Raw genomic sequence first — 72089 nt, 5'->3', positions numbered from 1 at the left:
GTACCACATCATTTCAGTCTCCAATACATATCTTCTGTGAGTAAAAATCAGTCCCTAGTATTATGATATTTCAGTCTCAATTGCATTTCTTTAGGGACTAAAAATCAGTCTTCTAAGTCATGTCTATTTGTCTCTAATGCGTTTTATTATATTCGTAACTCTATACCTGATCAGTCCCTAAAAAGGTGTATTAGAGACCAGTTTTTAGTCTCTAATATCACAAATTTCAATCTCTAATAAAGTGTTTTAGTAACTAAAAATTGTTCTCTTATAACATGTCATTTTAGTCCTTAATAAGTGTTTTTTAGTGACTGATAATTAATCTCAACTGCATTGCCATTTTACTCTCGAATATCATTTTATATAGATTAAAATTCAGTCTCTAATAACAAAATTTACCAGTCTCCAATACGTTTAATCAGATTCTGAAAATCAATCTCTGGTACGCTCCTTCAATAACTATAAATCAGTCGTTGATAATATTTAAATCTAATTTGGTTATTTTAGATACTAGAAAACGGTTTTCAACAAAATCTTATTTAGTCCTTAATATGTATTTGCATTGTTTTAATTTATTTACTTTTAGGACTAAAAGTAGTCTCCATATATATTCATTTAACTATCAATATCACAACATTGTAAAGCTAAACCAACAATATCATTACTTTGAAACGCTTTAGACATAAAAAGAAACAAAACCTGGTTCAATATTTCCAAACATTAAAATGCTAGTAAATAAAACAAGTAATAAACCATAAAGAATAAATCTTAACTAACACGCTAGCTAGATCAGGTCTTCGCTACCACTTTCATTGAGTTATCCACTCGATCCATTTCCTCCATTACTTGCAGATGCAGCCACAATGTTCTCAAAATCTGGAAACTTTGAACTCATGAACATTGACATTTTTCATACAGCTCATTACTTTGTCTAGGGGTATGTTTGGCAAAGCTAGCTGGTGATTGGTGGCTAGAAGCTGTAGCTGGTAGCTGTAGTTTTTAGATATATTTAGGTGTTTGACAGAGTAGCTGAAGCTTTTAATAAATGTATAAAATAACCAAAATGAGCATAATTAAAAAACAATAATATTAAATATACTTATTTTGGAAGGTTATTTAAGTAATTAAAATACTAAAAGCTTGTAGCTCTTTCTAAACGCTACTAGTTGGAGCTTTAAGCTTTAAGCTTTTTCTCATGACCTAAAAGCTTCAAGCTCCTTCCAACCAAACAAAGCTTTTAATTGAGTATGAGCTTTTTCTTAAAAGCTTGAAGCTTGAAGCCCCTAAAAGCTCCTAAAAGCTCTTTGCCAAACATACCATAGGTGTCTCCTGGTTCTGTTTTAGTTCCTCCTTGTGTACAACAACCTGATTTTGAAGATTTTCAGTCTCACGTGAAGGTGGTTGAGACGAATCCGGTATCATCCAGTGATCCTTTTTCCTCAGTACCGGTCCAACACCTACCTCCCATGCAGATTTGTTGTTTGCTTTTTAGCACACACACTTTTTATTTCCTTTTTCTCTAGCTCACGTTCCATATCAACAGTTATAATCGTTCCTTCTAAAGTTAACTTAGCCATAGCCTCCTCTTTATGGTGAAGAATATTTTCCCAACAAAATAAATGGTACGAAAAACAGTTAAAACTAATCATAACTAGGGGTGTTCATGGTTCGCTTTAAAACTATGAACGTCTTAGTTTACGGTTTACACTCAAAACCAACTGTATATCAAAACATTATGTGTGTTTTAAAGCTCAAACCGCGAACCAAACCTGATCGAACCATTGGTAAAGGTTCGGTTAGTTTGGTTTTGATTCCCAATTGTCCAGTTTTGGTTTTCAATATAAAAAACCGTTCCTAACTGTTTGGCTCAAAGTTTGACAAAATTTTAAAAGAAAAAACAAAAAACAAACCTGATCGAACTGTCGGTAAAGGTTCGGTTAGTTCGGTTTTGATTCCATATCGTCCAGTTTTGGGTTTCAATATAAAAAACCGTTCCTAACAGTTTGGCTCAAAGTTTGACAAAACAAAAACAAAAAACAAACTCCTCATAGAACTGTTTGTAATAGAGGTGTTCACGGTTCGGCTTTTAAATGGCGTTCGCTCTATTCATTCATCTATGTTCATTTGTTTTACGTCCGTGAACCGATAGCTTATACTATTAACGGACCAACACAAACAAACACAAACAAACTCATTTTCTTAACAAACAAACACAAACAAGAAAACCCCGTTCGTTTAGTTGTTCGTGTTCACTCGTTTGTTCGATTAAAGTTGAACGGGCACGTTTTGTTCGTTAACATGCCTTAGAAGAAGTAGGCGGAGTATGAATGTATGATTACTAAAAAGAAAAATGAAACTTACGTGATACAAATTATCTTCTTCTTGAAGAGTGATTTTCCATTGTAGTGGCCGGAAGACGTTTGATCCTATAAATATAAACGCATCATGTTCTTTTTTGAACAGGTCAAAACTGTTTTTAAAACTTTAAATGTATAATAAATTGTTTCATTATTTTGGTACTAATATAGGTTTCGTAATAATATTTATAACACGAATTATTTATAAAATTACAAAGAATATAGGTTAATAGTAACATACCTGTTGTCCCCTTGCAGCCTTGATGCTGTTGCGGCGGTCAAGAAATAGCACCCCTCAGGGGGCCATTAACTCGTCACTAAACATCCAACTTTGGTGGTCCCGAGTTGCTTTTTCTCGACATTGTCCCAGAATGCCTAAAAAATTGCATCATAAGTTCTATTGCTAAAAGAAATTCAACCTTAACCCAATAATTAGTTAAGACTATAAAAGTCATATTACCTTCACCTAGAGGTGGTCAAAAAAACCGGTTCGGGAACCGGTTTGCCGGTTTAAACCGGAAACCGGTTTTTACAAAAACCGGTTTTTTAAAAACCGGTTTGACCGGTTTACAAACCGGCGGTTTGTACTTCGGTTACAACTTTTAGATCCAAAACCGGTTTTCAAACCGGTTAATGAAAAAACCGGTTTTTTTTTTAATAACCGGTTTTTATAAACCGGTTAACCGGTTTATAAAAAAACCGGTTTTTTACCGTTGGAAAAAAACCGGTTAATCGGTTTCTTTATAACCGGTTAACCGGTTAAAAACCGGTTTAGACCGTTGTATAACGGCTATATAGCCGTTTTTTTTTTTTTTTACCATTTTACCCCCACAAACATCTATATATAGTTTAGGTTGGGTATTGGTTACATCACACTCGATTATACAACTCCAAACGCTCTAAACGTTTATTTCATACGCGATTATTTTGTTATCTCACGCTCAATTATACCACATTACCACTCCATACGCTCTTATTTCGTAGTCGATTATCATGGCCTCCCAAAGTGCTGCTTCATCCGTCAACATGGGTGCCTCGAACACGGGAGAAACGGTCGTTCGGGTCATCCTCACGAAACGAAACCAAGATGTTTGGCAACATTTCGACCTATGCGAAATGTCTAACGGTAGCCAAAAAGCTCGATGCAAACATTGTTTGAAGTTTTATGGCAAATATGCAAACTCCACTTTAAAAGCGCATGTACAAAGGCCCTTTTGCAAGGCCTTGAAGGACGAATCGGGAAGTAGTTCGCAGCCGGAGATGACGAATCAAGGAACGGTGTTTACGTACGACCTTGAAGCGGTACGTCAAAAGTTTTCAAACTTTGTGATTCAACAAACACTTCCTTTCAACCACTTCGACAACCCTCAATTCACGGAGATGATGCAAAAGTATGTTCAACCACGCTACCAACACGTAAGTCGTTCGACCCTTAGAAGAGATTGTCTTAAAGCATGGAAAAACGCTAAATCCGAACTAATTTCATACTTTTCAAACTTACAAACTGGTGTAAACTTAACAACGGATGTGTGGTCGGTACCTAATGGTTCGCCCGACTCATACATTTGTGTGACGGCTCATTGGGTTGACCCCGAGTCGTGGCAAATGATGAAACGAACCGTTGCGTTTCAATTGTTTGATTACCCGCACACGGGTAGAAATATTTTTAAACTCTTGGATAAAGTCATTCGACAATACAAGATTGAACATAAAATCTTTTCAATTTCGTTTGATAACGCGTCCAACAATACGGCCGCGGTTGGCTATTTAAAATTAAAGTATAAACCTATTTGTGATGGAGCGTTTTTTCATAGCCGATGCATTGCACATATTATCAACTTGGCCGTGCAAGATGGGTTAAACGTGATCGAAACGCAAAGAAATAATTTTAAAAGAATGTTACGAGATGTTTTCAGCAACAATAAAACATTTTCAAGATACAAAAAATTTGTGTAGAAGCTAATTGTCAATGGTTGGGGCCAAATTGGGATTGTCCAACAAGATGAAACTCGACTTGTGATATGTTTGAGAAAGCCATCCAACAAAAAGAATCATTAATTGCGTTTCATCAAATTTTGTCAAGTAGGGGTAAATGTGCACCGTACGATCCTAGAAACTGGTTATTGATTAAGATCGTTACGGAGGTCCTTCAAATTTTTAAATCTTGCACAACTAGTTTATCCGGGGTTTACTATCCAACAAGCCCCATTGCTTTACCAAAAATTGCTGTCATGTGCACAAAGTTGAGTGAACTTTATTGTAGGGGTGCACCTTATTTTGATATGGGTGTAAAAATGAAAGAAAAATTTAGAAAATATTTTCAAGAACTACCCGCTGTTTTAACATGTGCTGCTGCGTTAAACCCTTGCATCAATGTTGGTGGTGTTGAAGCTTTAATAGAAAAAATTTGTGATGAGCTAGAGTTAAACGACGATCAAACCCCCTATTATAGCCAAACTTTAAAGAATGCTTTCAACACCACCTTGTCAAACATGTATGATGTTTACCTTACAAAATACGGGTCGTCTTCCCAAATTCATGACTCGTTAAGAGCTGTTGCCCAATCCCAATCCCAAACCGACCTTGAAATGGGGATGTACTACATGATTTGGGAAGACGCCGGTAAACGTCAAAAGGTAAACACCCCAAGCAGTGAACTTGGAAGGTATGGTGGTACCAACTTTGTGAAACACATGACTCCGGATGAATTTAGAAGTCTTGATTTGCTGGCTTGGTGGAGAGGTAAGGAGGATGAGTTTCCGATCCTCGCCGCCATGGCCAAAGATTTACTAACGGTCCAAGCTTCCACGGTAGCTTCGGAGTCTGCTTTTTCTGTTTCTGGCAGGGTTATATCGATTAGGAGGACTCGACTCACTCCACCAGCTGTAGAGATGTCGATTTGCTACAATGATTACTTGGACTCTTTAGATAGGGCACAACATCAACGCTCACTCGAGGGGGAAATGGAGTATGAGGCGGGCTTGTATGAAGACGAGGTCAATCAAGGACACACTCAACCAATGACCGATGAAGAAGCCGCGTACGACGATTACCTAAGGAATAGCTCGGGATCGGGTAGCGAAGAAAATTAGTTAAAAAAACAGCAAACATGGAGGCAAATAATGAGTAAGAAACAGCAAGTTGTTCATGTAATCGTGTCTAAGCATTCTTTAATGTTTGTATTTTTAATATAAAAACTATAAATGAAAGTTATGTGTTTTTAATCTTCCAAGCAAAGAACCCTAACAACGAAAGCAAAGAATGGCTTCGGTCTTCCAAACTAAACCCTAAACCCTAAACCCAAAAAAAAAAAAAAAAAAAAAAAAAAAAAAAAAAAAAACGGTTATTAAAAAACCGGTTAATAAAAAAACCGGTTTATTAACCGGTTCTAACCGGTTTCTAAACCGGTCCTAACCGGTTAGACCGGTTAGGGTTTTGACACACAAAAACCGGTTATTAACCGGTCCGGTTATTAACCGAACCGGTTTTTTTCCGGGCCAAAAAAACCGGTCCGGTTAATAACCGAACCGGTTTTTTTAAAAAAACCGATTTGTGCACCTCTGTAAAGATCAATAATATAACCATTTTGCCACTTTCAAATAAAAAGGACCCCTTCTCACTAATACAAGAAAAACATACAAAGAAGTCTTTATATAGACTCAAAAACTTAGGGTACTTTATTTGCACCAAAATGTAATGAACCAACTATTTTACCAGTAGATGTAGCAACTCTCTGTTTTTTCACATGAATAAGTTATAAGTAAATTATGATCTAACCAGTTCTACTTTGACTGCAAAATCTAACAAAACAGTTGAACACAAGTACAAAACCATGCGTTATTCAATATAAAAGCCTACACAAAAGTTTCCCAAATACTGAAAATTTGTTCTTTTTCCAACACCACTCCTTCAACCTAATCCGTAATCACACACAATTAGCAACTAAATTTAAACTTCAAATGATAAAATTAACATTGAATACCTGATGTTCCGGAGCCAAAAACGAAATCAAAAAGGAATCAATGATTCTATAAACTCACCGAACTCACTGAATACCCAAGCTCGTCTAGCTAGAGCTTGGCTCATTTAGCTTGCTTGAGCTCGAGCTCGACTCATTTAACTTACGAGAACTCGAGCTCAGCTTGTTTCAAGCTCTATCTCTAAATCTCTATTTTAAATTATACGAATAAATACATAACAATCCACATAAATAATATAAAATTGAACTCAATCAATGGTTCTATACAAGGTTTAAAAGTATGGAATCGTGCCTCGAGGCGTTTTCCCACAGCCTCTCGAGGCGTAAGCCTCAAGGCGACACCAGGCGTAAGCTCGAGGCGGAATTTAAAAATGAATAAAAAAATTATATATCTTATTAAAAAAAATACTTAACATCAAACAAAGAACTTTCCAAAATAATTTCATCATCAGATTCACTAGTCATAAGAAACACGCAAAGTCTAAACCAAAATAAAAGACATAAGTTTGAAACTGACACCAAAAGTCTAAAACATTAAAACACACAAAAAAGCTTGGGTTTCCCGCCTCTTTAACACCTCAGCCGTTTTCTTCCGCCTCGGACGTTTTTTCCGCCTTGGCCATGAAGAGGCGTACATTTCTTTCTATCCCCTGAGGCGCCGCCTCAAATTCGTTTTGCAGCCGCCTCGTACCGAGGCGCCGCCTCACAACGTTTTTTTAAACCAAGGTTCTATAAACTCAATGCACTATATATAACTTCAAAATTAAACATGATAGTAGCTTTGTGAAATAAATTATACGAACAAATTAACAACACTTCTAACTACTCTATAAAAATTAACACAAAATTTAAGAGCTAAACTACCTGAGCAGCTTTGTAGAATCTCATAGTAGCCTCTGCCGCCTACTTACGCTCATCTCCACAAGAAGTTCTTAAAGGTTGATAACCCCAAAATCCTACAACAGAAAATAGACAAATTGATAAATCTATCATATGAATAAACCTATTTTTTCTTTACTTACATGAGGTCGAGCTCTTCTAGGTCGGTACCTGCCAGTAGAGATGTTCAACGAAACCGGTTCCTGGAACCGAACCGGTGGACCCGAACCGGACCCGAACCGGTTCCTACCCGTTTTTTTAGGAACCGGACCCTATCTGATTCAACCCGATGATCCGTGACCGGTTCTTGCATTTCTGAGTGGGGGCGGGTAGGAACCGGAACCGAACCGGAACCGGTTCTGGAACCGAACCATCCGGAACCGGTTCCTAACCGGTTCTAGCCGTTGGATCGAATATAGCCATTGGAAATCGTTTTTTTGGCCGTTTTTTGACCGTTGGGGTCAAAAATAGCCGTTTTTTGGCTCCCCCAAGCACCCCACTACTAGTATAAATAGGTATTTGGTGTCATGGGTTCATCACAACACTCAAAACGCAAACCCGAACGCAAAAAAATACAAAAAAACGCTATTACAACGTTTTGAGTTCTCTAATCTCTTGTTTTCTCTTCTTCTATATTCATATTTGTTGTTATGGCTGCCTCACAATCATCGGTTGGTCAAGGTTCCAACGCCGAACCAAGTTTCGTTCGTATTGTACCTCATAATCGTAATCAAGAGATTTGGTGCAATTGGAATTTGGTTGAATTGAGTGACCATTCATTGAAGGCTCGGTGCAAGTTTTGTAGGATTTATTTAAACCCACTTTCGAATTCAAATTTGAAGAAACACATCGAAAAACCGTATTGCAAGGCGTTGAAAAAGAACGTCGATTCGCAACAAACGCAAATGGATAGTGAAGGCGGAATATTTACATACCAAATTGATCGAGTTCAAGATCGTATGGCGAAGTTTGTGATTCAAGAAGCTTTGCCGTTTAGCCACTTCGACAACCCTCGCTTAACCGCCATGATTCGAGATACGCTTCAACCACAATACACTCACGTAAGTCGTCATACTCTTAAACGTTATTGTTTAAAATTGTGGAAGAAGGCCAAAGAGGTACTAATTGCATATTTTGAAAATATAAATACGGGAATAAACTTAACTAGTGATGTTTGGTCGGCTCCACATGGTCTACCCGAATCTTATCTTTGTGTCACCGCTCATTGGGTAGACCCGTCATCGTGGGAAATGATGAAACGCACCATTGCTTTCGAACTCTTTGAGTATCCACATACGGGAGATAATTTGTTTGAAATTTTAGATTATGTTATAAAAACTTATAAACTAGAAAATAAAATATTTTCAATGGCATTTGATAACGCGTCGAATAATACATCGGCGGTTGATAAATTAAAATTAAAATATACGCCGATTTGCAATGGTGTATTTTTTCACTCAAGGTGTGTTGCACATATCATTAATTTAATCGTGCAAGACGGACTTGCTTCGGATGAGGTTACATCGGTTATAAACGATTTTAAACTAATGATACATGAAGTTTTTAAGAAAAGTAAAAAAAGACAAATGGAATATAGAAAATTTTGTAAAGATACGGGAAGAAAAGCTTTGGGAGCTAATTGGGATGTACCTCATCGATGGAATTCCACTTGCATAATGTTTCAAAGTGCTTTGAAACAAAGAGAAACTTTACAAATGTTTCATTCTAGTCTTGCCGAAAATGATTTGGCAATCCCCTTTTCAAATGAGAAATGGGAAATTATCAATGACTTATCGACTTTTCTTGAAGTTTTTAAAACATCAACTACGAAACTATCGGGAACGTATTATCCGACAAGTCCCTTGGTTCTTTCGGAGTTATTTTTAATCGTTAACAATCTTAAAGAATTTGAAAATAAAAGTCCAATGTTTTCAAACATCATATTACCAATGAAGTTTAAATTAAAAAAATACTTTCTTGAATTGCCACCGGTTTTTACTTGCGCCGCCGCTTTAAACCCAATGTTAAATGTTACGGGGGTTGAATGTGTGATAGACGAAATTTTTTTCAGCCTTAGATATGCATGAAGTTGACCTAAACTTTTCAACAGAGGCAAAAAATGATTTTAACTTGAATTTTAAATTTATGTATGACTTTTATTTAAATAAATATGGGTCAAACATACACATGCCTATGCCGGGGGGGTCTTCATCAAGTTCAAGTGCTACTAGAGTACGAGATCCCATGATTAGCCTTATGAACACCGTTCGCAACGTAACGGCTAAAAAACAAAGGGGTAACACCCCTTCAAGCGAACTAGGAAGGTATAGTGCAAATGATTACTCTACCGGTTTATCCGAAGAGGAATATGGCACTTTTGATGTTTTGGCTTGGTGGAAGGTAAAGGAAACCGAGTTTCCGATTACCATGGCTCGTGATTTACTAACCGTCCAAGCTTCTACGGTAGCTTCGGAATCTGCTTTTTCTCTTAGTGGCAGGGTAATATCGGTGAGAAGAACAAGACTAAATTCGGAGTCGGTGGAGATGTGCATTTTCTTAAAGGATCACTTGGACTCAATCGATCGTATTCAACACGTAACCACTCTCGAAGATGAAACACCACTTGATGTTCGAGTGCACGACGAACAAGAAGGCATTTCTACAAGTAATTCCGAGGAAGAAGTCGCAACTAATGAATGTTCCCACTGATGAGGATTCCTCATCAGTGGCAACCTTCAGTAGTTGTCATCAGTGGCAGCTTTCCCACTAATTCAACTGATGACTGTTCCCACTGATGAGTATTCCTCATCAGTGGCAGCTTTCCCACTGATGAGTATTCCTCATCAGTGGCAGTCTTCAGTAGTTGTGATCAGTGGCAACCTTCAGTAGTTGTCATCAGTGGCAACCTTCAGTAGTTATCATCAGTGGCAACCTTCAGTAGTTGTCAACTTGTCATCAGTGGCAACCTTCAGTAGTTGTCTTCAGTGACAACCTTCAGTAGTTGTCTTCAGTGGCAAACATCTTCAGTAGTTGTCTTTTCTTCATCAGTTAATTGTTTATTTTTATGTTAATTGTTTTTTTTTATTTTTCATGTTATACAAATACGAATCGTAGTTTAGAATCCAAATCGCAAACGAAAAACGAAAAAAATTTTTTACACTGTAACCGGTTGGAACCGGTTACGGTACAGGAACCGGGTTAGGAACCGGTAAGAACCGGTTAGATAGGTTAGGGGTCCGAGGGTGGGAGAACCGGTTCGGTTCCCTAACCGGTTCGAGCCTGGAACCGGTTTAAAAGGGGGTTTTGAATATAGGAACCGGTTCCGGTTCCTAGTCCCAAACCGTTTTGAACATGCCTACCTGCCAGCTCACACACACTTCGTATACCACTCACGTCCCTCCGTAAACTTCTAATGTCGACTGTTGTAGTCACGGATTCCACATCAAAACCCACCCCCGCCACTATAGTTGAGATAGGGAGTTGAGAACGTCGCGGTGACGGCGCTGCAAATAGAAGGTGGGCGTTAGGTTGGAAACAAAAATATGAACAAATTTGCAAACTGATTAGGATTCCTTCTAATTGGTGATCATATAGGTTGCGAGACAGAATTAGCATATATTTTTTCAAATCTGAGTTCAATACTGTAGAGAAAGAGAGATAGATAGAGAGAAGATTGTGCTGCTTGTTAATTTCAAAATGGATCTGAGCTTTAGGGTTTGGGTTTGAGAGTAAAAGAGGATTTTTGAATTTTGGATCTGTGCTTTGGTTTTGAGAGACGGGGATTGGCGGGGCATTTGGATTTTGAGGTATTTGGATAGGCAGGGTATTTGAATTTTGAGGCCTTTGCATTACCATGTTGTATATTATGCATTAAGAGTAGTAAAACTCTTAATTTTCAACATCACACCACTCTCTCCCCGATACCTATTATATATATAGTAATAATATATATATATATATATATATATATATATATATATATATATATATATATAATTTATATACGTATAATAATAATAATAACAAAACAATAATGTTTATTTATATGTTATACATTGCTTTTTAAATATATATGATTTATGCTTGATCAATAGGGACATCAATTAAGGTTGGTTGGTTGGCTCATGGGTAATTATTAAAGCTTCTATCTCTAAAATGACTTAAGGTTCGAATCCCGACATACACATTTCATTTTAGATTTAATAAAAAATGGGTTTTACCGGTTCACCCGCGTGTCAGCCAGGCCGGGCCAACTGCCATCCGCAAAAACCCGACCGGGTTTTTAGAAACGTCCCAAATACACTGACTCGCCCTAGTATTTGGACCAAATCCCGATCAGCCAATCCGGGTTTCAAAACACTACTTTCTACAACTTGTTTGTCTGCTTAAATACAGCGTATGAGTTATAATAAATAAGCTGCCGACCTCTAGGCCACTTTTATTAAGTCCAAAATGATAATAGCTCATAGACATGCATAATGGCGAGATCACATCAGATCTTAACATGTTAGATGTGGTTAACTAAGACCATGACTTATCATGAATGACTCATAGATAGGCATAATGGCCGTATAAGATCACGTTCGATCTTATAATGTTAAAATTTAATTAATTATGCACCTCTCAGCCAATTATGTTGATTATTCTATTTGACTTTTGTTGACCAACATAGAACATTGTAATAAGTTATAACATATCATGATTATTTGTATTAGGTATATATATTAGGTCTTAAGCAACATAGTAGCTCTCGTTATGGTAATTGACCACAATTAACTATCAATGTCTTAATCAACCATCATGAACGCTAAATGATAATCCATAATTCTAATTAGTCATCATCGACCCTATTAAACAATACTTGGCCCTAGTTAATCATTAGTAACCCGATTAACTATTCATGAGCAAAATCATAATTGACCATGGTTTAACATCATTAACTCTGATTGACTATCAAAAACCCTGCCACTTGGCCATCATGTATTTTACTTGGCCCTATTGACGAGTTTATATCCAAAATGGTTTTAGACAAAAGTTATTTACCAAAATGGGTTTTTAAAAAATATTGACTAAAATAGATTTTCTTTTATTTTTTTGTAAATTCACAATTAATTTAGTAGATAATTAGCTTTAATAAATCTAGTAATTTCTTTACTTATGTTACCATATCAAATTTTAGATTATTCTCATGACTCAAATCATCCAGGTGTGACAGAAATAAAAGACGTCAAATGTTAGCTTTAATTAATATCGATAAGTAATAAATGACCAAGGGAAATAAATTAGAGTTATTTTTTACCAAAATGGACGGAGAGGAAAAAATAATTACTAAAATAGTTTATTTTGAAAATATTTACCAAAATAGAGTTTTCTTGTTTTTATCTCTTATTTTCATTATCTTTTAAGGTTTAGATAAAAAAAACTCCTAATACCTCGTTTGAGAGAGACCAAACAAATTTTGTCTTCAATAATCGATTATCCTTTGTCGTTCTTCAATAATCGGTTCTTCGATCGTGGCTCCAATTCTCTAGACTTCAATCGCAAATCTCAAGTTCAGAACATAGAGAAATTGGTTATGAAAAAAAAAACAAGTTCAGCACACTCGAATTGGTAACATCTAAATTTATATGCGAAGGATACCATATTTATTTTACCACTGAAATTGGTTATGAAAAAAAATATATATAATTAGTTGATTAGAAAACAACTTAAAAATCGTAATGGATTATTTTTGAAGAAATATGATAATAGACAAAAGTCATTATTTTTTAATTTATTTTTATTATCTTCTTCAAAAAGAAAATTTTTAATATAATTGATTTTTACCCAATATGATTATAATGGATAAAGACAAATCTACACAAAAATCACTTATTTTGTTAAATAAGTTTCAAATACCCCATTTTGGTAAATACTTTTTCCTCACACCCAATTTTGGTAAAAAAAAATTATGAATAGAAATCATGACTTGTATAAAACTAAATCATTAGTGATAAAATTTTAAAAAAATTATTCGTATGGCAACTGATCTTCAGTCTCTAATATTATATGTTCAAATCATATTAGAGACAGGAGATCAGTTGCCATACGAATAATTTTCATCATCAGTTTGGGATTGAAATTCAGTCTCCAATAAGTTTCCGACATAAACTTAATATTGTCCAATTAATAGTAGCTGATAAATCAGTCCCAAATACCATGCATCTGAGACTAATATAGTAGTCCCTAAAAGTTTAGACACAAAATGATTGAAGTGATGATGATGTTTGGAAAATGAAGATCAATCCCTAATATTCGACGGTTATTAGAGACTATATTTTAGTCCCAAATTACTTCATTAAAAATTATATTTAGGGATTGAAAATCAGTCCTGAAAAAGGTACATTACATGATTTCTGAGACTGATTCTTAGCCCCTAACATTTTTCCTTTAGATCATACAATTTTCTTCCAACAAATAGAGTCTAAGAATCAGTCCTTGATCTTTCCATACACAAAATACGTCAAATACTGAATATCAATTCCTAATTCAATATGTGTTGGAAATATTAAGAACTGATTTTCAGTCTCTAATGTGTTCCTTTCACGTTAGAGACTGACGATTAGTCACCAAATTTTTGTGCCATATTTCAGTATCTATTTATGACTAAAATTTAGTCTCAAATAATGTAAGCGACTAATTATCAGTCCCTAACATCAGTCGCAAAAAAGCCAGTCCCCAATAGCAATGGTAACTGATAAATCAGCCCCAGATACTAAGCATTCGAGACTGATATATCAGTCCCTAAAAGTGTAGTTACTGATGGTGACTTTTTTGGTAGTGTATGTGTGTTTATCATGATGTAAATCACCCACCCAAGGGGAGCTCACCTTGTGTGGGTCGGTTCGTTTATCATAGTAATCTTTTGCAACCGATAACAAGGTTGTTCGCTACTTATTATCTTTATTTGTTTTTGTTCGATCGGTTGATTTACCGCACCCGTCTCGCACGTTTATCAAAAACAAAATCCGTTCGTTGTCGTATCTGGTTTAGGGACCCACACATTGGCCAAAATTATTGGGTTATAACGTAGTGTAGATTTTATTCAATTATTGAGTTAAGTGTATTTTCATACCTAATGTTTGGCCAACTATGCAACTTTGAAACATTTTTTTTAAATTTCTTGCAAATAAACACCTGACATTCCCAAAATCATGCTATTTTAGTACTTTTCATTAACCCTTTTGTTTTTTCCATTAAGTCAGGGACAAAATAGAATTTTTTTTATTTCTCATTTAATTAACCCTCTAGTAAAAATAAATAAGCCGAACTGCTTTAAAAAAACAAACCGAGCCACTTTTTTTTAACAAAAAAAACAAACAAAATAGTTTTTTTACAAGAAAATAAGCGTACCGAACTACTTTTTTAACAAAAATAAATGAATTGAACCACATTTTTTTAACAAAAATAAACAAACCGAACCACTTTAAAAAAGAAAAACAAACAAACCAAACCATTTTTTAACGAAAATAAATGAACTGAACCACTTTTTTTAAGCAAAATAAACGAACCAAACCACTTTTTTTAACAAAAAAATAAAATAAATGAATAATAGCACTTAAATCTTCACCTTTAAAAAAAAGTTTATGCTAAATATAATCATTTATTGGGCCGATGGTTATTTTTCAGCATTGTAGAAAACATATATTTAGGTCTGTATTATATTGTTTGATGACATTATGCTTTAGATTACTGTCTATAGACATTAATCACAATCTTTTAAATATTGTTACACGAGAAATTATATTAAGTTCATATTTTCATTCATGTGTAATACACGGGGTGAACATGGAAAATATACATTTCGTAAGTCATGAATTGAAAAAATATATATAATTCTTAAGTTTTTACTTTTTACATTAAATTAATTCATAAGTATTTTAAGAATCACAATTGAAATAAAAACCTTATTTTTTTATTATTTGACAAATTACGTGTAATACATGGCCGGGTTTAAAAGCTAGTAAAAATATACAAAACAAAAGGAAGTGCATAAAGTTTAGAAAGATTATTTTATGTGATCTTCTTCTTATAATCGTTTAGTTTAAACACAAGTCTGTTGTTAAAACATTAAATAAAAAATGATTCTTTTAAAGGGAACATTTTATATTTTTATATGTTAACTTTTTTAAGATAAACAAATATAACCAAAATTGCGACGCCTTGTAGCTGCAATGAGCGGGTTTTGCCAATCGAAGACAAATTTACTTTCTGGGTTTGCTACATGCAGTGGCGGATCTAGAACAAAATATTAGGGGTAACGTTAAAAAAAATTAACTGTATTTCATACCATGTAAACTAAACGAAAAGAGAAACACGATGATAAATAAATTTAAACACATGGGCTACATATTTCTCCTCTTTGGTTTTTGAAAGCTTGAAATCGAGCCATCACATACTCTTCTTTTACTTTATCAAGCGTTTCTCTTTCGACCTCACAAATTAAATCATTGTTCAAATACTCATCACCTATTCGATTGCACAAATCCATCTTGGTAAGCTTCATTTTAGAAAAACATCTTTTAACGGTTGCGGTTGCAACCGGTAAAACCAACGCTAGCTTCAATATACGATAAACCAAAGGAAAAGTGGCATGTTTTCCGGTTTCCACCATTGCACGAGCATGGTCACACATTCCACCAAATTTTACAAATTTATCATCTTTCTTTAAAGTGTGATTAAAGGTCGTAAGATCAGCTGAAATGCACCCTCTTTCTTCATTATTAAAGTCATTTGGATACATATCAGAAAATGCCACTATCAGAAAATGCCACTATCTTCGATATGTCAAACTTAGAAAGCGAATCACAAGGATTTAAACCGGACATATTTTCTATCAAACTAGTTGAGACATCACTAAATCTATTTCCAAGTTCTTGAATTTGCATATCCAAACGGTATTAAAAACTTCAACCTCAAAATGATGTCGATATGAATTCGGTAGTATTCTACCCTATGGTAGATCGAAGGTCCTGTGCCACTTGAACTCAAATCTATCTTACCTTCAATCCATCGTTGTCCAGTCAAGCCAGCCCATAAAAAAATGTTAGACCGGCTGACACAACCGAATTGGTTGAGGAAAAGGAAAGCCCAGCGATCAAGCACTCCCGCCCCTACGGAGCCGGATAAAACAGTCAAATGAGAAAGCTTTAGTTCACGTCAGGCAATGGTTTGGTTTTGTTGATCTAATGGATGTCGAGAAAGGGTTAGTGTTCCGTGTGTTCGGTTTCTTTAATTATCATAACTTTTTGTCATTATTAACATCTTAATCTTGTTTTTTTCACAAAAAAATGTCACTCTAGCCAACATCTTGTCAAACCCGTTTTGTCTTAGATTATTCAATGTTCGGATTGTCCCGCTTATCAACTTAGATGCTTCTAGCTGGTCTTGATTTTTTTAATATGTTTTGATAGAGCATTTGTGAGAGCTAAAATATCGTCTAACAAATGTATATAAAAGACAAAAAATCAAGACTCTTAAAATACTTAAGAATACTTTTCACACTAGTTTGTTGTTGCACATTCTCTCCATCTTCTTTAATAAAAGCAAGTATCTCAACAACTTTCGGGAATAATTCTAACAAATTTACGATTGTTCTATATTGACAATTTATATAAACAATTATAATTTAGTTAAAAGTTGAAGAATATCTAAATTGAGAAACTATAGGTCGGTCGAACCGTAAAAGAGAGTTCCAACCAGTGAACCACCTCTTCTCGGCTGCAGTGTGAAGCGGTGGAGGTCACCTGGTCAAGTGATCGGAGGAGGAGAAGGGCAGACCGACAGAGGGCTGCCCGTAGCACAGTGGTGTTTGGTCACGATGGTGGCAGTTTTTGATTAATTGAAGACCGACAATTTTGTTTTTAAGTGTAACATATATTATTTTAAAGGTTAATGGGTTTTATTGGTTTGGGCTTTACACCTTTATTTGGGCTTTAGTTGCGTTGAATTTTTAAATTGGTTGGATTTAAAACGTATAGGAGTAACATTATTTTTTTCAGGGGTAACGAAACACAAAACGACCTAAAAAATTTTTTTTACGCTGCCGACGAGAAGTTGAGGGGTAGCGGAGGCTACCCCCTCCTAATACACTACTTCCGCCACTGGCTACATGTGTCCTAAGTTTATTATAAATATATTATTTTTTTGTATTTGGCCTTCACGGATGTATTTTTGGTTTTAGTTACGGCTTAACCGATAACTTTTTTATTCAATTAATCTTTAAAAAGAAAGAAAAAAAGAAACTTTAATACCTATAAAAATCGGATTAAAGCATGAGCATGTAACTGCACTTATTATCAACCCTAGAAGTTGGTAGTCTCAAACATGTCGGACAACATTCCGTTTGAAATCCAAGTGGAAATCATCAAAAGGCTTCCGGTAAAATCGTTGCTTCAATTCCGATCGGTTTCTAAAGAATGGAAGTTGTTTTCCTCTTAACTACAATCGCAAAGATGTCATATGCAAAGAATATTAATTAATATCACTCCTCAATATCTGCAATCAATCACTAATCCCATGACTTCAAGTATTTAAAAGATACCTAGAGCAGCAAAGGTGCCCATTACTATTATTAACTGTTACTTAAATCCTACACAATTTGTGTAACTGAAAAATATATGTTCTAAAACATTCATGTTTTTCTTCAAAATTACGCAAAACTATCTTTCTAGTAGCTCAACGATTTAAATTCACATAGGACATACCAGATGGGAGCATGTGGAGACGATAAATCAAGGAAAGGAATATGGCCACCTGCAAATATGATTTAGAATTACAAAAAATTAGGGATATTTGTCAAACTAATCCAATTCAGCTTAAAAAGAAGAAATACCTTGCGACTTGGCTGCAAATCTGTCAAACCTGTAAATTCACCAATCCCGAAAATACTTTTGAACCTTATATGAACTTAGATTTTCAAATTTGCTGCATAATATTGTGCAAGTTAGCTACCCCAAATCAGTGACGGTTTCTTTGGTTGCTGTTTTAGTTGTACAAGACTATAATCTATCTTTAATTCGGCATATATAATGCCAAGAAACTGTTTTTATGTGTATAAAGCTTCTTTTTGAACACATACAGTTGCAGAAATGTCAAAATTTTTGAACATTTAAACGTGGCCCCTACTTTTGAAGCATTGACCATGATTAAAAATTCAACACTTATTGGAATTATATTGGGTATGTGAACAAAAGTCTGAGTTTGACCTTAAGAATCTAAGGCTGATCACTTACCAAACATAAGATTTCTTGAATATCTTCCAATGAATATCTTCATTCTGAAATGCCAACTGCACATGAAATGAAATATGATGAATCATTTCAATTCCTTTGTCAATTCTGTTATCCAGTCTATTTCATCTTCCCAAGGCAAGATCGAGTCAAGTTTGACAAAATGCGTCCTTTATATTGATACAAAATAATGATAGAACAAATTTCATATTAATATTTTAGTTTATGTTCAAATAAGGTAGTATTCTGGCTCATCATGATTAATGACTAATATGTGATCTATGGTGATGAAAGTATGTGATTCTTGATATAACTGGTAGGAGTCTTGTCTACTTGTGCTTCAAGATTCAAGAGTAGGAGCAAATGCTAAAAGTCTACTGAAGTTGCAAATTGGCTGTTTGGTTCAGGTCAGAGTGACGATAAGGGAAATCAGTATACGCATTATTTAGTCTAGATAATCTGTAAAAAAATAGCATACACTTTTCCTATTTGAACCAAGATGGATGGGCCCATAAGCCATATTTATGTTCTGTTGACCTCAACTGTTTAAGGATGTTACAAAATGTTTAACCCATTTGGAGCGGTAGATGTCCTAAGTGGACCTCTTTGTGCTGATCACTCTATATTTTTTAAAGATTTTGTTTTAGAATTTCGATAATAACCAATTTTTTTTTGCTAATGTAGCCACAGGAGACCATAACTCAAGTTTAGAGATTGAAGAAACGTAGATCGACTCACTGGTAGATGATCAACTTTCCTCGGGTGTGATTATGCTATTTCACCGACGGTTCTCTGGAATCTGGATTCTTCCACCTACAAAATGAACAGCACCGTAAACTTACCCCTCAGAAAGGGACAGAGGGGTCCTCTTTGGGGTAACCCTCCGGTGTGAGAATAAGAATTTGTAGGAGAAGATAATAATCTGAGAATAAGGAAATTGGAGTGTATTGCTTAATATAGCTGAATACTGTGTAATAGGGTGTCCCTCTCCTTGTGGAGTTGATGTGGTATTTATAGTGCTAGGGTTTCCAATGATTGGGCTCAGACCCGATTAGGGCCTTTTTGGCCTCCTCCAATTGCTTTGCGCCACGTGTCCTTGGGACACCTGGTGCTTTTTCATTGATTATTCTCTGACCTATGTGCAATCACGTGGTAGCACATGGGTTTTGCTGAGTTGTCCACCTTTCATTGGCAGCTGTCAACATCAGCATATTCTTATTCCTTAAAAAGATACCTTCTGGAAGGTTATCTGACGTGCACAATCAAGGTTGCCCTAATCCTGATTTGGATAAGGACGAGGTTGATTATGTGCATGTGTGATATGCGCCTATCCTGAGGATGAGCGAGGTCTTCTCTTTATTCTCACGCGCAGATGTTTCATGCGCAGATGTGATATGCACAAGCATGTGATATGCGCCACGCGCGGATGCGCCACGAGCGGATGTGATATGCGTGAGCATATGTGATGCGTGAGCATATGTGATGCCTGAGCATATGTGATGCATGAGCATATGTGATGCCTGAGCATGTGATGCATGAGCATATGTGATATGCGTGAGCATATGTGATATGCGCCATGCGCATAGGTTTTGGCTTTGTGCCTTCATAATGTCTTGATTTCAAGCCTCTTGTCTATATCTTGTGGGTTGACCCGCCTCGCTCGGTGTTGAGGCGGGTACATACCTCTTCAAGCCCCCCCAGTCTAATGTGTGTCTTGTCTCGCGCGAGCGAGGTAAGATAGATATTAGACTTAATAGTTTGCTCTTTTAATAGGGTTTGTCTTTTCTTCTTATTAGTCATCGTTGCGCGAAATTCTATCCTTTTGGTTGAAACGAATCGTCCATGTACGTGGTTGGTTGTTGCTGACATGCGTCAGTGATGGAGACGTGTCAGACTTTTCGTGTGCTCGAGGTGCTACAGTTGCCTTTCATGTCCCCTCACATAGTGTCAGGAACATGTGTCGCGCTCGCGTTGGTCCGTACCTGCGAGTGGTGGCGCGTGAACTCTGGCAGCACCTGTATCGTTTCCTTTCGTGTCCCCTCATACAGTGTCAGGGACACGTGTCGCGCTCGCGTTGGCTTACACCTGCGAGTTGGGGCGCGTGAAGTCCGATCAGTACCAATTTTTCTCTCTCCTGGGCCTATAAAAGCAAGCCCTTTGAGTTTTTTATCCTTCATCTTCCTTGTTGATTATTCAGAGCTTTTCTTTATTCCGATTAAGTGCCTATCTTTCAGATTTCCGTTCTTCAGAAACAACTTGTGCCTGACTCTGTTGTATGTCTGATAGCCCAGACAACACAATCTCCCCCAGCAATCGCCGTGTGAAATCGTTAGTAATGTCTATGTTGAAGAAGACCGGCAAGGGGAAGAGGGCTGCTGAGGCCTCATCGGAGGAGGTAGGGAAGACCAAGGCAGTGAAGAAGTGGGATGAGATCCCCTGTAAACTGAGGCAGTCCGATTTTGACAGCCTTATCGCCTCTCAGGGTTTTCTCCCTGAGTATGGCTGCATGCTGCCGGCGGCCGGGCAAACGGCGGCGGACCCGCCCACCGGCTATATATCCCTTTATTGCCATTTTTTCACCCACTGCAACCTTCGTCTTCCGATGACAAGGTTTGTGGGTGCGCTGCTTAGATTTTATGGGATTCATATATCCCATGTCCATCCGTTTGGACTCGTGCGCATGACTCACTTTGAGTTCATGTGCAAATCTCAGCGCGAGGAGCCCACCCCTCGGCACTTTCAGTTTTTTTATAAGCCCAAGATCCAAGATTCTTGGTTCTCATTTATTCCTCGCAGTCAGAAGGTCAAGTGCTGCACTGTTTCATTCAAGAGCCTTCATGACTGGTCTGAGAGATTTTTTTATATCAGGGCTGGTGTGATCCCCATCCGCATGACCATGCGCGCGATCTCTTCTGTGCCCGCGGATGTGGGTGTCTTCAAGAACCCAACTGGCGCCTGGGTTAAAAAGTTGACTGCCGAACCATCCCCCGCCAAGAACATTTGCGAGGAGGCGCTGGTGGGGGTTAGTATGAGCAGGAGGTTGGCAGACAGCGCGACTGAGCCCGTTATCCAAGTTGACGGCTTGTGTAAGTTAACTCATTGCATTACTTCTGCGCGAATATAATTCGTTTTGCTGATATCACTTGACTTGTTTTGTGCAGTCGGCAAGGAGTATGTCCACGCCGCCTATGATGAGCATATGGAGGGTGGCTCCGTCGCGCTGGGCGCTGGGGAGGTTGGCTTCCCTGATCGCTTCGATGACATGTTCATCCCTGTTGATCTGGGATTTCGCTTTGACAGCGACGCGCCTGGTAAGCCTTTGTACTTATGCTTATGCCTTTATAATACCAGATTTGGCTAACCTTTCTGTTGCGTGTATTGTAGACGTGCTAGAGAACTACGAGCTGGAGCTCACGGAAGAGGAGGTGGAGGAGGAGGCTGAGGTGCCCCAACTAAAGCGTAAGGCTAAAGGGATAACTGGCGCAGGGGCCAGTAAGAAACAGAAGAAAGATGATGCCCCTGTTGTTCAGGATCCTCTTACTCAGGCGAAGGGACTTGAGAAAACCCAGGAGTTTACCTCCAAGTTTTCCTTGTCTTCCCTGCCTCAAAAAGTGGGCAGACCTCCTGTCCACACGAGGTATGCTGCCGCTACCTCCTCCCTTCGCGCGGCGGAAAAGGGAAGCGGCGTTGCGCCTGCCGTTTCCTCTTCGACAGGTATACTTTGCTTATCCTTTATGGTTCTATGAGCGCGATTCTGATAGAATTACTAATGAATCTTTGCTCACTCAAATGTTTGTAGAGCCGGCGACCTTGGTGGGTCAACCTCAGGCGCAACAAGGTGCCGAGGCTGCGCCGGAGGTCGCTTCGAAGTCCCCTGTTTTACCCTCAAAAAAGGGGAGAATGGACTTCATGGCGATGTTTAACTCGCGAACGGCGTTGCGCCAAGGTATGTATTGCGCTTTTATTTTCTGACTTCTCTTTTTAGATCAAGTCATGAACCATTTCTCTTTGTTGATTTTTTGTAGGAGTCATAGCTGGCGTACAAGCTGCTGGCGGCACTGCTGGCGCCGGTGCAAGCGCCGTTGGTTCTGCTCCTGCTCCTGCAAGCGCTGAATCTCCCCTCATCGGGATTACTAAGGAGCAGGAGGCCGTTTTACGCGTCGACCTGGCGGCGTCGAGACCCCCCTCACCTCCTCCTGCGCGCAGCCCTCCTCGCGAGACCGATTTTGGTTTTTCTAGGTCGCAGGAGAAAAGGCCTGTTTCAGAGGAGGATGAGGTTCAAGTTGAAGGCTCCGACAGCGGCCGCGCCAGCCCTGCAGCGCCACGAGATTTCGCGGCGCAGTCTTCTCGTGGGGCTGGCGCTGACTTTTCTGCTTCATCCCCGCAGGTATAGGTTCGTTTTTGCTCCGCTGCGCGGACTTCCATACTAGTGTTTTGATGACTTAGATCATTACTTTGTGTTTGCAGGAAGCCGATCACATTTACCGCCCGAGATGGAATATTACTGAGGACAGCTCATTTCAGTCCATGGGTGTGTGTGAGGACTTCTGGGCTCATTCTGTGCCTCCAGCTGAAAGGAGGTTTCAGGAGGACCGCGCTCGCGAGGACTTGCTCAACGATCATCTGTTTTTTGGGTCGGCTTTCTTTGCTGCCTCCCAAGAGCTTCGCTATGATTACATAAAGGTACGTGATGCTCTTGCGGAAGCCAAGCAAGAGGCTAAAGTGTCTGCTTGGAATCTTTCTGATGCTCGAGAGAGAGCTGAGAAACTCCAAGCAGAGCTCAGCGAGAACAGAGCAAGTGCTAACACTGCCTTCGTGAAGCGCGGGCATGAGCTACAGGCTGCGCGGGAGAAGCTACAGGCGGCCGAGGCGGACGCGGCCAAGTACGCGCGTAGAGTGCGCGACTTGGAGCTGGACGCGGAGGCGCGTGACCAAGCTCTTGTCCAATCTAAAACTGACAAATCATCATTGGAGAGTGAGGTTGCGCGCCTGAAGAAGGAGCTGGCGGCCGCGCGGGCCGAGAAAGATGAAGCCTTGGCGACGGCAGCGTCTAGCCAGGAAGCACTCGATGTTGCGCGAGCGGAAAAGGAAGAAGCCTTGGCGGCAGCAGCGTCCGACAAAGAGGAGCTGAAACAGACCAAGGAAACTGTTGAGTTGTTAAACTCTCAGATTCCTGCCCTCGAGACGACTGTTTCTTCTCTCGCGCAGGATCGCCAATGGCTAGTCTCACAGGGTATGACTCGTTGCGCTTATGCGATGAAATACTCAGACGAGTTTCAGGCCCTTGTGATGGATTGCAACGCTGCCTCGCGCTTGGTGGGTCGAGCTGAAGGGTTCAAGGATGGTTGTGAATATAGCACACTGAAGAAGAACCCATCCGACTACCCTTACCAGCTCGACGTTGTCCTCGCGGATATGGCCGAGATGGGGGAGAAGTATTTGAATACTCCCATTCCCATCCTTGGGCAGGTATTTTAACCTTAATGAGATTACCTTGACTTATTTTCCAAGTCTTTTTGTACTCATATTTTTCCTTATGATTTGCAGATATCCGCGCTTGCTGACCAGCCCGATCTCGGCGCGCTAAAGAAATTACTTGACGAGTGCGAAGGGGCTGGTGGCGGCGATGATTGCGCGGGGAACGCTGCCCCCGCTAGCGGCTCTGGCGTGGCCAAAGGACCCGCTCCTGACACTATTGTGATAGAATACTCCATTCAGGACGAACAACTTGACTATGGTCAGTTTGGAGATGACGAGGAGCGGGCTGCGCCAGATGCTGAGGGTGATGATGAGGACGATGAAGAGGCTGACGTCGACGTGGAGAATTGAGAAGCCCTTCATGTTTTTTTTTTATTTGTAGTTTGTATCTCATCATCTTGTAAACTTGTAAATTTCAATGCTTTGGAATGAAATTTTGTTTTTATTCGCATCTTGCGCATTCCCCATTCATCCCTTTATGTTGCATGTTTGCTTGTTGAATATAAGATATGCTTGCACGTTGAAATAAGAACAAGGTTGTAAGGAAATTATTACACTTAATCCTTGTCATATTGTAAGTGATTTTGCCATATCTTGTTTATGTTGACACGTGCCTTGGCGTTTCATTATTCCTCTTTTGCGCGACGTTATCGCGCATTTATTATAGGGAATAATGAGTTTTTTAGCCTTTACATGTCACTATGTGTTACTCAGATATCCATTACAATTTCATGCGCGACCTCGACCTGAGACCTTAACAACTATGTTTTGGCATTTGCTTTGCCTTAGTTGTGCTTAGGTATTTTTATGGTCAGGCTGCGCAGCATGTAGGATGGATGTTGTGAGTGATTTGAGCTAAGACTCACATTATTGGGCTAAGGCCCTGAGCTAAGGCTCATATTATTGGGCTAAGGCCCTGACGTTTTAGAGTTAAGACTCGTTAACGCGTTTGAGCTTGAAGCTCGCGCATGTATGTTTTACTTCGTTTTATTTTTGTTTTGATGTCAATACAATGTTGTCATATTGCTCAAAATTAATAAAGGGAAGTGTGAAACATGTATGCAAAAGGTAATAGAATCCACATTAAGAGAAGATAGCGCGTATCATTATTCATAATGGCTTGAAGAGCCTTGATTACAAATTTGACAATTTTTACATGAAACATTTTCTAAGCTATGCCGCGTTCCATGCGCGCGGGATCTTCTTTCCATTCAAATCTTTTAAAGCGTATGCGCCTTTTCCCAATTCTTCCGAGACTTGATAAGGTCCCTCCCAATTGGGGGACATCTTTCCCGGGGGAATCGCGCGACTAGCTTCATTGTTTCGAAGGACAAAATCATTCTTCTTGAAGTGGCATTCTTTCACGCGCTGATTGTAATATTTTTCCAGTTTTTTCTTGTATTTGGCTTCACTGATGATAGCCGCCTCTCTGCGCCCTTCAAGTAAGTTGAGATCCAACCTCCTTTCGCGCTCGTTATCAATCTTGCTCATCATGAGCACTCTATGGGATGGGCATCCAATTTCTGCTGGAATCATAGCCTCCGTTTCATAGGTTAGGCTGAACGGGGATTCGCCATTGCTGGTTTTGCTTAATGTCCTGTGCGCCCACAGGACATTAGGTAGCTCTTCGACCCAAGAATGGGATTCTTCCTCCAACCTTTTCTTCAGCCCATTTAGCAAGCTTTGATTCGCGCGCTCTACTTGGCCATTCCCCTGAGGGTGGTATACCGAAGTGAAGATTTGGTTGATGCGCAATTCCTTGAGCCAGCTGGATATCTTCCTGTCAGTGAACTGTTTGCCATTATCGCTCACAATTTCCATGGGCAAGCCAAAACGGCATATGATGTGGCTCCAGATAAACTGCTTCATCGCTTCGGCTGTGATTTTTGCTAGTGGCTTGGCTTCAACCCATTTTGTGAAATAGTCTACTGCCACTACCAAAAATTTTACTCGCCCTTGTGCTTGCGGTAGGGGGCCCACAATATCGATGGCCCATTTGTGGAAAGGCCATGCGGAGGTCACCGGAATCAAGTTGTTCTTTGGCCGCATGGTGTTTGGCGCATAGCTCTGACACGCTTTGCATTTTTGGATCTCTTTTAAAGCGTCCAAGTACATGCCTGGCCAGTAGTAACCTGCGCTCATTGCCTTGGCAACCACCATGCGCGGGCCAGCATGTATTCCACAGATTCCTTTGTGTATCTCTCGGATCACATAGCTTGCTTCCTCAGCATCTAGGCATTTCATGAGCGGTCCCAGATAAGAGCGTCGATATAATGTACCATCAAGCAGTTCATAGTTCTGCGACTTATGTCTTATCTTCCTCGCCTGTGCGCGATTGTCCGGTACCTTTCCCTCCTTCAAGAATTCCATTATTGGAGTTATCCATGATGAAGGGTTGTATGAGTTACAAGGACAGATTTCGCTACCACCGACGGGTTGCTCATTACTTCTACCCTGACATCTTTGCCAAAGTGATCAAAGCTGGTTGATGCCATCTTGCTCAGCGCGTCAGCAGATTTGTTTTCACTGCGCGGAATATGAATGATTCTGAAGCAGTCAAATTGCTCGATGAGCTTTTTCGCCTGCTCTAGATATAGAGGCATGGTGTTCTCCTTGGCATCATAAAGGCCATTGACCTGTGCTGCTACCAAGTATGAATCAACATGGGCCTCTAGCTTTTTAACTCCGAATTTGTGCGCGATGCGCAGGCCAGCCAGCAGGGCTTCATACTCAGCCTCATTGTTGGTGCTCTTGAAGTCCAACCTGATGGCGTAAGTATATTCATGATTCTCTGGATCCACCAGTTTGAGGCCTGCGCCGGACCCCTCGTTGTTTGAAGCTCCGTCAGTGAACAATCTCCAAACATTTTCTTCATCATTGGCTCGCGGAGGGTCTACCTCGCGCTGAGCCTCTTCAATTTTTCCTTCGGGGATTTCTGCGATGAAATCAGCTAAGACTTGTCCCTTTATTGTTGGACGGGGCTTATAGGCGATCGTGTGTTCTCCTAATTCCAGCGCCCATTTTGTCAGCCTTCCTGAGAGCGCGGGACGCCGCAAGACTTGCTGGATGTTGTAACCAGTCAGAACTTCAATGGGATGACCATTGAAATATCTATGAAGCTTGCGCGACGCGTGTGTTAGTGACAAAACTAACTTTTCCATGATGGAGTAGCGCGTCTCAGGATCTGTCAGCACCCGACTCACATAGTATACTGGCGTTTGGATTCCCTTGCGAACCACCAACAATACTGCGCCGATGGCGCGCTCTCCTGCTGATAGGTACAATGTCAAAGTTTCACCAGGAAGTGGAGCTGTGAGCGCGGGCAGATTTATCAAACATTCTTTTATCTCACTGAAAGCTTGCTCGGCCTCAGGAGTCCACTTGAATTGGCTTTTCTTTAGACAGTTTTTCAATGTATTAACGAATGGGGTAGATTTGCTTGCATGGTTCGCTAGGAACCTGTTGATTGATACCAATCTCCCATTCAACTTTTGGACTTCTTTCATGGTGGATGGCGAGGGCATGTCAAGGATGGCCTCCACCTTTTCTGGGTTCACCTTGAAACCATCCTTGGTGACCATTACACCTAGAAATTTTCCCTCTTGTACGCCGAAAATGCATTTGCTCGGATTGAGCTTCATGTTAACTTCCTTTAGGCGCCCAAGGGTTTCTTCGATGTCTTTGAGCATTTGTTTTTCCTCCCTGCTTTTGATCACCAAATCATCCACGTAGACTTCTAGGTTTCTTCCAATTTGCTCGCTGAAAACGGTATCCATAAGTCTTTGGTAGGTGGCTCCCGCATTCTTCAAACCAAAGGGCATTTTCGTGTAACAAAAAACACCCTTGTCGGTTCTGAAGGCAGTCTTGTCCTCGTCTTGTGGTGCCATTTGAATCTGGTGATAGCCCTTGTAGGCATCCAGGAAACATTTGAGCTTGAATGGCGCCACGGAGTCCACTTTTGCGTCGATGTTTGGGAGGGGGTAACAATCTTTTGGGCACGCTTTGTTGAGGTCCTTGAAGTCAATGCACATCCTCCACGACCCGTTACTTTTGTTTACCATCACAGGATTGGCTACCCATGTCTGGTATCGTATCGGGCGGATGATGTTTGCGCGCAATAGATCCTCAACTTGCGCATTCATAGCCCTCGCCTTCTCATCCCCCATGACTCTCTTCTTTTGAGCAATTGGCTCTACAGACTTGAACGTGTTGAGAGAATGTTGCCCCAGGTCTCGCGGAACCCCAGTCATATCGGAGTGTTGCCACGCGAAGACCGACATATATGCTGTGAGCAATCTTTTCATTCTCAACCTCGTGTCGTCTGATATCATAGCGCCAATTGTGATTGTTTGCTCCGGGAATTTTGGGTTGAGAATCCATTCCTCTGGCGCGTTGTCTGCCATTGGAAGTTTCATTCTCCCTTCCCGCGGAGTACTTGTCACTGCACACAAATGATCTCGGTATACAAAAGTTACACCTGTTGGTGTTGGGAACCCCAACGCGGCGACGGTATGGCGTTAAATTGGGCAATCGTTCCTCTACCCAAGATCATATTGTGGCAAGAAGTGGTGGGCAAGACCAAGAAGTTGACAACTTCGGCTCGCTTGTGTTTCTCATCCCCCATAGTTAGTTCAAACTGTATTTGACCTAGGGGATGAATGATTTCATTTGAAACACCAGAGATTGGTGCATTCACAATTTCAAGCCTTGCTTGGTCTGCTGGATCCAGCTTTCTGAAACATTGCTCATACATGATGTCTGATTCGCTGCCAGTGTCCACCAGGACTTTTGACACTTCATAATGAGCAATGTGTGTAGTGATGACAAGAGGACTGCTGATAGAAGGGCCTCCCCTGATTCTTGGGAAGATTACTTGTTGCTCGCGCCAATCTCCTTGGATTTGCGCGCTTCTCTTTCTTGATGTTTGCCCTTGCCTTCCTCCCTCGGCTACACAGATTCTTTTGAACTTTTTGTTGGCAGAGGCTCCTTCTGGTTGTTCGTTTTCTGGTCTTGGGTTTTTCACCAGGTGAGCCAGCTTGCCTGATTTCACATCTTTTTCAATTGCATCCTTCAAGTGATGGCATGCATCAGTGTTGTGTCCTGTGGACTTGTGAAACTCACAGTACTTGCCACTGTTTGATGGTCCCTTGTAGTGTAGTGGCTTGGGGCTTTTGAACTGGACATTCTCAGTGCTTAACACTTGTGAAGGCGTTTTAGTGAGGGGAGTCCATATTCTTGGCAGAGGTCTGTTAGGATCTCTGCCGCCTTCCCTTTTATCACCTTCTCCGCGATTACGAATGTCTTTTTGGGGCTGAGGTGAGCTTGGTTGCGCCTGCTTTTCTGCGGGAGAAAGACTGGTTGGTTGCAACCTGGACCATACAGTGTTCTGTTTGCCCCTTCTTTCGCTGCTGCGCGGTGCCTCTGCTTGATGCCCTCTTTCTCTCGCTCTATCTTGGGCAATTTGTTTTTCATTTCTCGCGAAGACTCGCGATGCTTCCATTAGCTTGGCCCAAGTGGTTGGCATGCCATCTCTGCTTACGAGAGCTCGGCGGAGTTGATCACTGCGCGCGCCTTGTATAAACGCCACGCGCAATAGTTGCTCAGTGATACCTCCGATTGCCAGAGACTCCTGATTGAAATGAGTTATGTAGTCTTCAATCGTTTCATCATTCCTGCGCACTCAGTGCATGATGTCATCAGGGTCGCGCGTGTGTCTGCGCTGTTGTACGAAGTGAGCTTGGAACTTTTCCAATAGTTCCTCGAACCCATCGATTTGCCCAGTAGGCAAGCTCTCAAACCAGACACGCGCCGCGCCCGTGAGGCAGCGAGCGAACATGTGACACCATGTTGGCATCGTCCAGCTTTCTAGGTTTCCAGTGTTGTAAAAACCCTGTAAGAAATCGTCTGGATCTGTTGTGCCGTCATATTTGCCCAAACCACTTGGCATCTTGGTTTTGTGCTGAATGGGGGCCTTCGCGATGCGCTCAGTGAATTTTGAATGTTTCACCAAGATGGCTGGCCTGTACGGTGTGGTGACGTCCACTTGCCCTCTCACTGGTGGGCTATATGGTGTGTACAGATCCAGATCGGCTTTGGCTCCAGGCGCCATGTTCACGTGCGCGCGGAGCTGTGAGCCTCCTGCATGAGTATCTCGCGTCTTCCTCATGCTGTGCACTTCTTCATCACTAAACTCGGCGTGTTCAGTGTGAACAGAGTGACCCTCTTCCGGCGCGCGCGCCCTTTTTGTTCCTTGAATGGTTTGCTTGTCAAACGCTAGCCTTTGTGTTAAGTCGGCTAACCTTTTGTGTTTGACCATCTCATTGTACTTGTCTATTAGACGTCGTTGCTCGTTTATGAGCCATTCTTTAGGGTCATTGGTTTCATCTTCTGGACCCATTGGTCCTTTTTGTTTCGCGCCGGTAAGATTTTGGAACGTGAGATCGTCTGGAGGAGTTTCAGTCTGGCCATGAGGAGTTGTGATGAAGGGATGGTTACTGGTGGTGCGCGTAGAATCACGCGGCACCCTCAGAAACTGCTGTCCCTCATTAACATCCTCACGCTCAATATCCTCCAGAACTTGATCGCTGTTACGAACACCAGAAACCATGGTGAAATTTTTTTTAGAGAACTGATGAGATTTTGTTGCCGTTGTAATGTGGATGGCGCCAATGAAGAAACGTAGATCGACTCACTGGTAGATGATCAACTTTCCTCGGGTGTGATTATGCTATTTCACCGACGGTTCTCTGGAATCTGGATTCTTCCACCTACAAAATGAACAGCACCGTAAACTTACCCCTCAGAAAGGACAGAGGGGTCCTCTTTGGGGTAACCCTCCGGTGTGAGAATAAGAATTTGTAGGAGAAGATAATAATCTGATAATAAGGAAATTGGAGTGTATTGCTTAATATAGCTGAATACTGTGTAATAGGGTGTCCCTCTCCTTGTGGAGTTGATGTGGTATTTATAGTGCTAGGGTTTCCAATGATTGGGCTCAGACCCGATTAGGGCCTTTTTGGCCTCCTCCAATTGCTTTGCGCCACGTGTCCTTGGGACACCTGGTGCTTTTTCATTGATTATTCTCTGACCTATGTGCAATCACGTGGTAGCACATGGGTTTTGCTGAGTTGTCCACCTTTCATTGGCAGCTGTCAACATCAGCATATTCTTATTCCTTAAAAAGATACCATCTGGAAGGTTGTCTGACGTGCACAATCAAGGTTGCCCTAATCCTGATTTGGATAAGGACGAGGTTGATTATGTGCATGTGTGATATGCGCCTATCCTGAGGATGCGCGAGGTCTTCTCTTTATTCTCACGCGCAGATGTTTCATGCGCAGATGTGATATGCACAAGCATGTGATATGCGCCACGCGCGGATGCGCCACGCGCGGATGTGATATGCGTGAGCATATATGGTGCGTGAGCATATGTGATGCGTGAGCATATGTGATGCCTGAGCATATGTGATGCATGAGCATATGTGATGCCTGAGCATGTGATGCATGAGCATATGTGATATGCGTGAGCATATGTGATATGCACCATGCGCATAGGTTTTGGCTTTGTGCCTTCATAATGTCTTGATTTCAAGCCTCTTGTCTATATCTTGTGGGTTGACCCGCCTCGCTCGGTGTTGAGGCGGGTACATACCTCTTCAGAGATGTTGCAGACAATGATACAAGGCATAGTTACTTGCCACCACAGGAGGTCATTTTTCTACCGGAATGACGGTCTTGTGGAGGTTTTATTTAGATTATGTTATAATTTCAAGATTTCTGTTGTGTTGCAAGATAATAATAGTATTCTGCTGGTTCATAATCATTTTTAGTTTGTAGGAGATTTTAAATGGACCTTTTTATGCTATGTCTATACTTTTTAAATGAGTTTATTTGATGGCATCCAGCTTTTTGGTAATGTAGTCAAAGTAGACCATACTCAAGTTAATCTGTTGATGTAGTTGATACATATGCTCTGGTTCTTGCTTAAGAACATGGTTTTAGACTTTAGTTTAACTGTACGAATGATCGAGTTATCAACATGGCTTTAATTTTACTACAACGCGACTGTAAAACGCAAATGAACAAACAATTTTTTTGAGTTGGCATGCTCTATGTTATGAAATATGCATTACAAGTAAAAAAGAAAAATGGTTTTTGGATGTTGTTTACACATTATCTATACTATATATAATACATGAGTTATGGACAAATTAAGACACTTAGATTTTAAGGGTTTTACAACTTGTAATGCATAAGATATACCTTATAAAGCATGTAAGATAAGGACAAACTTGTCCATTACAAAAATATGCTTTGAAATAGTTTTAACATTGCCCCCTCAACTTTAGTTAAGTTTTGTAAATTTAAGAAATAGTTATAACATTGGCCCCCTCATCTTTACCCATATGTTTTATTAATTTCAATTTTAAACCAACTTTCCACCAACGATTTTTAAACTACCAAAACTTTTTCATAGGTTAATTTTTTTTTAAAAAAAAAATTGCACCATAATAACGGACATTTTATTGTCTTTAATTTGGGTATGGTATTGCTATAGTTTTTTTTTTTCAATTAAAAAAATTAGCATTTTACGTATAGGTGTTCACAATTCGGTTTTGACGGTTTTTAAGTTAAACCGTGAGTCAAACCCTTAGTAAGATCTTTTGTCGTTGAATACCAAAACCAAACTATTGAAAATTGAAACCAAATTGTTACTAACTGTTTGGTTTCACGTATTGAGCTTCAATAATAAATTTACCGCCCGGCTCGGTTTTTATGGCAGTCTTTCGGGTCAAACCGCAAACCAAACCTCCGGTTTAAAATTTAGAAACCGATCGACCAAAAGTCAAAAGAAAAAACCAACTATGAAATTAAACCGATAATTGGTTTAAACGGTTTAAAGGATTCAAATGAACAATGAACATCCATAACTGTTACGTGATTACAAGGATTTTGCGTTTCCCGACGCATTGTGCGGGCACATGTCTATATATGATAGAGGAGTGAGGGACCTCTTAAAAATTTTAAGAGGTACATTATTTGATACTTATAGTACAATCAACAATGCATAAAAATTTAAGAATTTGGGTTTCATATGGTATTTTGGTTATATGATCTACGGTTGACTATTTAGTTTTGAAATTACAATAATGGTCCTCCAACTTTAGTCAAATTTTATTAACTTATTAAATAGTTACAAATAGCGGCAATAACTTTTCATACGTTAATATTTTCTTAAAAAAATTACACCATAAAAACGAGGATTTTACTTCTTTAATTTGAGTATGATTTTGCTATAGTTCTTTTTTTAATTTTAAAAAAATAACATGTTACATAATAACTAGTTAGTCCTGAAAAATTGGTCTAGCGGGTCCGAGTCATGGGTCAGAACGTATGGGTTAGGGTCCGAATGGGTAAGAACGAGTTACGCGCGTACCCCGCCGCATCGCGCGGACACTCGGCTAGTAACAGTAAAATTAATGCGAATAAATATATCTTGCATTTGATGATATGTGGTAACACGCGTGTCACACATATGTCTAATGTGAAAAGTTGTTATATGCTTAAGTCGTATGTATTGAATGATATATATATATATATATATATATATATATATATATATATATATATTAAGTTTCTTGTCATCAGCGCCTTTTTTTTCTTTTTTTTTATCCATCAACCTTAGGGTTTTTAATTATTTACCCAATTACCCCACATAGCTACTAACACAAACAAAACATACAGTACAGCAGACAAACGAAACAACATTTAGCAAACCCTAACTGCCCAACATTCCACCATCAAGCACTTGAACTCCGACAATCCGCCTCCGTGTGCCGCCGGCCGTCATTCTTTCACCCGCCGTCCTCCTCTCCATCTCTCCTAGTCTCCATCTCTTCTTCACTTCAGTCTTCAAGGTAAGGTATTTGATATATTCAATATTTTGTTGTTTTGCTTCAATTATTTTTGTTTATTTATTAAAATTATAATTAGAAAGAATGATTATGTTGAAGTTTTTAATTGAATTAGAAAATTAGTGATCTTTACATTTGATTTGTAGGCATTATGAATATTAAAAGATATTTCTCAAGTGAACCATCAAACATTCAATCATCATCTTCAAGTAGTAAACAACCCTCAAGAATAGATTTGGATGATCTTCCATGGGATCCTTCGGAAAGGAAACCAATTTCTTCTTATCATCCAAGTCAAAAAGATGAAATTAGACGAACTTATTTGCTTAGAGGTCCATGTCAACCCATAGAGCATGAGTTTCCACAAATAGATTTTAGTGGTAAAGCAAGACATTTTAATAAGGATTGGTACACACAAAATCATGGGAATTGGTTGGAATATAGTGTCAAAACGGATAAAGTGTGTTGGTTATATTGTTGCTTGTTTAAGGAAATTGGACACAATGATGCTTTTGTGAGTGAAGGGGTACGGTGTTGGCATAGAATCTCAAGATTTACAACTCATGTCTGTAAATGCAATAGTTTACACGACAAAGCACGTAAAAAAGGGGAAGACTTACTTAACCAAGTTCAATCTGTACATGTGGCACTTGATAAAAAAAACTGATAAAAACATAAAAGAATATAGAATTCGATTAAGTGCTTCGATTATAGCTACTAAAGGATTGTTGAATGGTGCGTTATCTTTTCGTGGTCATGATGAGTCGGAAATATCTCTTTATAGAGGACATTTCATAGAGCTTTTAAAATTATTTGGAGTAATAAATGAAGAAATTGATAAAGTTATATTAAGCAATGCTCCGAGGAATAACCAAATGACAGCTCCATCAATCCAAAAAGAGATTTGTAATTGTTTCGCAGCAGAAGTATTAAAGAAGATATTTGATGAACTTGGTGATGATTTCTTTTCCATATTAGTTGATGAATCGAGGGATGTTTCTAAAAAGGAACAAATGGCTATGGTATTGAGATATGTTGATAAATTTAGATTTGTGAAAGAGCGATTTGTTGGCCTTGTTCATGTAATGGAAACAACCGCGTTATCTATTAAGAAGGCAATTCATGAATTATTTGCTCACTACAATTTGAGTTTGAGTAGGATTAGAGGCCAAGATGGTGCAAGAAACATGTCCAATGAGTTTAATGGTTTGAAAGCTTTGATTTTGAAAGAAAATTCATCGGCATATTTTGTTCATTGTTTTGCTCACCAACTTCAACTTGTTGTTGTGGCTCTTGCAAACAAACATCATGAAATTTTTAAATTTTTTAATGAAGTATCAAGTTTAGTAAATGTTGTTGGTGCATCTTGCAAGCGGGTAGATTTGATAAGAGAAAGTTAAAGAGAAAGATTGGGATTGAATCCGGAAGTTGAAATTGGAAGTGGACAGAATCAAGAACTGTCACTTGCAAGAGCCGGAGATACGCGTTGGAGTTCTCATGAAAAAACGATGACCCGATTGCTTTCTTTATATCCTAGTTTTATTGACGTGCTTGAATATATAGAAAATTCGGGAGAAATTGATGCTCACAAAAGTCAAGCAAATGGACTTCAATTATACATGAGAACATTTACGCTGTGTTCCCAAGTTTAAATTAATGAGAGAAGAGAAAAGAAGGGAAATTAAGACAGAAAAGAAAGGAAAGAAAAGAAAATGATATCGTGTTCCCGAGTTTAATGAAAAGAAGAGAAAAGGAAAGAATATTAATCATTTTATGTGTTCCCGAGTAGAGAGGAATAGAAAAGAAAGTTACAGTTTTACCAATTTTGTGGGTTATCTCTTCTCTCCTCTCCATATCTTTCCAATTTGGAAAGAAATATAAATACACTAAAAACCTCTTCTGCTCATTTCTCTTCTCTTCTATTCTTTTCATTAAAAAAACTTTGGAACACCAATTTTGTTTATTTCTCTCCAAATCTTTTCTCTCCTCTCGTTAAATTAAACTTTGGAACACAGCGTTACTTTTGTGTTTTATCTACATTTGATGAAGCACATTTTGGGTGTTACTAACACATTGTGTGAAGCACTTCAAAGAAAAGATCAAGATATATTGAATGCGATTAAGCTAGTCAAAACTACTAAAGAAGAATTACAAACCTATCGACTTGAAGGTTTTGACTCATTTTTTATAGATGTCGCATCCTTTTGTGACAAGTATGATATTGAAACGGTTAATATGGAAGCCGCTTATGTTGACCCGAAAAATTGAAGAAAGAAGACCGGCATCACTAATCGTCACCATTATGTGGTTAACAATTTTAACACGGTTCTCGATATGCAAATTCAAGAGCTTGGTAACCGTTTTAACGAGGTAACCACTAACTTGCTTACTTATATGAGTTCTTTGAGCCCGTGTCTTAATTTTGGAGCCTTTGATAAACTAAATTTGCTAAAGTTGGCCGAGATGTATCCATGTGATTTTAATTTTGATGAAAAAGACAAGCTTATCTATGAACTCGGCACCTACATTGCTAATGTGAAAGAAGATACACGCTTTGACAACTTGAATGGGGTAAGTGAGCTTTCCAAAAAGATGGTGGAAACAAGAAAACACATCTATTTCCCGTTGGTCTATCGTTTAATAAAGTTATCGTTAGTTTTACCGGTTGCAACGGCGAGTGTTGAAAGAAGTTTTTCTTCAATGAAGCATTTGAAGACGGAATTGCGTAATAGGATGGGTGATGGATTCTTGAACGATGCTTGTATTTGTTACATTGAAAGAGAGTTCCTTCAACAAGTTACGATTGAAGATGTGATGCAACGTTTCCAAAAGATTAAAACTCGTAGAGAACAACTATAAGTAAGTTCTTTTTTTTTTAATTTTAAAAAGACAATCGTATCTTTATTATGTATGTTATCCTTTATGTTATCCTTTCTATGACGATGTTTGTTTGTTTTTTTTTTTTGTTAATTTATCGTATTTATGTTATGTAATAACCTTACCTGACCCAAACCGTTGAATCGACCCGAAATTTTTTATGACCGGTCATATAAAATTAGAGCATTTAAAAAAATGAACCCATTGGAAAAAATCCTGGATCCGCCACTGTACTCATCCAACCCGTGTTTCTTCATTATTTTAACTAAAAATTAAATATCTAATAGTATTGTGAAATTCTTTTTTAAAATAAATGTAAACGTAAGTGATGATTTGGACATGTAATGATGGTTTGAGAAGATGTATTGTTGGAGTAAAAATTATGGTTTTTAAGAAAGCTGATGTAACATTAATGGGACTTGTTTAAATAAAAAACTATTGAGATAATCTAACCAGCTGGCGAAAGTTTAATAATAAAAAATTGGACTAAATAAGACCAAAACACAATCCTAAAGGTCAAGAAACCAGGCCGGTCTTTGGTGAAAGTCTAGCTTCGGTTTTTACCGTCTAGTTTGGTGTCAAAACAAGTTAACAATATTCACGATCCATTGTTTTTTTCAAGGTTAATATTTGTTATCAAATAATAACAGTGCTAACTAAATGATCAATATTCCATTTGAAATATAAACCATAACATGTATTCATGGATCATCTCAATTTCACACCTCTTAACTTTGTTGAGACAACAAATTTAGCAAAAACCGGTCAAATTTCAAATGCCATTATAACCGAGGAAGATTTGCAAATTATATAGTATGATTATGACTTTATGAGTGGTTGTGAGTAGAGGATAGAGAAAATGTTGTATTGAAAAGTTAAATTTGTGGTTTCACTTTTCATACCGTATAATTGTTTAATATTTTCTAAAAGTGGTTGTGAACGGAGGAGAGATAAAATATAATGATAATGGTATAAAAATATTATTTAATTGAACATGAGAGAAAAAATACAGTGATTTTTAATGTAATTATATGATACATGATAAGAAATGGGCTAGCAATGCTCTAAAATCTAAACTCATTATGGTACTAAATGTGGTGGTGATAATATTAAAAATGGTGTTGGATATTGCTTATAAACTATCTCCAGCAACTTATATATTAATCTTTATCTTAATTAGACTCAGAATCACAACATAAAGCATCATAAGCAAAACATAATTTACTCGAGTTAACCCGTTTTTCAGTAAATGAGTCATATATAATTGTCATCTCTAGCGTGGTATGGGCGATACAAGCACAGAGAAGGACACGAGATTTTTAGATGTAGCATGACAATCATTAATATGTTTAAATATTTCATGTTAAACATCAATATTGATTAAGTTTAGATTACTAAAATATTATCTAATCTTGAATCATCATGTTACGCACTGATCTATGACTGCTGCACAAGCACAAAGTGTGTTACCATATGAAGATGTGAAGGTTAAGTGTTAGATATAATCAAATATCATATATGTAATTTGTTTAACAACGAAATGTTAGCCTTTACAGAGATTAAAATCTCCAACGAAATTTTTTTTTATAACTTTTTTTATATTTTTATCATGGCTCGAACTTTAAATATTCTATACAAATAGTCCCTTAATGAGTAGAAAGACGAATTTACCCTCGTGTGCCTTGCACATGACCATATTTAACGAAAAAATTAACTAGGTTAGTGTTAAAGGACGTAACATAAAAAAAATTTGAAATGTGATGTATAACTTTTGCTATTTCTTTTGCTAAATAACGTCAATTGAAAAAGACGTTCAAACATAAATGACGTCTTTTGCTATTTTGTCTAAATTTTTTTAAGAATAAAATGTTACACTCTACAGGAATTAAATCCCAACTTTTTTTTAATCCTACGTTCTAAAATTATATAAAGGCATAAAGCGTTCAGTTAAATAAAATGACACACATTTAATTAATTCTTAATCTTTATTTTCCATTTTGTTATTAATATTGGTATCTATATCTATATTACATACAAAACAAAGGAAAAAAATGGTAAATGAAACATCCTTAATAATTAAATGCACAGCAGCTCCGTTCCCGTCCAAGCCATCTCCGGCGTGTTGTTCGGCCAAAAATATATAATGCCATCTTAAATTCCAATCGTTCCGTCTACCCTCCATGAATCCCCCATCTGTTTCAAACTTTCAATCGATATTAACTTCCACCATGGATAAGATCATAATAATAATAATAATAATATCTCATCTCTATATTAGTGATTATATTTAACACATAATTTGTTGTTAGGATATTCTTGTTGATAACCATGGCAGAGGAAGAAAATCATGCTGAGTTGAAGGATGTAAGATTATGCTTTTGTATTTCTTTATACTTTATACCAATTGATGGCATCATATCATATCATTGTTAATTATAATTATATGTTCAAGATCCTGTTATATATTTTGAACAATTGATTGAGGAAACCGATAACTTATCTGGTAAATGAGTTAGTTTTTTCCGAATTTTATGGATTTTTTTTTGACGTTTAGCGGTTTAGGTACTCGGTACTTGGGGATTGGCTTGGGATATTTGGAGGGACGGAATGAAGATTACCCAATTGGTTCGGTTTAGTTTTATTAGTTTTTGGTTTTGGTTTGGTTTTAGTTTTTTTATTGTTTTTCGTTTCATTTCTATTTCGATTTTTCCGTCTATTGTTTCTTCGGTTCGAGTTCCTCAACTGCAAGAAAAAGAGCGGTCAGGAGGAAGATTTGGAAGTGGTGGTAGGTTTGCTCGGGTTTTACAATAACATAAAACAAAACAGTAGGTTTTTGTTTTGGTTCAACTGTTTGGTTTGTTATTCTTTTTTTTTTTTCCGGTTTCATGCACGCTCCTATATATGAGACTAATTTGTAAATCTCGTATGCTAACAGAATATTTAGAACTACTTTTCTTTCAAGAAGTCCATATATGGCTACCGGATGGAGCATGAATATTCTGTACATGGTCTCCAAGCGAAGACGGATCTGGTAAGTTATTTATGGCAACTTCTGGGTATGAAGGCGAATTTCTATGGTTTCATGATTTCCAGTTTAACAATTGATAATTTGTGTTGTGACACAGGTATAGATGTCAACACACATGACGATAGCCAGGTAAACTTAACTGTTTTTACTTGTAGTTTTTATATTCAGCAACTTAGTTGTTCATGATTTCCAGTTTAACAAATTGTTGTTAGCACATGAGATTGTTGATTGTAATCACTTAATAATATAATTTCAACTTAATTGTTTATTAGTATGTTTATAACGTGGTGATACGTAATTGTTGATATACGCTTTCAATATTAGGTTTTTTTTAATTGTTCAATTATTTGCTTTGTAACATGGATTTTGGTGTTAATTTAGTAAATTCAAGTATTTAACTATAAAAAATGAACAGGAATCAGTATTTTGTTGATGTATGACTATATATTTTTAGTTTATTTTATATTGTTTGTTGCATCAGTTACTGAGCAAACATATCACAGGTTTTTATAGAGATTAGACTTAATATTAGATAACCTTCACCTAAATCCATTGGCTCAAAATGAAACTGAATTAGTGTTCAACCCACTTTGCGTTTGTATCTCATCAAAATGATAAGGTCCTTCTTGATTTGTGGTACAGGGCATCACTGATTTGCAGAAATAAAAATACTTGCATTAGAAAAATTTGTATATTTCTCATATTAAAGAAATGAAAAATGTTGAACATTTACATAAAGAAAGTGCTAATTAGAGGATATGCCAGCAAATGCTTCTAATGCTCACTGTGCTAAAAAGTAAGTTCAATTAACTATTAGCTATTTGTAGAATAAGCTGCAAAGAGGATATTCTATACTTGAGCCACTCTATAAACTCAGCAAAAGAGGAAGTTGATGGGTTGTTACATGAGTTAGTGGCTGCATTAAAGAAGAATTATGGAGCAAAAGTCCTCATTTAGGTCCTTCAACCTGTTTATGGAAATTTTTGGCTTAATTTAATTTAGGGGTGTGCAAGAATTGGTCCGACCCGAAATTACTTGAAAACCGAACCGAAAATTAACCGAAACTGAGACCAATATGTTAATTCAGGCTGGTCTTCGATTTTCATATATATGAGAAGTCGGGTTCGGGTCGGTCCTGGACCTAGGGAAACCGAAAGAAAATGAACCGACCCGACTTCTAATGATTTTCAAATTTCGACATGATTTACAGCGAGGTTGAATCACACGTATCCAAGTCTCAACCCAGTGCAACACAATTTAATTCAAACAGTTTACGGCGTGATTATGGAGTTATTAGATTCAAAGGTAAGAAAGATGAATGTATATTTGTGTAATTTGGTTGACGGAGAAAGACATTTAATTAAATAAGGTTTTGGACTTCAAATAATTTATAAACCAGAAAATCATTTTTAATAATTCCAGCCTTCATTTCTTTCCTCACGGAAAATAAGACAAATAGATCAAAGCGATATACAAGGCTAGAGACCGGTTTTCTAATCTTCTTAATCATCATCGTCTTCTTCATTTATTCACCCAGTCGGTGTCGGTTAAACAATGAAAACCGAAGAACCGAACCCGAAATACACCGGTACCCGAAACGACCTTGTAGGTCCGGTCGTTGGTCCTGGATTTTATGTTGATTTTGGTCTCGGGTCGGGTGGGGTCGGGTCGGTTTCACACCTTTGCTCAGCCCTAGTTAAGTTTGTCCTTTGAACTTTATCTTCCCAGGAGGTAGCTGAATGTTTATGGTGTTTTTTTTATTGGTATTTACTTTCAATTGCTGCAATCAGATATTTAAAAGCAAACAAGAACGACTTATCGACCCTAGAATTCATACACGGATTTAGTCAGGTATTCAAATCAGCAGTTAAAGAATGATTCTAATTTGAAACTTTGTCATAGATGGTAACTAGATATATTAGTTTTGCCATATATAAAGTAGCCACTTGTGTGACAGTCCAATGCCAAAACTTTCAGCAAATGATTTGCCAATGAGTGTTGGAGGACTCAAGAGTAGTTAAAGGTACAGTAAGGAAGGATTTACGGGCAAGGGCAAAACGGAAATTTTAAAAGATTAAATGAATCAAAGAATCACAGTTCAGTGAAGGAAGGTAGAGCATTGTCCTTATTTTTAACAAACCTGAACCTCAATGACCATGATCATGGCACTGATGTAGCTTCAAGTAACAAACATTTTAATTTGAATGGATAAACATTAAAGATAATGTAACACATTTTCAGAACTTTTTATAGTGCGAAAATAATTGGAGAAACATGTGATATTTCAATCGATGAATCATGAAGATTTGGTTTTAAAGCAACAATAGTTGCTGTCATATCTAATCATGGCTCCTTTGTTTCTCTAACTCCAATCGGAGGTACATGAACAAACAAATATCATGGTTTAACGTTATTTAGAACGTCCTCAACAATCGAAAGAGTGGTACCATTGTTACAAGTTGGCTAAGTTGGGTACACTTCAAAGTATAAGCATGTGGGCTTGGAAAATTGTAAGGGTTTCTCCAAAGTAATATCCAACATCGAATGAGGTTGAAACAAAGAAAAGGATAAAAACATTCGAAAGTGGCGAAGTTAGTACTCGTGGTTTGGATGCACGTTGTAACATTGACCTTAATTAGAGAATTTTGTTCTTGAAGAGCTGGTGGAGACTCAACGCTCCATCAAAAGGAACTAGGGGCGACCGCAATACGTAGAATTTTAGAGGTTTTGTTTATATATATATATATATGTGTGTGTATTATAGATTTTATTATTTCACCTTGATAATAGGTAAAAACATATTTAAAGTTCACTGAAGCCCAAATTTGATGTTGGTACTCACTATTAACATTCTCAGGCCCATCAGCTGATGATCAGCCCATTAGAACAACCCTAAAAGAACACATCGAGTTATATGTATCACTCCATTTCTAGTGAGTGTTTCCTGACTTTGTTTCCAAAAACCTTCAATCTTCCTCCTCTCCACTTCATTTCACAAATGTCCTCTCAATTATGGAGACGGGGCTTTGATTTGATTGTGTCTCTTTGAAGGCTTTAAAATGTACCTATTTGTTGGTGGCGCTATATTCCTGGAGTGGAGCCTGATCTCCAATGGGGAAGGTCCAACACCCTAGTTAAAGGCTGGACTTCGGTTCGTTAACCTCATAATATTTATCACAAATTAAATTCTGTAGTCGATGAAGATGAAGATGAAAAAACCTGATTGCAGTTGGTTGTACAATTGCCACGTTAACACAAACTCAGAAAGGTTATTGGTGCAACATCACCGAAGAGAGCATATGGAATTGAGACAGAAAGGTGAAGACTGGTAGAAAAATATTGCGGATACATGAGGGCAAGCCCTTCGGAAGATGTCGAACAATGACTAACGTACTAACGCCTTTGTAAGAAGAGTAGTTTAGTTTCGTTTATTCTGGCCTATCCACTTGAATATTCTAGATTTATTTGCTTATTAAGAGATTTAGATGGTAAAATCAAGCAAGATTGAGTATGCTAGATAGTGTAGCTAGCTTGATATGTGTATTTGCTAGGTATTTTTTTGTTATCCTAATGAAATATTAAAATTTTTTCTTTCTTTTGTTTGTGCCGGTAATTCTTGTGTCTTTAATACTTTCCAAAGGCTTTCTAGCAAGCTACTACAACATTTGCAGTTTGGCGCCGGATATCATTAAATATTGTATCAACCGATCTGATTGTGCACATATTTATGACATTAATTGCGGTTTGTACATATTTTTTTGTCTTTTGTTTAACTTAGTATCATTCTTGGGTCATGAGGTGTTCCTTTTACTTTTAGGGCGTGAAGATAATTTTTCCCTTATTCTACACACACATTAAGTTTATACAAAGATGCACTTGTTGAATTGCAACATTCATTTCTTGTATAAGGTGTGAATCTGTGAATGAGATTAGTATAATAAGATGTTGAAATGGATTTTTGGGATAGCTTGTGTGAAAGGTTTAGGATGATGTGATAAGCCAAGCCTGGTAAAACGAGTTGGTTGGATACTAGGTCCAAACGGGCAATTTTGAACAAGTAGCAAAATCTAGTTTGGGTCAAAAGAAATTACTGTTGGAATTAGTCGTTTTAGGTAAAAAAAAATAGTATAAACAAACAGGAAAACTACATATAACATATATTATAAAAGTTGATCGATTGAAATAACTAAGCTCAGACTTATTCTTCCTAAATTAGTAGATTAACATAAACCCTTGTCCCCTTTTACCTAAAACAAAATGCTTATTTGTTTTTAGAAATGTAATAAGCAAATAAACTATAAGATGGAGCTAGCACTTATTATAATACTCGTCATAAATGTTTTAACCAAGACTATAAACAAACGGGACCCTTCTGAGCGCGACATAGCCAAAAAGTTAATTAATAAAAATAAATAAATAAAATGCAAAACTATCTTTTAAATTCCAAACCTAAAGTATAAATTATAATTAAAGGTTTGGAATATTTGAAGAAAAAAGTTAAAAAAGAAAAAGAAAAAAGGAAACATTCCCACACAAATGTTTGCTGGGTAAAAAAGTTGACCAAAGGTTGTAATAACGCTGAGAAAAAACCGGTTAACCGAATTCAAAACCAAATTATTTATTGTAACAACGCTGAGAAAAAAGGAAACACTCCCACACCTTTAGTTTTGGTTCTATCGAAGGGCAAAAGGGACTCAAACCAGCTTACGCACACTCATACTTAAGACACTATAATAACGTTTAACAGTTTTATAATGCATCAAGACCGAATACACTAACTTTCATAAGTCACGTTGGACATACCGAATACACGGTAACGTGTTGTTACAATAACGTTTAACAGTTTTATAATGCATCAAGACCACAAAGTCCACAATTTTCTCATTTTAAAACCAACTACTACATTATAATAAATGATTCTTTTCAGTTATACGCATGATGAATGATTTCATCATATGGTTGCTAAAACTTACATTAAAATTAAAAATGTAACAAATCAAAATGCATAATTTTCGTTATTATTATTCTCTAAAAGGGAGTAGGTAACTAACCAGACAACATAGCACAGTTTTCTTTGTATACCGTTTCAGGTTTACCTACTTTAAACTAATTGATTCGTTGATATATAGGGTGACCTTTTCTTTTAGTGCTAAAGATTATATATATATATATATATATATATAAACACAACTAAAAAGCAAGGAGTTAAAAACCAATAAGTACAAATAATTAACAGATCAGCAATTTTTCTGCTCTAGCGACTGGATCTTGGTTTGATTCAATACACTTGATTTCTTCAAACATTATTCGAACTCACACCGGCTTGCTAGCAAAAATTTTATCATTTTTGGGATTTAAACATTGAAATGCATAATAAAATGAATCATTCGCTTGTAAGTTTAAACAAGTTTAAAATGAAAGAAATGAAATGCTTATCGTTAGACGCTCATCTTTTATGAGATAACAATTGAACAAGTTAGTTTTATTATTTGTTACCTACATATACATGTAGGGGTATGGTACTAAACCCGGTTTTACGACCCTAAATTTATTATGTTTGGCTTATTTTATTATATGGACTAATACAATGTTATTGGGCTGAGGGGGTTTTGTGGAGATAACCCTAACTGGGCTAGGCACATTAGGGTACCATGATGGTGGCCATGAGACTCTCTATATAAGGAGGTCTCCACCTCCTTATTCAGGGGTCATGCTCAATAAGAGCCACCACCACTTTTTTGTGTCTGTGAACAAGAGATCTTTTAGATTTCTTAGCAGTCACCTCCACACCCCCGAAAAACCATTGCAGGTCTCAAGCAGCTGAAGAAGAAGATCAAGACGTGGTTCGTTCATCTCGAAAATCTGTGGAAACATCGTCGTGGATCAGGTCAGATTCATTTCGTGCTTCGACATTGGCACCATCCGTGGGACGGCAACGAACTACCCTTCGATCTTCATCTCGGCTGTCAGATCTCTCCCAGGAAAAACCCAGATCTGGAAGTTTACAGAAAAAGGCTTCAAGGCTTGTTCTATTAAAGCTCAAAAAGATCCATAGATCTAAAAGAGGCTTCCAGATCTGTGCAAAAAGAAACAGCCTGATTCGAATGATCAGGTCTCCGGATCTGTGATGGTTTTAAATCTGCTCCGAGCTTCAGATCTACCTAGATCTGATTTACAGATCTACCTAGATCTGATTTACAGATCTAGATCTAGATTACAGACCTGGATTTTAGGTCTAAAGTTGCAGGTCTGACTCTAAAATTGCAGATCCAGAAATTACCAGACTTCCGCCGCCATGTACGCGCGCCCGCGGATTCTCACTCCGCAGCCGTGCATGTGCCGCCGCGGAAACCACCATCTGGGTTTTGCGCAAGAGACCTCCGCCATGCACGCGCATTCACGAGTCACCACTCCATCGCCGTGCATGCGCGCATCAGGCCTCGCGCCAAACTTCAAGGTTGGGAATCCTCATAATATCCCATATGGCTACGCGCCAAACTTCAAGGTTGGGAATCCTCATAATATCCCATATGGCTACGCGCCAAACTTCAAGGTTGGGAATCCTCATAATATCCCATATGGCTACGCGCCAAACTTCAAGGTTGGGAATCCTCATAATATCCCATATGGCTACGCGCCAAACTCAAGGGTTGGGAATCCTCATAATATCCCATATGGACACGCGCCATACTTAAAAGTTGGGAATCCTCATACCACATGCTCATGCACCACATATGCTCACGCATCACATATGCTCACGCATATTACACATGCTTACGCATCACATGCTCACACATATCACAGTCTACGCGCACGCGCATACAACATCTGCGCGTGGCGCGGGACATAAAGCCTACACGCAAGCGCATGCAACATCTGCGCGTGGCGCATAACACAAAACCAAAGTCTACGCGCACGCGCATGCAACATCTGCGCGTGGCGCGGGACATAAAGTAGCTCGTAAGCCGCCTCGCGCGCAAGCTCCACTATTATTACAACTCATAAGACGCCTCGCGCGCAAGCTGCTACTATTCTTATAGCTCGTAAGACGTCTCACGCGCAAGCTTTTTATTATTCATACAGCTCATAAGACGCCTCGCGCGCAAGCTGTTACTATTCTTATAGCTCGTAAGACGCCTCACGCGCAAGCTTTTTATTATTCATACAGCTCATAAGACGCCTCGCGCGCAAGCTGTTACTATTCTTATAGCTCGTAAGACGCCTCCCGCGCAAACTTTTTATTATTCATACAGCTCATAAGACGCCTCGCGCGCAAGCTGTTACTACTCTTATAGCTCGTAAAACTATTATTACAGCTCATAAGACGCCTCGCGCGCAAGCTGTCATTATTCTTATAGCTCGTAAGACGCCTCGCGCGCAAGCTTTTATTATTCACACAGCTCATAAGACGCCTCGCGCGCAAGCTTTTTACTATTATTACAGCTCATAAGACGCCTCGCGCGCAAGCTGTTATTATTCTTATAGCTCGTAAGACGCCTCGCGCGCAAGCTTTTATTATTCACACAACTCATAAGACGCCTCCCGCGCAAGCTTTTTACTATTATTACAGCTCATAAGACGCCTCGCGCGCAAGCTGTCATTATTCACATAGCTCGTAAGACGCCTCGCGCGCAAGCTTCTATTATTCACACAGCTCATAAGAGGCCTCGCGCGCAAGCTTTATTATTCATACAGCTCCTAAGACGCCTCGCGCGCAAGCTTTATTATTCATACAGCTCATAAGACGCATCGCGCGCAAGCTATTATTATTCATACAGCTCATAAGACGCCTCGCGCGCAAGCTGTTATTATTCTCATAGCTCGTAAGACGCCTCGCGCACAAGCTTTATTATTCTTATAGCTTGTAAGACGCCACGCGCGCAGGCTTCATTATTCTCATAGATCCATAAGTCGCCTCGCGCTCAGGCTTCATTATTTTTACAGCTCGTCACCATCATGAAGAAAAACCTCCCAAAACTCAAAGACAATAAAGACAAGGCCAAAGAACAGGGAAAAAACCGCCTCATAGCCTAACACACCTCATAAAGTCCAGCGCTCCACCTAGACGCTTGCGCGTCCAGGAGCAACACTGGACTTGGGGGGGCTTGTAGGGGTATGGTACTAAACCCGGTTTTACGACCCTAAATTTATTATGTTTGGCTTATTTTATTATATGGACTAATAAAATGTTATTGGCTGAGGGGGTTTTGTGGAGGTAACCCTAACTGGGCTAGGCCCATTAGGGTACCATGATGGTGGCCATGAGACTCTCTATATAAGGAGGTCTCCACCTCCTTATTCAGGGGTCATGCTCAATAAGAGCCACCACCACTTTTTTGTGTCTGTGAACAAGAGATCTTTTAGATTTCTTAGCAGTCACCTCCACACCCCCGAAAAACCATTGCAGGTCTCAAGCAGCTGAAGAAGAAGATCAAGACGTGGTTCGTTCATCTCGAAAATCTGTGGAAACATCGTCGTGGATCAGGTCAGATTCATTTCGTGCTTCGACATTGATATATAGGGTGACCTTTTCTTTTAGTGCTAAAGATTATATATATATATATAAACACAACTAAAAAGCAAGTAGTTAAAAACCAATAAGTACAAATAATTAACAGATCAGCAATTTTTCTGCTCTAGCGACTGGATCTTGGTTTGATTCAATACACTTGATTTCTTCAAACATTATTCGAACTCACACCGGCTTGCTAGCAAAAATTTATATCATTTTTGGGATTTAAACATTGAAATGCATAATAAAATGAATCATTCGCTTGTAAGTTTAAACAAGTTTAAAATGAAAGAAATGAAATGCTTATCGTTAGACGCTCATCTTTTATGAGATAACAATTGAACAAGTTAGTTTTATTATTTGTTACCTACATATACATATGTGTTAATTTATATTATATAAACATGATATACAATTAAAATGTATGAATAAAATAATTGTTTGATGGTGGTTATGTAGATAACCTATATATGTTAAGAAGTAAAGAAAGTAATGTAATGTTTTGTACATATTATTACAATAAAATAAAACTGGATACCGAATACCATACACAGTACCCGTATCGAATATCAATAAACATAATGCTGAGTATCATCCCGAATTTATTGTATGATACGAGTATGGATATTGGTATCGGTTAGATTATTTTGGTACGGTAAGCGAAAAATGTAAAAAAACTATTCTCTTAAACCATCAGATTGCTTTATTTGTAAATGAAGGCTTCTCACGCATTTGACTCGAATTCACGGGTAAAGGTCTTACCAAACCCATATAGCTCTTAAACAGGTTATAGCATCTCATTATATTAAAAATTAATCTCATCAAATATTTGATATGAAAATCCTATAAAATAGGGATATACTAAAAATTAATATCCTATTTTATTTAAAAAAAAATATTATTATAATTAAGAAACAATTTTATAATAAAGAAAATAAATAGGTAATGGGTATCATCAAACCCAGATAGCTTTTAAACCGGATTATAACATATCATTTATTTGTAAAACTATTTCATCATCAAACCTCAAGTATATTAATTATTAACTTTCTTTCAATAAATAAAATTAAAATCCAAATATACATATACACATACATATATATATATATTGAAAACGAATAATGTAAAACAACCCATGTAATACGAGGGATAAAATCTAGTTATTACAATAAAATAAAACTGGATACCTAGTACTATACACAGTATCCGTATCGAATATCAATAAACATAATGCTGAGTATCATCCCGAATTTATTGTATGATACGAGTATGGATACTGGTATCGGTTAGATTATTTTGGTACGGTACTGGCTTTGGTACCGCTTTGTTTTTTTTTTTCAAATCTCTAATGATCTTTGTATCCGTACCAATACTAGTAACATATAAACTTAATCGGTACGAGTATCAGTACATGACGAGTAACAAATTAGCTAAATCGGGGACAATAAACCATTATACCAAAACCCTTAACCCAAAGCCAAAAGATAATACGAAAACCAAACGTCGAATAATTTCAAGAGCCGATTATATTATTAATAAACGGTTGAATCTACTTTTAGCCAATAAATATGGAAGTTCTCAATACAACCTTTGCATATTCTAAATGGGTAACAAATACTGAAATACCCGTACCCGTAAGTATTCAATACCAAAAAATTCTAGGGTCTTGGTACCGATAGCTATGTTGAATAGACTAAATCGTACGATTACCATATGTGTAAGAGTACGAGTATCAGGAAAAAATCTCAACATTATTCCTAATAATGTGTATGTGTAACCCATATTCCATGGTGAGAGGGTAGCCCCATGACTTACTATTAGTCTATTTTAGCTGAACCACCATTGAATATATATATTGAACCCACCCATACCAACTCCCTCAAGCCTCAATTACCTATAAATAAAACTGGTGGACTTGCAAAACGAAAATACATACACAAAATATGATCAAGCTCATGGTCACCGTTATCTTCCTTGTCTTCTTAGCCACCGGAGCCTTGGCTCAAACCTCTAACGACGTGAGCTGGGCCAAGCGCGTAGACACGGGTTCACAAGTAGTAACAACCATGCAATTCTACTTCCATGACACCTTGAGTGGTAGCAACCCAAGTGCAATCAAGGTGGCTCAACCGCAGTCATCATCAACCAACTCACTTGGTGGGTTTGGTAACCTCATGATGATTGATGACCCGCTGACCGAAGGACCCGACAAGAACTCCAAGCTTATTGGACACGCTCGTGGGATGTATGGTCAAGCCGCACAAGATGGGCTCGGGTTGATTATGGTTTTAAACTATGGGTTCATTGACGGAATCTATAAAGATAGTTCGTTTAGCCTGCTGAGTTTAAACCCCGCAATGCAAGCGGTACGTGAGATGACTATAGTTGGTGGTACCGGACTTTTTCGTCTTGCGCGTGGGTATGTTTTGGCTCAAACTTATTGGCTTGATCCTAGTACTGGTGATGCAATTGTGGGGTATAATGTTACGGTTGTAACTTACATTTAAATTACATTTGGAAAGATAGAAGGTACATTTGTGGTAATTTAATTTTAAACTTTAGCTTATTTGTAAATCGATGCGTTGAGTTGGTCTTACTATTTACAATTTTATGCAACTGGATTTGGGCTAATATAATCGGGCTCAGTCCATAGTCTATAATTGCTCTCTATAAATGTTGGATCAAATAAAATATGTGGTGGTTGTGAAAACCGGGTTCGGTCAAACCCTGTCTTTTTTTCGATTTTATACATAACCTATAGTATCGAACCAATGAACGAAGCTATTCTTTTTAAGCGTATGAATCCGGTATCGTTTTAAAAAAAGTATTTGAACCCATTAATTATAAAAGTTTTAGTTAAAAAATTCTGAGGATTCTTTTTTGTTTAATAAAAAAAACGATACCGGTTTTAAAACATATTCGAACCTGAACCGGTTTGGCCCATTGTCATCGTTTGACTTTTTTATTATTAATATTATTAATAATCTTTGGGGTTGAATCACAATTAATAAAAAGTGATCGCTAAGTAAATAATATTATATGATGATTTCAAACCAGGTCTGTTCATAACCTGAACCGCTTTGCCCGGTACATGTGATCACGCGGCTCATGTGTTTCATGCTTTTGTGGATTCTTTGTTGTTTATAGATATTTTTATATAGCACGTAGAGGACAATCTTTTCAAAAGAAATATAATTCTATGAGAAACTTCTTTTCTTCCTCGTTGATCCCATTTGGACACATATTCAATTCAATGGTGGCTCTTAGACTTAAAGGAAAATATGACTTTCTAATATATCTTAACCCTCTTAAAGTATAAATATAATTTGTCTGCTACATATACAAAATAACAAAAATGTTCATGCGAATAGAGAGAGTGTATACTACATTGGTGAAGTGTGTTTACCTGACTACATTGGTGAAGTGTGTTACCTGATACTAGACTGTCGTTATTTAGTAAAAACAAAAGTGTGTTAATCACCTTAAATTAGTTAGGGCAAGTAGGGTGTCGAATCACGAGAAGTGTATGGTCAGTGTAATGTGCAATTAATTCCTATCATTATCAAGTAAGCAATTTGGAGTGATGATTACACTAGCAATAATTTGAGTTTAATATTAAGCAAGCAAATAATCAAGTTTTAAACAGTTAACAAGAACAAATCACACCCGGGGTTCAAGCATGTAACACACAACAATCTCATGTCATTTAACAAATTAATTATCAATAATCGAATCTGGTTAATCAACTAGTTAAACCTTAGGCATCAACAATCGCTAACATATTGCACTAATTATCAAACGGTCCCTGTAAATGTGACTCAACTAAGGGCAATTGTTTACTTTATCACATTCAACTAATCAATACAACCCTATTGAACACGTATCACAGCAATTGGCAAACTAATCGTTCTGATCGAAATAGACCTAAATCAACTGAGTGCACAATAATACTAAACATCAATGTTCATAGATTGAAAATCAACAATTACAAATAGTTCGTTCTTAAACACATGAGAAAAACTGTAAAGATACAATACTCTACATCCCGAGTATGACTCGAGGGGATTAGTCGCTCATGTTGTTGATGGAATATTCAATCTTCATGGAATCTGAAGTTGATTTGATGGAATAATTATTATTTTTCTCTGCAAGAATGGTTTCTAGCATCCAGAGATATGTCCTTTTCTCAAACCCTAACTTAATCCTTATATAGGGTTTTTAATTAGCGACTACCATGCATTAACCTGGTCCAGCATATGGTACTTAATTTTAGCAAATGGTACTCTGACTCAACATATGGTACTCTAAGTTTTGAGTATGATACTCTAATTCAGCAAACCATTATACTCCTCCTATGCTTAGCATATGATACCCTATTTTCAACAAATGATATGCTAAACCAACTTTTACCCAGATTCTCTAGTTTTGATCATACACTATCACAAATCATCCCGGGTCTTCATTCTATGCTCGTGTAGGTCCATATTAACTGTTTTAATCATGTGGACCTGAAATATAGCAAACTCGTAAGAAGTACCAAATTTCATGAAATAAACAACTAAATATATACAATTAACAAACTAAAATACGTACAAACTAACCGACCATCACATCCCCATACTTATATCTTTTGCTTTCCCTCAAGCAAACTCTAAAATAAGCATCAACCTCCATCATAGGTATGTTAATTATCGCCATTAATACTAGTAAGGTTTAAGGTTATACCCAGTTTCCACCGACTAACACTTTCTAGATTGACAACCCAAACAAATATATTTAATGATGCTATAAAAACAACAGAACCACTTAGACAAGTGTACTTTGTTTTCGGTTAAGGCATACATGTTCATACCCCTCACACTATCAACACTCCTCTCGGTTTCATATCTGGACTAGCAAAAGATGTGCTAATATATGTCTCTGCCCTCAAAATGCGAGTCACAAAATAATATGCTTGCAGGTCAGTCATATCTCCACCCATTACCCACCGGCAGCAAAAAGACTCAGACTACGGGTTTTGCTAAGGCTTAGGTTTGGGTGCGAAATAGGCATCATTAGTGACTAAGGTGGATGAAACCCATTTTATTTAAACAAATAAACAATTCAACAATACAGACTGTTATTTACAAATGAATACAAACTGATAACTCTTTTTGTCTTTTTCTGATTATATATATATCTACCTATACTAATAAAAGAAAATAATGAGGATGATATGTCAGTCTCATATTGATTATTGACTAATTTTTCCCGCTCAAATTTTTAATATTCTTTTATAACATGTTAGGAACTTTACATATAAATAAAGATTATAAATTCTAAAATTGGACAATTCATAATAAAACAAATAATGTTTATTGCAATTTAAATGAGAAAATATAAAACTAAAAATGAAATTAAAATATTTGATCAATTTCAATTTTTAATTTATTATATATAATAATATCATGCATAGTAATAATGAATGTACCAATAATAATAATAATAATAATATACGATTTCTTAGATTACGTTTTCATTTAAAAAATAAATCACTTTCCTTAATATCTTTAATTATTCTAAATATTTATATTTTGTAGCATAACAACAAAAATATACATACATATATATATATATTATCTAATTTAAAAAATCTTTTTATATGAAAAAACCATATTTAAATCACAAAAAATATGTATTTAATGGGTTTGTGACACTAATAGCTGATCAACACAACATTTATTTAATATAACAAATTCGAATTGTTTTTAGGAACTTTTCTCTAATCCACCTTATATATAAAATATACAATTTTAATTGAGAGTATTACTTTTGCAATTGACCAATCTGTTCTGGATTATATCAAGCGTATTACACCTTCATTATTTTAATCTTTCGTATTAAAGTTTTTTCTTTTGATTTATTATGCAATTGCATATCAAACATTCCAACAAAAATAAATGTTTTATGTAATGCCCCAACTACGAGTAAACAAATGTTGTACAGTTTGTAACATAAGGAAGAAAATGTCCTTTAATAAGCTGAGTGTAGGGTGCGAATTTCTATTGAGTGATTCTTGAAATTATGACTTTGGGAACAAGTTATACAATGGAAGTTTCTTGAGGGCCTAACTGAAAATTTCTATCATAATCCATCTATTTAAACAAAGGCTTCGTTCATCCCAACTCACTCTACGCAAACCGTTGGCAACAAATCAGAGATTCAAGCGATCATCTCTTATCTCTAGTTTCCATTGCTTGAGTTCAGTTCATAATCTTCCTCCTTTGACATGCAAGTAAGTCTTTCGAACTCGATTTAGCACGAAGTAATTGATCTCTACCATCTCAAGATTTTTTGTTGACGCGCAGGAATTCGGTTTCTTTGTTCTTGAATTCGCCCCACTATTACAATAATTCTAGTCGTTCTCTTCTAGCCACCAATCGTAATTGATTCAAGGTAAAAGAGATCTGGACTCACTATCAGTTTGTTGTTATTTTTGAATTGGTCATGTTCGAAATCGTTTGTTATTCACGCCGTGCTTGGTTGCATGAGCCCGAATCGGTTACGAGATGGCCATCGTTACAACCTAAACATCGGTGGAAATACTGAGCAGGCTTACCGGGTCAGGTACTTGCAAAAGAACCGAATCTCATCGGTTGTTATTTGCGACAGTGTGATTCTTGGTCAGGGGTGTCGCTAAACCAATCTTGGTGAGGCTTGTTTTACTGCAATGTTTCTAAAACCATGCATGCATGGAATCACCTAAAGAATCTTATTATTAATAACATACATGCAAAGTTATTAAATACTATTACAAATATATGCCATGCATGGTAGCAGTATGGTGATGCTGGGTTCAGTAGACGTCGAGCATAACCCGAATCATACTGGTTAAGACCAACCCTATGCGTGCATGGTTGTTGACCCTAAAAGTACTCTTGGAGTAATTCGGTGGCAAGGGTATGTAGTAACGTGGTGCGCTATGATGATTTGAAAACTAGAACTCACTCAGCAATGCTGACGTTTTCGTTATGATGATTACTACTTTAAGTCTTTATGATGATTTTGAAAACTAGAACTCACTCAGCAACGCTGACGTTTTCCATATATATATATATATCAGATTGATTTCAGGTACCCGTAAGAACTTCTGGACCCTCTTGGCTGCATATGGAATTTATCCGTTTATCGTATGGCTGGCATTTTGTTTATTTTGCTTATTTCCCGTACTTGAATTTATTTGGTTATTGGATTATGTTTTAATTCCCGCATTGAAAGACTCTTTTCCACTGCTACGGTTTTCATTTTAATCTTAGTTGAACTATTTGCTTATGATGTTGCCAACTGTAAGGTCTCCCGGGTTGGGATCTTACATTTTAATGAACTCATAATCAACTTCTTTTGTTTTCAAACTTTAACGCCACAGTGGCATTGGTCACGGGTAAGCTCCTTTATTTGTAACTTTTTACTAATTTGAAAAAATGCATGCTTAACAATAAGCCTGGTGCCAGAGAAAATGCATTTTGCGGTTGGGACTTGGGATCATTGGTCTTTTGGCTCACCTTCATTTCACACACATAACCTAGGGAATTATGCCAAGGACGTTCCGAGGTACCGAGGGCTGTTTTCGCAAAGAAACGAGGTGTCGTTACGCTATTTAACAAGCTGCTGATTCCATAAACGAAGCACAAGCTGAAGTGCTGTTGTTTTTCTTAGTCTTTGAATTCGACTAGCCGATTAAGGTAGGATTAAGGTTAAGTTACTTTACTAGTTACTTTAAATGCATAGTTATGACTTAGTTAAGGACATAATCGTTAAACTGTTAATATTTTCCAAGTGATGTTTTATAAAGTAAAGACGTTGCTTCCATGTGAAGGAACGTTATCAAAACTATATTTTGACAGGCACGTAGTAACTGGAAGGGGGATATCATTAGTAGGCTCTTCTTGCCTAAGGAAAGCAATTCGTACACATCCCAATCAACCGTGGGACCCGTTTGCTTACCTGGAGAAGTTTGCCAACGTGATATCCTTTATTAGGCCAAAGCATGCTATTCTAAACGTCATACGTAAATCCAAAGTATTTTCATAAAAAGATTATAACTATACTAAAGTTAGGTCAGACATAAGAGTCTGCTGATTAGACCTCGAGCCTGCTGAACTTAATCAGACTTCAAGTCTGCTGATCAGACCACGAGTCTGTTGAACTAGAACAGACTTAAAGTCTGCTGAATAATATCAACTACGTACTTTTGCGAACCTATTATGATATATAGGTTAATAGCATACTGAAGCCAAGGAATTGATATTACCTACTGATTATACAAGGTGAACACGTTAAACCTTTACTGTTTGAACTGATTTTACTCTTGTAATAGATGGGTTGTTTATTACAAAGAATCTGATAAATGTTTGCATGAGATATAATCTCTAAAATCGTTATAATACAAAATAGATAATAAAAAGCAACTCAGACCGAATACACATGTGTCTGGATCCAAACATAACTGATAATTGGCAGACAAAACCAAGTCAGTCATAACCGGTTCTTCAACAGGGTTACATAGCCTAGGGGAAGGTTGTCTCCGAACAGGGGCTATGTACTCGGGTAACCTTTGAATTGTGTGTGTAGGGCAGTGGTACAAATCCCAGGAATGACAGGCATTCCTGCTGAGATTGTGAACAGAAAACCATATTTGTATTTAACGACCGTTATAAAATGTTTTATCGAGTCAATATTTCACCAGCACATAGCTGACGTGTTTTTCCTACCCTTGCAGGTAATTAGATGACAATAGATGGTATACAAGGATTGGAGTCATAGAAGATCGCTCGAGATAGCTCGTTTTGAATATTATAAATCTTTGTATTATTAATATCACTGCTTTGTAAAACTGAAACTCGGGTGTTTAATTCCCGAGTAATTTTGATAATATAAATATTTAAAGACTTCCGCTAAAATGAACCCGCTACTCTGATATATTTACAAAACATGTACCAACTGTTGGTCACACTCCTAGGCCCTGGATCGGGGTGTGACAGGTTGGTATCAGAGCCATCGGTTTCAGCGAATTAGGTATTTTTATTAGTACCTAAGCTTTAACCATTTATCTAATAAGTAGGGATACGTTATTATTGGTAGTCTACCTATCCCTTAGTTTATATATGCAGTTGTCGTATACAAATTATTACAGAAAAAAATGTCGGGTTTCAAGGAGGTCAAATCCTGTTTCCGATGCCAAGCCGTCTGATAGATCTAGCACAAATTTTGGTCCTAGATGGCCAACTGTAGCTGTGAACCCAACTGAACCGGTGTACACAAATCCGGCTGATCTGAATAACTTAAATAACCCGGTGAATCCAAATCCGATGAACCAATACCCTGTTGATCAAATCGATCCCTATATGGCTTACGGAAGCCAACCAGTATAGCCCCGGGAAGTCCCGAAATGCCAATTGAAATGTCAAGTGACACTTCAGAAAGTGTTCCGCTGACTGGTACCCCAAACTACTATCCATACGATATGGAAGTTCAGAGTAGGGTAAAACAAGAAACAAGTACTGAATCCTCTAGCTGGATGAATTGTCATTCCAACTAGAGTCTGTGGCATTTTGTATCACCGCCACCAGGTGCCCAAATTCTAGCAAGACCAACCCAAGGACCAATCCACTATTCTAATGTTCCTGGTTTTCCACCATACCAAGGTCCTATACCGACTGAGGCTGAACAAGCAAATGAGATACTGGAGGAGGCCCGTCTTATCGAGGAGTTATATACAATGAATATTCTCGATGAAGAAATGCAGGCTTATGCAGCAAATCCTCACCTGTATCCAACCGCTTATCTTTTCCCTTCTGCATATGCACCCGTAGGATATCCTAACCCTCCTAAATCGGTAATGGACGAACTAAGAAACGAGAGGGTTAAAAAGAAAAATATAAGCAACAAGATCATCAAGAAGTGTGAGAAAATAAAGAGCCTAGTTAAGAAATGGGCCAAGGATTAGGATTATATAATTAATGTTAAACATGTTATATTTTTCTATCCTTCTGTACTGTTATGAATAAAAGCCTGTGTTTTTTGTTTTAAATCCATGTATTCATGAGATTCACAGAATGTCTGAACAACAAGAAACCCGAGTAAGTCGAGGGAGTCAAGCTAACAAAGCAAAGACCCCTGAAAATAATAATAATCCAATTCCGAAAGAATATAATGGAGGCATTCGTGATATGATAAAAGAAACGGTTTCCTCGCTAATCAAGGAAGCTGTAACTCCTTTAATAAAAATGGTGCAAGATCACACAAAAAATTCCAAAAGTCAGGCCAAGTAAAAATCAGTAAAACAAACACAACCAAGCCATAGTGTATCAGTACATTCAAAAAGAAAAGAGACTGAAAAGATAAAAGAGGAGAAGGAAAAGAAACAGGAAGGCTATGAAAGTTCCACTGCTGAACATGTCCCGAGCAAGACAAAAAGAGTAAAAGTCAGCAAGCGATGCACATTTAAAGATTTTCAAGTGTATAAACCAAAGGAATTCTATGGAGATAAAGGGGCAATAACAACGCTCCGTTGGATTGAGGAGATGGAATCCATAGTGATTATAAGTAAATGCACCGAAGAAGAAAGCATTCAGTACTCTTCTCAGATGTTCAAAGGAGAGGCGCTGGAGTGGTGGAATACGTTAATTGAGATCAAGGGGAGAAGTAACATGTATAACCTGGAATGGAAGACTTTTAAGGAACTAATCAAGCAAAGGTTTTGTCCCATCCATGAAGTTGATCAGATTCAAACTAAACTATAGAATCACAAAGTCATAGGAACCAATCTTAAGGAATACAATACCAAATTCTTAGAGTATTGTAGACTGGTACCACATTTGGTCACGCCCGAATACCACAAAGTGACCAGATACATTTATGGTTTGCCAAAGGAAATCCGTGATCATGTAAGATCATACATGCCTGCTATCATTGAGTCTACTGTTGTATTAGCAGGGTATCTAATGGAAAGCATTATCAGAAACAGAGATGAAGAAAAGAAAGGTGTAGTGGAGAAAAAGAGGGAAAATGATGGTAGGCAGAAGTTTGGAAAAGGCAACGAAAAGACGGTGGTTTTCAATCGACCACTGTGGAAAAACCGTGGAAAGAGACATGATGGGAGGTGTATGAGGCCAACTGTGAGGACTGATGTTCGAAAATTTGATCCATTTTCGACATGTAACTTCTGTAAGAGGCCGGGACACAAGGAGGAAGATTGTAGAAAGAAGCTGATCGTTTGTTTTGAATGCTGTGAGAAAGGACATTTCAGTGCAGAATGCACTAAGAAGAAACCAGTGGTTGGAGGCGCCAGTGGAAGTGGTGGCAGAAATGAAGGAAGAAAGGGGAATGCTTGCGCCTTTATGTTTAACACTCAAAAGGCGGGAGAATTACCAGATGTAATTACTGGTATGTTTCTTATCAATAACGTTTATGCTAGAGTATTGTTTGCTTCAGGAGCAAATCAAAGTTTTATAGATTATAAATTCTGTGATCTATTAAATAAACCTCTAGCTAAGTTAAATAATCAATATGAAGTAGAAACGACTAATGGATCCTTAATCAAAATATCTGAAGTATTAAGTAGTTATATTTCCTTAGCCGGACATGATATGCCAGTTCAATTATTACCTATGGAGTTAGCTGGCTTTAATGTTATCTTAGGAATGGATTGGTTAGCCGCCAATAAAGCTCGAATATTATGTAATGAAAAGGCTATTGAAATCTTAAATCCAAATAGGAAGATTATTCGAATAGCTGGCGATAAGGAGTCGGGTAGAATTGGAATTATTTCAAAATAAAAGCAAGTCAATGTTTTGGTAAAGGTTTCTTAGCATTTATGGCTTATGTAACCAAGGAACCTGAGTATAAGAAAATAGGAGAGGTTCCAATTGTCTTTGAATTTAAGGATGTATTTCCTGATGAGTTGCCTGGAATTCCACCTGACCGAGAAGTTGAATTCAAGATAGATTTAGTTCCGGGAACAGGTCTAATTGCTAAATCTCCTTATAGATTAGCACAAACTGAAATGAAAGAATTGAAGAAGCAATTGGATGAATTATTAGAGAAGGGATTTATTCGACCAAGTTATTCACCTTAGGGAGCTCCGATTTTGTTTGTAAAGAAGAAGGACGGATCCATGAGAATGTGTATCGATTACCGAGAATTGAATAAAGTAATGATCAAGAATCGATACCCACTTCCAAGAATAGATGATCTTTTCGATCAGTTGCAAGGGGCTAGTTGTTTTTCCAAAATTGATCTAAGATCCGGGTATCATCAACTGAAAGTTCAAGAAGAAGACATGTCCAAGACAGCATTCAGAACCAGATACGGATATTATGAGTTCATCGTTATGCCTTTTGGACTCATTAATGCTCCGGCAACGTTTATGGATATGATGAACTGAATTTGTAAGCCATATTTGAACAATTTGTTATCGTTTTCATTGATGACATTTTAATATATTCCAAGACAAAAGAAGAACATCAAGCTCCTTTGAAGAGCATACTGGAAACGTTAAGGAAAGAAAAGCTTTACGCGAAATTTTCAAAGTGTGAGTTCTGGCTGTCCGAAGTGCAATTCCTCGGACATATTGTAAATGAAGAAGGTATTCAAGTGGATCCGGTGAAAATAGAAGCTATTTTGAAATGGGAGAAACCCAAAACCCCGACGCAAGTTTGAAGTTTTCTGGGGTTAGCCAGTTATTATAGAAGATTTATACAAAACTTTTCTAGAATAGCGGTTCCATTGACTTCATTAACCCGAAAATCTGTTAAATTTTAATAGGGACTGAAGTAAGAAGAGGCATTCGAAACTCTTAAACAGAAACTAACAAATGCATCTGTCTTAGCCTTACCTGAAGGGCAAGAAAACTTCATTGTATATTGTGATGCTTCGCATACATGAATGGGGTGTGTTTTGATGCAAGGGAAGAAGGTTAATGCTTATGCGTCAAGACAGTTAAAAGTTCATGAAAAGAATTACACCACTCACGATCTAGAGTTAGGAGCTATAATTTTCGCATTGAAATTATGACGACATTATTTATATGGTGTAAAGTTTACTGTTTATACCGATCATAAAAGTTTGAAGCATATATTTGACCAGAAAGAGTTGAACATGAGACAAAGGCGATGGATGGAAACACTTAATGACTATGATTGTGAAATTGTTTATCATGAGGGTAAAGCTAACGTGGTGGCTGACGCTTTAAGTAGAAAAGAGCACGAAAAGCCAAAGAGAGTACGGGCCTTGAGGTTAGAACTCAAAATTGATCTATTAACTAAAATTAAGGAAGCTCAGAAGCTGGCACTAGAACAAGAGAATATAAAGGCCGAGAAAGAGAATGGTACAATAGATCAGTTGGTAAAAGGCGAGGATGAAATACTCAGATTAGGGAAAAGAATCTGGGTGCCAATGATTGGATGTTTACGAGAGAAAATCTTAGAAGAAGCTCACAAATCCAAGTATATGATGCATCCGGGTAGTGATAAGATGTATCATAATCTTAAAGATGATTATTGGTGGATCGGAATAAAGAAACAGATTGCTCTGTATGTGGCAAAATGTTTAACATCTTCAAAAGTTAAGGCCGAGCATCAAAAGCCATTGGGTTTGCTGACGCAACCTGAGATCCGGATATGGAAATGGGACGTGATTACCATGGATTTCATTATGAAGTTACCTAAGACGTCAAGACAAAAGGATGCTATCTGGGTCATTGTTGATAGACTGCCCAAATCAGCTCATTTTATTCCTATTCAAGAAACATTTAGCATGGACAAGTTGGCACAACTATATGTGGAAAACATTGTAGCATTGCACCGGTGTGCCATTGTCAATCATATCCGATTGAGACAGTTGTGTCACCTCCAATATTTGGAGAGGTTTTCAAAAGGCGATGGGTACGCGTTTAAACTTAAGAACTGCTTATCACCCACAAACAGATGGACAAAGCGAAAGAATGATTCAAACCTTAGAAGATATGCTTCACGCTTGTGTTATAGATTTAGGTGGTAGTTGGGATACTCACCTATCTTTAATGGAGTTTTCATATAACAATAGTTATCACACAAGCATACAAATGGCTCCGTACGAAGCACTATACGGACGGAAATGTAGAACACCTGTATGTTGGTCTGAAATTGGTGATAATCAATTATCAGGTCCCGAGATTGTTCAACGAACAACTGACCAAGTGATTCAGATCCGAGAAAGACTGAAAGCAGCACCTGATAGACAAAAGAGTTATGATGATGTAAGACGAAAACCGTTGGAATTCAAAGAAGGAGATAAAGTGTTGCTCAAAGTATCACCTTGGAAAGGTGTGGTTCGTTTTGGAAAGAAAGGGAAGTTAAGTTTGCGTTTTGTTGGACCATTCAAAATTGTTGAACTAATAGGCCCTGTAGCTTATCGCCTTGAGTTACCCGAAGAGATGCAAGGAATCCATGACGTGTTTCAGATATCGAATCAACGGAAATGTTTAGCTGATGAAACACTCGCTATGCCTCTAAAAGACGTACAAGTAAATGAGAAACTCTAGTTTGTAAAGGAACCGATACGAATTGAAGATAGTCAAACCAAGATCCTGAAACGTAAAAGATTAAAGTTGGTAAAAGTTAGATGAAATTCGCGGAGAGGTCCGGAATTTACTAGGGAACTTGAGTCTGAGATGAAACGAAAATATCCACATCTCTTTACATGAATCTCGAGGAAGAGATTTTTCTAAAGGTGGGGAGGATGTAACACCGTGAAAATACCCCATTTAATTTTGGGCTTAAAGTGCAAATATTAAAAGTCAAAAGGACTAAAAATGAAAATTTTGAGTTTTGAGACCCATCACGCTACGCGATGATCTCCTGGTAACACCATCGCGCTACGTGATTATCCAAATCAAGCAATTCAAGAAAAAGTGGGGCCGCGCTACGCGACGGTCAACCCACCAAGGGCATCGCGCTACACGATACCCTGTAAAGTAATCAGAATCCACGTGGCCAACCACGTGGCATCTCCGGATTAATTGCGGCGTCGCGCTACGCGATGGTCTGCAAAACTCAACTATAAAAGGGCAGCTACGGATTCAGCCCCATTCACCCCATTTTCACCTTCATTTCACACACATAACTTAGGGAATTGTGCCAACGACGTTCTGAGGTGCCGAGGGCTGTTTTCGCAAAGAAACGAGGTGTCGTTATGCTGTTTCACGAGCTGCTGATTCCATAAACAAAGCACAAGCTGAAGTGCTGCTGTTTTTCTTAGTCTTTGAATTCAACTAGCCGATTAAGGTAGGATTAAGGTTAAGTTACTTTAAATACATAGTTATGACTTAGTTAAGGACATAGTCGTTAAACTGTTAATATTTTCCAAGTGATGTTTTACAAAGCAAAGACGTTGCTTCCATGTGAAGGAACGTTATCAAAACTATATTTTGACGGGCACGTAGCAACTGGAAGGGGGATATCATTAGTAGACTCTTCTTGCCTAAGGAAAGCAATTCGTACACATCCCAATCAACCAGGGGACCCGTTTGCTTACATGGAGAAGTTTGCCAACGTGATATCCTTTATTAGGCCAAAGCGTGCTATTCCAAACGTCATACCTAAATCCAAAGTATTTTCATAAAACGACTATAACTATACTAAGGTTAAGTCAGACCTAAGAGTCTGCTGATCAGACCTCGAGTCTGCTGAACTAAATCAGACTTCAAGTCTGCTGATCAGACCTCGAGTCTGTTGAACTGGAACAGACTTAAAGTCTGCTGAATAATATCAACTAGGTACTTATGCGAACCTATTATGATATATAGGTTAATAGCATACTGAAGCCAAGGAATTGATATTACCTACTGATTATACAAGGTGAACACGTTAAAACCTTTACTGTTTGAACTGATTTTACTCTTGTAATAGATGGGTTGTTTATTACAAAGAGTCTGATAAATGTTTGCATGAGATATAATCTCTAAAATCGTTATAATACAAAATAGATAATAAAAAGCAACTCAGACCGAATACACATGTGTCTGGATCCAAACATAACTGATAATTGGCAGACAAACCAAGTCAGTCATAACCGGTTCTTCAACAGGGTTACATAGCCTAGGGGAAGGTTGTCTCCGAACAGGGGCTATGTACTCGGGGAACCTTTGAATTGTGTGTGTAGGGCAGTGGTACAAATCCCAGGAATGACAGGCATTCCTGCTGAGATTGTGAACAGAAAACTATATTTGTATTTAACGAGTGTTATAAACTATTTTATCGAGTCAACGTTTCACCAGCACATAGCTGACGTGTTTTTCTCACCTTTGCAGGTAATTAGATGATAATTGATGGTATACAAGGATTGGAGTCATAGAAGATCGCTCGAGATGATTCGTTTTGAATATTATAAATCCTTGTATTATTAATATCACTGCTTTGTAACTCGGGTGTTTAATTCCTGAGTAAATTTGATAATATAAATATTTAAAGACTTCCGCTAAAATGAACCCGCTACTCTGATATATTTACAAAACATGTACCAACTGTTGGTCACACTCTTAGGCCCTGGATCGGGGTGTGACACCCCTGTTCCCTTCGCGTTTTCCCTGCGCCGGCTGCCGTCTTGTGGCGTTCAAAATTTCTCCCAAAGCCTTAAACACAACCAAAACGCAAAATTATTGTCTAAAGATTTTATTCAGATAAGAAACGCAGACCTGGTGACGATAAAGAATCTAAAAATTTGTATTAAGGTAAATTACCGGCAAGCTAGCAAATTAAAGCTAAACATTAGAATGTTATACCCCTTACGCTCAATCGAATCTCGAGGACGAGATTCAAATAAGGTGGGAAGAATGTGATACCCGATAAAATAAAAAGTATTATTATATTCCATAATCGAGATTAGGACATGTTTTGACCGGGTTAAGTGAGAAATTAAGACCATAAGATAAAATATTATTTTATTCTAAGAATGAAGGTAATATATATAAAGGAAAGCAAGTGAGAAGTCAGACCAAATAAAGAAATTTTGGTGATTTGTTAGAAGAAACTAACATTTTCGGTTGAGCGTGCGAATATTCAACCTGGCATTCGAGAAAATATCCATGGGTGGATCCAATTGAATAGTATAGAGGATTGAAAACTGAGAACGAAGGCGAAAACGTAACTCAATTCTGAGTAATAACGAAACGGGAAAATGCAAATTAGTATTTTTGAGCACGGTCGTTAAAGTACATGTACCGATAAGTTTGTAAAAGTTAATACTGTCACTGTATTTTGAAGTTTATTATGCGGATAAAATAAATCGAATAGATACCATAAGTTTGGATGGGTTGTTTTTGAAAAACCCCAACATATTATTCATTTCTCCAACATTCAACTGAAAGTCTTTGAGATAGAGAGAGTAGAGAGAGGCTAGAGGATTAAAGCCAGGTGACTGGCGTTGGTCTGGCGGTGGTGCACGGTAGCCGTTGGTGGTCCGGAGCAGTGGTCTAGTGGCAGTCGAAGCCCGTCTTCTACCCGGAACCATTTTTTAACGTCCCGAACGCGATGGTAAGTTCCGATCGTCCTTATTTTTTGCTTAAGTTTGTATTAGTTTTGCATGTCTACAACGATCGGTCTCTAACGGAAGATACAACGGTCCAATCATCTTGATTCTTAAACATAGGGTTTATAACCCATAGATAATCATTTTGAAGGGTGGAGATGAGGACCGGAGTAGTTTAAGTTGGGTTTATAGACCCGTTTTCGTGTTAAGCTCGCTGGGCGGATTCTGAAAACACAGATCTAAACAAATGCAGATTCCTGGAGATCCGACCGTCGGATCAAGCTGAATTTTTCGATGAGCCTTCCTAACACATAGATTTTGATTCCACCAAAAGGAGTATATGATCAGATGCCAGGATGGTGAGTTATAAGCTTCGTAATCTACTGGTTAGATTTTAGAATGAAAATAGTTTCTTAAAACGAGTTGCATGTAGGTTTTGAGTTGTCGTACGGACGATCCGAGACCGGAGAAACGTTCGTGACGCAAAAAACGAACGCGTTAATGTGACACCCCGACCAAAGGCGGATTATACATCGGGGCGCCACATATTGTTTCATTACTCGCGACACTATTGGGTGTCAATATTTAATAAATATATTCTTTCACGCACGCGCAACGTAAACACAAGATAACATAAATCAACATAAATCAATATATTATAAGGCAAAATATTCGAACAACAATAACTTGTCTTGATACATTTTAATCTAGGTCCAAAAGTAAAAACGTCCTACGTGTCCACAAGCTCCAAATGTAGCTACAGCAAACCTGAACATGTGTTAAAATAAACGTCAAACACTTGCGTGTTGGTGAGAAATCAAGTTTAATACAATACATAGATAACAATAAATCTGCGCGCAACATGTGTATGTCTGGTTTTCAACAAGGGTGTAATCCGATCGGGACCAACTCTAAGATTCATAGACTGCCAGTGCTCACAATTGAGCTCACAACAAGAAAGACTGTGCAAGTGTAAACAAAAGAGAAAATCATAAACGATATTTCTCCCGTGTTCATCTAATGGTACCATGAGAACTGCGGAATAGACCGACAAGACGGTTAATGATCCACACATACAAATAAACAGCCAAGTCTACGTCCTCGACACATGGAATACTGCGCGACTAAAGTTCATAAACAAGTTTAAGACTCTAAGTTTGTACGAACACATGAACATCCCAAAACATTAAAATAAAAAGGGATTAGGTACGAGATTACTCACATGATAAACGATGCGGTGTAAGATAAAGCAAGAACCAACTTTAAACAAGCACAAGTTAACCTATAAATAAGATTATTGTTTTAATGATTTGATTTAAGTCTTGATTATAAGTTAGCATAATTAATAAGTAAATTATCATATATAATATATATTACCGGAAAAGCAGGGCAGAACAGGATAGAAGACGAAGGCAAAGAGAGAGGAGACGGCAGAGGAAGAACAACAGGAGAGATTAAGTGCTTTTTGTGTGTAGTGTTAGGAAATTAACATTATTATTTATAGGGAAACCCTAGGGAACACAATCCCTAGAAAAGGGGAAAAGATCTCCAAAAAGTAAAAGATTCCAAAAGCAAAAGATATCAAAAGATATGGCAGCTGCAGGGGGCAAAGGAAAAGCTGACAGGTAACAGTAAACAGGCATGGGAGGGTCAGATAAAGGTACTGGTCAAGCATGGGAAAAACAGATCTCAAAAGATAATGTCAGTCACTTTTTCTACCAACCAATGGGGTTGGTGCGCATGCTGCGCCGAAAGTAACTTTTCAGACATAAGATAGGTCAGGTCAACAGCACAGAAGATAAGACATCACAAAAGTAAACGACTGGATTAAACAGAAGAAAAGACTCAAGACATAGCGCGAGAAGGCTCGAGGGCGCGCGCGAGGGCGAAGGCAGACAGAGAACAGTCCACAGCGCGCCGCGGGAAGAACTAAAATCCTTAGCGCGTCGCGGGAAGAACTACAATTCTTAGCGCGTCGCGGGAAGAACTACCATTCTTAGCGCGCTGCGAGAAGAACTACAATTCTTAGCGCGTCGCGGGAAGAACTACCGTTCTTAGCGCGCTGCGAGAAGAACTACAATTCTTAGCGCGCTGCGAGAACAGTTCGCCTCGCGTATCGCAGGAACAACTGGTCTTCACGCAGGCTTCCTTGTAAGGAGTCTGGCGCGTGGATCTGCGCAGACAACCTTAGGCGGGAAGAATCAAAGGACAAGCAAAGAGTTAAGAGAAAAAGGGGGGGGGGGTTCAAGACTTAAGGGAGAGACGGCGACAAGAGAGAAAAGAAGGCGGAGAGAAGAAGAGGGACGGGACGGCGGAAAGGAAGAGAGAGGAAGAGGCGGGAAGGAAAAAAAAATATATTATTATTATTAAAAGTAAAGTATAAGTATAAATAAATATTAAATCATAAAAGAAAGAGATCGGATCGGTGAAACGGGTACCTGGGTCGGGTCGGATCGGGGCAGATGTCACAGTCTCCCCTACTTTAAGAAATTTCGTCCCGAAATTTATCTCGAAGTAGGTTGCGCAGAGAACAGGTGCGGGTACTTGATCTTCATTTGATCTTCCCTTTCCCATGTAAACTCGGCTCCGCGCTTGGACTCCCAGCGAACTTTCACGATAGGGATGCGACTGCGCTTGGTTTGCTTAACCTCGCGATCCATAATCTCAACCGGCTTCTCAACGAAATGCATAGATTCATCAACTTGAACTTCATCAAGTGGAATGTGAAGGTTCTCGTCAGCTAAACACTTCTTGAGATTGGATACATGGAACGTTGGATGCACATTACTGAGCGCGGGCGGCAGGTCAAGTCTGTAGGCAACTTTTCCCACACGCGCGAGAATCTTAAATGGTCCAACATATCGAGGAGCAAGCTTACCTTTCTTCCCAAAGCGGACAACACCCTTCCAGGGCGACACTTTGAGGAGAACAAGATCACCAACTTGAAATTCGAGAGGCTTTCGCCTACGATCTGCGTAACTCTTCTGTCGGCTTCTGGCAGTCAGCAGATGATCACGGATCTTGGCGATTTTATCGGTTGTCTCTTGAACAAGTTCGGGTCCTGTGATTTGAGCTTCACCCACTTCGCTCCAACAAATCGGGGAGCGGCACTTACGACCGTAAAGTGCTTCAAATGGGGCCATACCAATACTGGAATGATAGCTGTTATTATAAGAGAACTCGATCAAAGGCAGGTGCGAATCCCAATTACCTCCAAAATCAAGAACACAAGATCGGAGCATATCCTCAAGAGTTTGAATAGTTCGCTCAGACTGTCCGTCAGTCTGAGGATGATATGCCGTACTCATGTCCAAGCGAGTTCCTAGCGCAGATTGGAGAGATTTCCAAAAGCGAGATATAAAACGGCCATCGCGATCGGATATGATGCTCAAAGGAGTACCATGGCGGCAGACAATTTCCTTGACATAAAGCTGCGCGAGTTGCTCAACACGGTAGTTTTCACGAATGGGCAGAAAATGAGCAGACTTAGTCAAACGATCCACTATTACCCAAATGCTATCATGTTTGCTTGCTGTCAAAGGTAACTTGGTAATAAAGTCCATCGCTACACATTCCCATTTCCACGTAGGAATTTCTGGTTGTTCGAGCAAACCAGATGGGCGTTGATGTTCAGCTTTTACCTTGGAACAAGTTAGGCATTTAGCTACGAACACAGCAATATCCTTTTTCATACCGGGCCACCAATAAGTAATGCGCAAATCTTTGTACATTTTATCAGCACCGGGATGAATAGAATACCGAGATTTATGCGCTTCACTCAGGATATCAGCGCGATGATTCTCATCAAAGGGAATCCATATGCGATTGAGATAGCAGAGAATTCCACTCAGATTAGGGACAAAGTGCGCTTCCGCGCCACACGCTAACTCGGCGCGAAGGTTACCATTACTGATGGATGCGCGCTGCGCGTCGCGAATGCTTGATTCAAGATTGCTCTGAATCGGCGCAAAGTGAAGCTGCGTGCGCGGCAAGATACAGGTAAGCTGGCAGGGTTTACGGCTGAGCGCATCAGCTACCACATTAGCCTTACCAGGATGACACCGGATCTCACAATCGTAATCGCTGATGAGTTCGTTCCATCGGCGTTGCCTCATGTTGAGTTCCTTTTGATCAAAGATATGCTGAAGGCTTTTATGGTCAGTGTAGAGGATACACTTAGTACCATAAAGGTAGTGTCTCCAGATCTTCAAGGCAAATACCACTGCGCCTAGTTCGAGGTCGTGAGTTGTATAATTCTTCTCGTGAACCTTGAGTTGCCTTGATGCGTAAGCGATAACCTTGCCTCGTTGCATAAGAACACAACCGAGACCTTGGTTGGATGCATCGCAATACACGACAAAATCTTCATTACCCTCAGGTAGCGCAAGAACAGGAGCTTCACACAACAAACGCTTGAGCGTCAGAAAGGCTTCTTCTTGCTTCGAGCCCCAAATATACGGTTTACCTTTGTGCGTTAGAGCTGTTAAAGGCAATGCGATCTTTGAGAAGTTCGAAATGAAACGCCGGTAATAACCAGCTAAGCCCAAAAAGGAACGGATCTCGGTAGGAGTGGTCGGCGTAATCCAGTTCTTGATTGCTTCAATTTTGGATGGGTCGACATGAATCCCCATCTTGTTCACAACATGGCCAAGAAACTGTACTTCATCAGACCAGAATTCACACTTGGAGAGCTTGGCAAAGAGCTGCTCGGCTCTAAGCTTTTGCAATACCAACCGAAGATGTTGCTCATGCTCAGCCTTGGTCTTAGAATAAATCAGAACGTCATCGATAAACACAATCACGAATTTATCCAAGAAAGGCCTACACACCCGATTCATTAGATCCATGAAAACGGCGGGTGCGTTGGTTAAACCGAAGGACATAACCAAGAATTCAAAGTGGCCATAACGAGTTCGAAAAGCAGTCTTCGGAACATCTTCATCGCGGATGCGCAACTGGTGATAGCCAGAGCGGAGATCGATCTTGGAGAAACAAGAGGCACCTTGGAGTTGATCAAAGAGGTCGTCAATACGCGGTAAGGGATACCGGTTCTTAATGGTGAGTTTGTTCAACTCGCGGTAATCAATACACATGCGAAACGAACCATCTTTCTTTTTAACGAACAACACCGGAGCACCCCAGGGCGAAGAGCTAGGGCGAATGAATCCTTTAGCGGTCAACTCTTGAAGTTGGCTTGCCAATTCTTGCATCTCAGCGGGCGCAAGACGGTAAGGAGATTTAGCTACGGGGGAAGCACCAGGGACAAGATCAATACGGAACTCGACTTCACGAGCGGGAGGGATACCAGGAAGATCATCAGGAAAAACTTCAGGGAAGTCACGCACAACAGGGATTTCGCGAAGTTTCTTCTTTCCTTCATCGGGTTTAACCACATGGGCTAAAAATGCAATACACTTCTTCCGCATGAGTTTTCGGGCTTCGGCGCAAGACATAAGCTTAAGACCACTGGAGGGTTTCTCGCCGTAGATGTGAAGATCACCGTTTTCTCGAGGAATGCGAATCAACTTCTTGGCGCAAATAACTTCGGCGCGATTCTTCGAGAGCCAGTCCATACCAATAATAACATCAAAGCTTCCAAGAGGCATGGGGATGAGGTCGATCAGAAAATCATTTTCGTTAAGGTTAAGCGTGCAATTTTTAATCACTGAGTTAATTAAAACAGTTTCGCCATTAGCCAATTCAACTGAAAAATTTTCTTTTAAATCGTTGCGCGGTCGCGCAAGCTTCTGCTCAAACGCGCGAGAAATAAAACTTCGATCGGCGCCAGTATCAAAAAGTACAGAAGCATAAAATCCGTTAAGCAAAAATGTACCATTAACTACGTCATTATTCGCTTGCGCTTGGTGCGCGGTTATGTTAAAAGCTCGTCCGCGTGTCACTTGGTTCGAAATCTGGTTCACCGGATTCGCTTGCGTAATCTGAACTTGTAGTCTCGGGCATGCGTTCCGGAAATGACTAGGATCACCGCAGTTGAAGCACGATCAGGGTCGTGGGTTTTGGTAGGTTGGTTGTGGGTTCTGCAGGTAGACTGGTGGTGTTGGCGCAATTGGATTGGCGGGAAGGACTCTACAGTTTTCTGCAAGGTGACCAGCGCGGCCACATCGGTTACAAAGTCGACATGGGACTTGAGGTGGGTGGTGGAGTCTACAGGTTGGGCAAAAGGGGTGGTTTCCTGTGTAGGGTTTCTTAGTTGGCGGGGCAGGGAGTGCGGGATTGGTTAGGGCATAG

At 38.4% G+C, this 72089-nt stretch overlaps 3 protein-coding genes and 1 pseudogene across 3 annotated transcripts; all 4 read left to right on the top strand.

Moving 5' to 3' along the window:
• Positions 1-34442: 34442 nt before the first annotated feature.
• LOC143560113 (uncharacterized) lies at positions 34443-36147 on the top strand. The gene is made up of 2 exons (XM_077048490.1): positions 34443-35255; positions 35929-36147. The coding sequence occupies exons 1-2, from the start codon at positions 34443-34445 to the stop codon at positions 36145-36147; spliced, it is 1032 nt and encodes a 343-aa protein (XP_076904605.1).
• A 66-nt stretch (positions 36148-36213) lies between these two features.
• On the top strand, positions 36214-36738 carry LOC143560112 (uncharacterized). Its single transcript, XM_077048489.1, has one exon. The coding sequence runs from the start codon at positions 36214-36216 to the stop codon at positions 36736-36738; it is 525 nt and encodes a 174-aa protein (XP_076904604.1).
• A 13465-nt stretch (positions 36739-50203) lies between these two features.
• LOC143560108 (dirigent protein 23 pseudogene) lies at positions 50204-50803 on the top strand (annotated as a pseudogene).
• Positions 50804-60150: 9347 nt separating this feature from the next.
• Positions 60151-62856, top strand: LOC143560111 (uncharacterized). The gene is made up of 4 exons (XM_077048488.1): positions 60151-60298; positions 61828-62218; positions 62379-62638; positions 62714-62856. Exons 1-4 carry the CDS (start codon positions 60151-60153, stop codon positions 62854-62856), a joined length of 942 nt encoding a protein of 313 aa, XP_076904603.1.
• Positions 62857-72089: the final 9233 nt, after the last annotated feature.

Source organism: Bidens hawaiensis, unplaced genomic scaffold (assembly GCF_021521415.1).
Source record: "Bidens hawaiensis isolate Kalapana, Puna unplaced genomic scaffold, B.hawaiensis_p1.1 tig00020222_1, whole genome shotgun sequence".
NCBI classification, from domain to species: Eukaryota; Viridiplantae; Streptophyta; class Magnoliopsida; order Asterales; family Asteraceae; genus Bidens; species Bidens hawaiensis.
This window is presented reverse-complemented; position numbering and strand designations above follow the sequence as displayed.

What these genes read in the sequence shown, in the direction of transcription:
- LOC143560113 (XM_077048490.1), top strand. Translation starts at nt 34,443, where the DNA reads ATGTCTGTAAATGCAATAGTTTACACGACAAAGCACGTAAAAAAGGGG. An exon ending in TTGGTGCATCTTGCAAGCGG is followed by an intron (nt 35,256 to 35,928) that starts GTAGATTTGATA and finishes CATTTGATGAAG; the next exon opens with CACATTTTGGGTGTTACTAA.
- LOC143560112 (XM_077048489.1), top strand. Translation starts at nt 36,214, where the DNA reads ATGCAAATTCAAGAGCTTGGTAACCGTTTTAACGAGGTAACCACTAAC.
- LOC143560111 (XM_077048488.1), top strand. Translation starts at nt 60,151, where the DNA reads ATGGCTTATGTAACCAAGGAACCTGAGTATAAGAAAATAGGAGAGGTT. An exon ending in AGATTTAGTTCCGGGAACAG is followed by an intron (nt 60,299 to 61,827) that starts GTCTAATTGCTA and finishes ATAATCTTAAAG; the next exon opens with ATGATTATTGGTGGATCGGA. An exon ending in CAAAGTATCACCTTGGAAAG is followed by an intron (nt 62,639 to 62,713) that starts GTGTGGTTCGTT and finishes TTGAACTAATAG; the next exon opens with GCCCTGTAGCTTATCGCCTT.